The sequence below is a fragment of the Rousettus aegyptiacus genome, unplaced genomic scaffold (genome assembly GCF_014176215.1).
Source record: "Rousettus aegyptiacus isolate mRouAeg1 unplaced genomic scaffold, mRouAeg1.p scaffold_m13_p_3, whole genome shotgun sequence".
NCBI classification, from domain to species: Eukaryota; Metazoa; Chordata; class Mammalia; order Chiroptera; family Pteropodidae; genus Rousettus; species Rousettus aegyptiacus.
The window spans coordinates 81,653,948-81,726,036 of NW_023416306.1; the positions used below are offsets into that span (position 1 = coordinate 81,653,948).

The 72,089-nt window shown below is 40.7% G+C and overlaps 1 protein-coding gene and 2 pseudogenes across 5 annotated transcripts in view; 1 reads left to right on the forward strand and 2 right to left on the reverse strand.

The window, feature by feature from the left end:
• The first annotated feature begins 10,681 nt into the window (after positions 1-10,681).
• LOC118615087 lies at positions 10,682-29,064 on the forward strand (annotated as a pseudogene).
• A 31,956-nt stretch (positions 29,065-61,020) lies between these two features.
• PPCDC (phosphopantothenoylcysteine decarboxylase) overlaps positions 61,021-72,089 on the reverse strand; it is a 22,342-nt gene continuing 11,273 nt past the window's right edge. For 2 of the 5 annotated variants that reach the window (XM_016144128.2, XM_016144130.2), the window contains exons 3-5: positions 67,798-67,893; positions 66,780-66,908; positions 62,777-63,125 (exon numbers count right to left, since the gene is read on the reverse strand). In XM_016144128.2, the coding sequence (XP_015999614.2) occupies positions 62,880-63,125; positions 66,780-66,908; positions 67,798-67,893 (471 nt within the window). In that variant the 3' untranslated portion in view covers positions 62,777-62,879. Of the gene's footprint in view, positions 62,557-62,776; positions 63,126-66,779; positions 66,909-67,797; positions 67,894-72,089 lie in introns of those variants that run through there. The other 3 variants (XM_016144131.2, XM_016144133.2, XM_016144132.2) reach the window with 3 other exon arrangements.
• On the reverse strand, positions 66,167-66,285 carry LOC118601444 (annotated as a pseudogene).

Genomic DNA, 72,089 nt, shown 5'->3' on the forward strand with positions numbered 1-72,089 from the left:
ACAAAGAAATTTGCTTTTCTCTGCAACAAACAACATTTAAAGATAACTAGAATTACAGATGAAAACATTATATTGGGACATTGTAGGTTCTTAAAAATTTTATATAATTTCCAGAATATTTATTTTAACAGCAATAAAATATGCATACAAATACAGCATAATTATTATTATTTCTTATTTCACAATGCTTCCCATGTAATTTTAGCATATCAAATTGGCCTAATTAGTTTAATTTCCATCTTTTATTAAAAGAGATATTTCTTTTGCAGTGTTTAAAAAATGTTTCAGGGATCTTTCTGAAAAAATCTCAAAGTTATTTTCAGGTTAAGAAAAAGACTACTTAATTTTGAATTTTTGGGAAGTTTGTCAAACATATCGCAAGTTTTAAAACACTTGCTTAAATTGGATTATAGGTCACTGTGAAGTAATACTTAATTATCTGTTCAATCCTGGTGACAATTAAAGACTCCTCAGGTAAATACAGAATGTTAAATAGTTGTAAGCAAAATTTAGCTCTTTATACTACTAAGAAGACTCAGTTTACCCAAGCAATTAAAGACTGGATGATATAGAGCACAGGAAATAATTTTAATGAAACATGAAATCTCTGCTTTCCCTTTATAATCTATCATTAAGAGCATACCAATAGTACAGGAAAACTATGTTCTTTTAATGGAGAAAAAGAACCAAACTCTAATTTTGCATCAGCTTACTTTTGACATTGAAAATCATTTACTTAATTAATTTTATTTCACTTTTATTTAGATTGATGAAACAAAAATTTTTTCTTAAGTTTTCTTTTCAACTTTCCTTGTCCCTTTTAGTTTGTCTGTTTTTACTCATTCCAAAATAACCAACTTATTTTAGTACAAACCATTTCTAGTATAACCTCTCGAAACAGGTTCTTTCACTGGCAAATATATCTCATAATTTTCAGAAACATGTCTCCTATCAAAGCGCAAAACATATTCATTAACAGATTCAAATTTATCATTTAGTTTCTCTGTAATAAGAAGTCAAAAGTGGATAAAGCTAGAGTTATTTAACAATCAATGTTTAAGTATTTTGTCTTATTTGAAAATGATCTAGATATTCAATGAATTTAACTTGGCAAACTCTAAGGTTTCAAGTTACCAAAATTTTTTGGGAAACTATTTAAGTAAACATACCATAAAAGACAAATGTTATTGAAAATTTCACCCAAAAACTTTTTATTCCATCTATGTCTATTTATTTTATGTGTTCTCAATAACTATGTTTATGTTACTTATGAAAAGTTTATTATTATTTTTCTTGCTGCCAAATTTTGCAAGAGACAACATAAACTTATTTGACTAATAAAACCCAGATAGAATGAAAGTATTATACTTAATTCTAATAACTCTAATGATATGCCTATTTAATCAAACCAAACTCAAACCAGCTTCGATATCAAGTCTTTCCCAGATTGTGATCCTGAAAAGCATTTGGGTTAATTTCTATTTTTGAGAATTTTTTATAGAAGTGTTTAATTTCTTTAAGCCAATTAAACAGAGCTCTTTACAAACCAATTCTAATAATATCCACTGGAGGTAAACACACATACACATATATAGACAGACACAATCAGAAACCTGATAGATGCATTTTTAAAATTTCAGCCATGAGACAGGTAAAAATCAGGCAAAATCCCACTAATTTATAACAGTTGGAATGAATTAAGTTTATTCATTCAGATGGTTAAGACTTTTTCTTCAGATATGTGGAGAAGAAAATCAAGTTTTATGTTTGTCTTTGGCAAGGAGCCTTGGAGACAGAGCAGCAGTTTGTGCTTTAAAAAACCCTCATTTCCCTCATTTCCTACATTTTCCTTTTAGCCTGAGGCATTGAGAATGCTAAAGATAGGTGTGCTTTGAATTGCATCTAGAGTTGCATTTCTAGTTTTGCAAAGATTTGTAAGATAAGGAGAGTTGGTCTCAATTCCCCCAAAGAATTGGGTTGTAATTTAAGTGATATTATAGTTTGATCTACCCATCCAACTACTTTATTTATTTATTATTATTATTTATGCCTACAGCACCTGGTCTTCCTAGGTGGTCTCCCATCCAAGAACTAACCAGGCCCAGCCCTGTTTAGCTTCTGAGATTAGACATGGGGCTTGTTCAGTGGGGAATGGCCATAGACCATGGGCTGTGGCTCCACTGGGCCGCGGGCCCAGGACCATCTACATTTAAGGCAGACATGCTCACTGCTACACTATGGAACCACGTCCCAACTACAACATTTCTAATTTACTTCTTTCACTCTGAGTACATACGTCTTATTTTAGTTTAGGGGCGGAGGCTCTTTTAAAAAATTCTAATTTTGTGAAATTTCTGATTATAGAGTCATTAAATTATTTGAAATATCTTATTAGGTTTCAGGTGGGAGAAACAGTAAGTATTTCTGGGAGTATTAAACAATTCCATGGATTCTAAAGGATACAAAGGTTATTACTTCCCAGAGTCAATTCCTTCTGATAGTCGGAAAAAAAAAAATTGTCTGCCTTCATGTCCCAAGCAGGTAGAGTCAAGCCAAGCCCTTAGGGCTTAGGCAATAGCTATCTCTGGAAAAGAAAGTATAAATAATCAATTGGCCTTATAATATTTGTTTTAGGTATCTCTTATATTTTTAATTTTTATTAGCCTATTACAGGAGACTCTTGTTTTTAGTTAGCTGCTCAAATGACCAAAGTTTCTTTTAGAATCCTTTTACAGCTGTTTTTAAAGTCATTTTTCTTTTTAGTAGCTTCTGCATGTCAAGCAAAGTATGTATTTCACTGTTCCTGAGAGGTTTGGAATCTTCTCTTTATGAGAGGGCCTTTGAAGTGGACTTAAAACAATGTTTTTCCTTAATGGCTATTAGAGTTTTAAATTATTTTGGCAAAGTTGGTCCATTTTATTAAAAAGGCACAATAGGAGGGACCAAAATGTTTGTAAATATAAGTGGCTAAAGTTCCAGAGGAAAGATCTTTCGGAGAAATTTTTAGAAGGTCCTATATTAAAGATAAATTCTCCTGAAAATTGTCACAGCTGAGCAATAAGACAAAAGAGATATTAAGGTTATCTTTGAATCATTTAATTTCTTAGAGGCTTCTAAATTGAAAAATTCCTCCCATTCAGCTTGTTTAATATTTCTAAGATTCTCTAATTGTGCACGTAAATATACTAATTTTGGAATTTTAAAAGATCCCCAGAATGGCCACTGAACTCCAAATTGTCCTTCTATTGGGACAAATACTTAGCCTAGGATGGACCATAAATCCAGCTGGTGTTCCAAAATGGACTTAGAAAGATGTAGCCCATTATAAAAATTAGTAACAAGTACCCAAGAATAAAAGCTCTAAATCTCAGCTGGAGAAAGGTTTGGAACTAAGAAAACTCAACAGTGGAAGGAACCACAGAGCCATAGGGGAGACAAGAGAACACAAAGAATTCAAACAGGTACCTTGCTCAAATTCAACAGTAGCACTGGAATTGAAGTGGAGCATGTTTTTGATCCCACTTCTGACACCACTTACATCAAAAGAACTCAGAAAGGGTCTGAAGACTTTGGCTAGATATAAATGATAAAGAATCAGTCCTGAATTCTTGGTGTCTGGATTGGTCTGAGATGTTAATCCTCTAGATGGCCAGAGTTTTGGATAATGGATATCAGGTGGTTTTGATACATGAACATTTTTTCTTTAATATGATTCAGGGTAATCAGATGGTTATCTGGAGGTTTGATGTCTATTCAGGCATTGTCGTAAGACTGGAAAGTTCAAAAGTTTAAGTTGTTAGGCTAGTTACAACAGGAATAGTATAATTTCCTCATGCTTCAACCTACTCGAATTTAATAATTTAACAGCCCCATTTAGTGACTCCATTTTATTTCTTCATTCTATTCCTCACACTTATATGAGGTTTCTAGAGTGGTCACATTAACAGAAACAGAAAGTAGAATGGTAATTGCCAGAAATGAGGTGGGGAGTGGAAAACAGGGAGTTGTTGTTTACTGATTATAGAGTTTTGGTTTCGCAAGATAAAAAATTCTGGAGATTGATTGCATAACAATGTAAATATCTTAACACTAATGAACTGTACCTTTAGAAATGGTTAAGATGGTTAGTTTTGTGTTATAGGTTTTTACCATAATTAGAAGAAAACCAGAAAAGGGCTAGCAAAAACAAATTACTCTGACTGTACCAAGGTTTGGAGGAGCCAGACTAGAGGCAGAGAGGTCTCTTAGCAGAATGTTCCTACTGTCCATTGTGGGGCTTGAACCAATGCAGTGGCAGGGAGATGAAGGGGCTATGGTAGATTGAATTATTGGCCCAAATCTTTGTTCCCCTATAATAAAGTTCTCCATCCATGCTCTTGTCATAGTAGATAGGGAATTCTTTTCCAGCTTTTGACTTTGTGTTTGGCTATGTAACTTGCTTTGAATAATAGGAATTTTGTGAATCTGACAAGAGAAGCTTTGAAATTTGCTTGCTTAGTAGGATATGCTCTCTTGTGCTGCAGTAATCTGCCATGATAAAAACATGCTCCACATAGCTTTTGCTCCTTCAGTCAGGGTTCTGGAATGAGTCTCCAGGAGCAGGCCATAAGCTCTGGGTAGCCATTGGTTCAAAGAGAATGAGAGACATGTAGAGAACACCTGAACTCAATCCATAGCTTGGAGACTTAAAGCTAGATTGGTCAACATAGAGCTGACCCAGGAAAAGGACAATGCATGATTATTGTTTTAAGCTTATATGTGTTTTTTGTTTTGTTTTGCTTTTTATATAGTAGAAATAATCATTTTATAAGGGCATACGGAAGGCTTTTACAACCTCAACCATCATTTTGCTGATATCAAAGCTCAACCTCCAAATACAGAAGACATTCCAAAGGCAGTCAGGAGAGTGCTGAAATGGTTTATTCATGTACAGTCTGCTGGTGAAAGCACAGAGTAAGAATTCCAGGAGATCATTTTATAGGTGAGAGTATAGCAGCTTACAGAATATCTTGCTGTAGTTTATGTTAGCATGTTGGTATCATCCTGTAGGAAGACATGATCAACAGCGTTTAGCATAATCTTTCTGGAGTGACTTGAGTCTGGAGATTGAAATGAATATATTTCTTACTGGTCGGGATAATTTACTTTAGATACATTTTGGAGAAAACTCTACTCCGTGATAATAAACCACTGGCTCTTGCAGCATAGAAATTGCCCCCCAAATAGTTAACGTGCCCCCAGGTTAACTTGCCTCCAAGGGGGCAATTGGTCTTCTCAAGAAATCATGTTAAATGGGGGACTTGGTGTTCATCTCTGTTGCTGGCAGGTTTGATATTTATTAGCAACAGTAGCTAAGTCAGCCGTGATTAGTGGGAACCTATGATGCTGTTGGGTCCGTGCATGGCCTCCAACCCTCTGATTGCAGCTATTCCCTTGTATGTGCATTGTGCCAGTACCAGAGTGGCCCATGACTGAAGCTGGCTGATGTTAGATGGCTAAGTCATCTTGGTAGTTTAGTGGCTCTTTCATGGTGAATAAACTTCTGAGTTTGGGGGGGTCATATGTCAAACAGACATGTTGTCTCTATAAAAGGCATTAAAATGTATTATGGAAAATCTCAGACATATACAAAAGTAGAAGAAATAGCATAATGAACCTTTGAATATCCCTGTGTCATATGGCCAATCTGGTCACTTATACCCTTGCCCTCAACCCCTGGATTATTTTGAAGCAAGGTCAAGATATCATGTCATTTAATCTGTAACTTTTTCAGTATGTATCTCCAAAAGATAAGGAATTAAAACAAAATTATACAATACATTATCACATTATCATACAAAAATCGATAATAATTTATTATTAAAAGCAGCTATCCAGTCAGTGTTTATATTTTTTCAATTATCTTATTTTCTTTTCTTTCATTTTCTTCTTTTAATAGTTGTTTGATTTTGGATCCAAATAATATTTATGCATAGTGCTTTGTTGACAAATCTCAAATCTCTAAGTACCCCCACCATCTCTCCTTCTTATGATACTGCTTTGTTGAAAAAAATTGAGTCATTCATTTTTGTAGTTTGTCACAGCCTGTATTTGGCTGATTCCACTCCTGTGGTTTCATTTCATATGTTCTTTTGTCTTCTGTATTTTCTGTAAATTGAACAAATTCAGCTTCAACTTTTTTTTTTAGACTGCCTTCTGTGTGGTGATATGTATTTCCATTAGGAGATACCTAATCTCTAGTTAGCTCTTTTTTTCTGATGTTTGCAGTCATTGATAAACATTGCCTAGATTCATGAGTGTTTGCAAAATAGTGATGTTTTAATCATATCATTTCTTTTTACTCTTTTTTTTTTTATTAGCAGGCATCGTTCCACAAAGTGAAACTTCCCCTCATTGATTATTTAGTTACCCTGAAGGAGAGATCACATACAAAAGACAAGATCAATATTTGATGCTTTCTCTTTATTTACCAGTTGCTTAGCATCCTCTTAAATTGAAAAATGAGTTCTTTTAAAAAATGTATGTAGGTCTGTAGATTTAAACATGTTTGATGAGTGTCCATCAATCCATTAGAGTTATTATTCTTACTAATGCTCAAATAATCCTTCCTTTGACTAGTGGAAGCATTTTGGGGTTGGCTACTGTGTTCTTTTGACATGATCCTGGTAGTGTTTCATAGCATCTTGTGAAACGACAGTGGAGGAAGAAATTTTCCTCTACCTTTAGAGGTTCTTCTAGCTGGTCTAATAATGAAATCTTCATGAGACAGATGAACAATGCTGGTCTAATAATGATATCTTCATGAGACAGATGAACAATGTAAAATAACCAATTTTAATTATATACTTACATATGGAAACCCCACATACATGAGAGGTTCAGAGACAGAAAATTAAAATGGGGTATATATGACATTCTGAACTAAGGATGAGGTAATATGCTCTGAGGTTTCAGAGAAGAGGAAAGTCATTTGTAGGACAATAAGAAGAACAGATGTTCGGTAATTAGATGTTTGCCTGGCCCAATAGATAGGTCATAAAAAGTTATTACTGGTGATAACTCTTATTATAGGCAAAGCCTCAAATTTAAAATTTTAAGGGAGATGTAAAAGTTTTTCTTGAGCCTACAGGGTCTCAATTGCCTTCAGCTAAAAATAATTCACATGCCGAAGTGGCATATATTGGGGAAGCCTCTTCTGAACCCCTTCAACAGATGTCTAGGACTCATCCATTTTATTTCCTTTGCCAACCTTGAGTTGTCAACTTTTCAGAGGAACTTTTGCTTTGAGAGTGCTTGGTGATGGATTGAATGTCAGTAGTGGTGGGAGGTAGGTTTTTGACTTGCAGAGCTTTATGAATGAACATTGGTCACTTATCGTGAGGTTTGGAGTCCACACTGAAGCTGAGACACCTAGGTCAGAAGTATGCCTCATGGCTCTGCAGCTCCCTTTGCTACCCTTCCACTCCATCCTGCTTTAGTTACACTTTTGTCAAACCATCCTTGATAAAATACCAGGTCTGTAGAGGCCACAAAAGAAGTGATTCTTACCTCTTAGAGCTCAAGGTTCCAGTAGAGAGACAAGCTTCCTCCTCCTGAATAAAAAATGCCTGGGGTTGGAAGAACAGAGTGGTCAGAGAAGACTTAAAGAACACTGGGAGGTATGGGGGAAGGACAGACATCTCTGGTCAACCTTCAGGCCCTTGGGGACTTGAGCAGTGAATACCCAGCACACAAGGAGGGTGATGGCTATCACTGCATGGGGCCGTGGGTGGCTACAAACAATAGTACTCTAAGGCCCTAGCCAGCTGCAAGTTTCCACATGGTTCATGGCACAAATCAGCACAACCAGGCAGATCAGCCATGTGGGATCACTTTCCTCCCCTGGTGCCTATGAGTGAGGAAGTGCTTGTCTTCTCCAAACATGGTTTGGGCCCAAAAGAGGATGTGTGTCCTTTTGTTGCAATCTACTCAGCCTGGTTACATAACCCTCCAAGTCTCTGACATATACACATACTTGTGCATTCACTTATGGAACACAAAGTATGTGAACCCAAACTAATAAACATGTTTCCACATATGGCCACACACACTGCCACATATACATACAGAGGTAGTGCAGAAGGGGATACTTGGCCCTGCTCTGAGGCTGAAAAGGCCTGAATTCAAATCTGGGCTCCTTCATGAGGCCATTGGTCTCTGAACCTCAGTTTACTGATCTTTAAAACAAGATGTGGCCCTTAATGTCCCTGTCTCAAGGTCCTTGACCATGCTGACAATGGTTTTATAGTTATCAATATATACATACACATTTGAAGAAAATCTGGGGAATCCTCCACCCACATCAGCCAAAGCATTATCCCAGAGATACTCTAACTCCCCTAGAATCTTTGGGTGATCTGTCCCCACATGATACAGATACATTTTAACCTGAAAGAGCCCCATACTTTCTGAATCCCCAGCCCACAGGTTGAACCTTGATTTCACCCTGATTACATCAACCCAAAGAGGGTAACATGCTCGCCAGTTGGGCCTGGGCTGGTGGGAGGTAGGTGGCTCTACCTCTGAACCCTCTCCTCGGGCCTGAATTACCCACCTACTTCCATGGAGCAGGGACAGTCTGCAAGGCTTGGGAGATTCAAGATTTGCCTGTGGAATTGGGGTTTGCCAGCACAGCCTTCAAGGGCCTACTGGGGCCCTGGCAGGTTTTCTGGGTGGATAGGAAAATTCTGTGCATGCATATTGGCTCCCTAGCGGTCAGTTTGCCCACTTCCAGTCACCTGTCAAGAGATTCTGCAGCTTAAGTGTTCCTCTGGGTTGAGTGTATGATTTGGAAGAAGTACTATGGAAAGAAGGGAAGGTCTTTCCATAGAAGGGCACACTATGCAGTTAAAGTAGGACACTGGACTAAATCCTAGCGCAACAATTTAAACACTGTGTGGCTCTGGACAACTTTTCTAGGCCTCAGTTTCCTCAACTACAAAATGGGAGCCAAAGTGACTGTTCTAAGGGTTCACTGAGATAATGTCTATAAGGCACTCAACATAGTATCTGGAACAAGTAATGTTCAAAAACTAGGAACTGTTATTATTATTGACTGGCTTGTTTCTCAAAATGGACACAAAGCTGTGTTTTGGGAGCTCCAGAAAGTGGTGCTTGACTTCGACATTCAACACATTTTAAAGGAATATTAAAATACATGTATAAGCATTTTGAAAATAATGATATTTACTTCTGTATCTGGCAATATACAAACTAGTTGAGTAGTGAAATCCCTCAATAAAAATGCTGAATGTAAAAAACTTATGTTAAAGCACAGATAAACTGGTGCTAAGTAAGAGAATCAGTCAGAAGCTAAAACAACAAGAGAGCGTGATCGCAGCAAGATAACCCCGCACTAGTGCCTGTGCTCCCCTAAGGGACTGGGTTGTAAATGGTACCTCCACTACAGTCCTTTTGCTCCACTCCCACCCCCACTGCACAATGACTTGGGTCACTTCAGATGATCAGTTTCATGTGGACTTTGGCCAGCCTCACCTTGGGCACTTGTGTCTACCTCTCGTTTACTGTCTTGTTTACTATTATGACTCCAATCCTTGGAAATCTCAGATCCTCATACATGTACAATTCCTAAGATGAAGAGAGTTAATACCTATGGGGACACTCTTGATCAATGGGTGACAGAAGCAAAAAATAAATGCTTTTCCCTTAAGTCCCCATTTCACAAGGCTCCTCAGAAGATCCTGTGAGGATCAAGAACACATCAGAGGTCCCCTTGATAAGCAATCTTGTATTTGCTTTTCTTCTTTCTTCATTTTACTTTCCCCATCTCTCACTCCTGCTCCCTGAGATCATTTTCCAAATTAACTGCATGAAAGCCTTTATCTGAAGCTCTGCCTTTATGAAAACCAAATCAAAGCAGCCCCCCAAATTTGGGATTTCTCAAAAACCAAAGCTCTAGGGGCAAAATGGGGGGTAGGTGGGATTTACCCACAGATGACTTTCTTATATCCACTTAACTCTGAGTGGAGTACAAGCCAACATTCATGCAGAGAAAAGCCCAAAATCATATTCTGTATGACTAGAAAATCCCCAGACCAAAAATTTATCTAAAAATAGTTCTGAGTTGGAAGTACCCTTAGGTGATTGTCAGGAGCAAACAAAAATCCTCTCTGAAAGAACATATTTTAAACAAAGATCTCAGGGAATTCCAATGAACATAAGCTCATAATAAAAAATCAATAAATTCATAAGGAAACAAACTACAAAAATCATTAAATAAAAGAAACAACAAATCGCAGGGTGAAACTACATAAAATAGATGGCAAAGTTTTTAGTATGTTGAAAGAAATTTTAAAAAGATATTGAAAATATGACAATAAACTAATGAAATTAACTAGGCATATTTGAATATGAACCAGATAAAACTCAAAGGACAAGATCAAAAGCAGAATAAACAAAGATGAAGAGAAAATTAATAAAATGAAATATAAAACTTAAGAAATTACCAAGAATTCAGTAATGAATGCTGAAAATGTGAAATATGAAAGAGAAGTTAAAAGACATGGAAGAGAGAAGCTCAGGTGGCCAGAGGAGCAGCAGCTGCCAAGCAGCCCAGCTTCATGAAGGCTCTTGGTGCACTGTGGCCTGCAGGCATCTGGCACACGTCCGCTCTGCTATCACAATGCCTAAGTAGGTCAGCTCTGAAAGGGTGGAGAAGGAGGAGCCCAAGATGAGATCAGTAAGGTTGTCAGCTAAACCTGCTCCTGAAAAAGTGGAAACGAAGCCCAAAAAGGCAGCAGGAAAGGATAAATCTGTAGACAAAAAAGGAAGTGTGAACAAAAGGGAAAAGGGGGGCAAAGGGAAAAATGGGCAAAATGGCTAACCAGGAAACTAAAGATTTACTTGAAGAAAATGGAGAGACTAAAAATCAGGAGAGTGCAACCTCTGATGAAGCAAGAGAGAAAGAAGCCAAGTCCGATAAATGTCATGAATCATGTCTTATCAGTGGTCCCTGTCTCTCTTCTTGTGCAATCCAGAGGAATATTTTTATAAATATTTTGTAAATGCAAATTTTTTAGTAGCTCTAGAAACATTTTTAAGAAGGAGAGAATTCTACTGCATCCCATTTTTTAAGTGTAAACACTTTTTTACGAGGTGAAATCATTTGCTGGCTGTTTATCTTTTCGTACAATCAGAAAATAGTGGGCTATTGAATATGGAAGGCCTTGATTATCTTGGCTGTCAGCTTAACATCCCATAGGTGGGGGTAGTTTTTATATCCTATACACAAAGCCTACCAAATAGCAATTTGGGGTCGGTCATGCATTTAATGTGTCTTGAACATTTTAAATTGCTTCTATTCCCATGTTTTTGGTAGAATTGTTTTCTAAAGAAAACCATTCCTTAATCCTGGCTTTCCCTGTCAATTTCATGCACTCTGTAACATCTTTGTCTTAGTAGTCCAGTTTTTCTAGAAACTTTCTTTGTTAATGTGCTGTGAAAGACTAAAAATTCGATTATGTAATATATATGATATTAAATCGTGAATTAGTGGCATTTGATGTAACAGCATAATGACATTTGAAGATATATGTACTTAATATTCTATTGAGGAAAATTGGCCTCCAAAGTTTAAGATAGAAAAATCACTGGAATAACTGTTTAGAAAATAATCACAACTACATGATTTTTTAGGTTTTTGTTATGTAGGTTAAGAATTGTGTACAAATTGAAATATCCATGTACTGATTCTTAAAACAACCAATAAAACCTCAATTATGAAAGAAAAAAGACATGAAAGAAATTCAACACTTATTCAAGATAAAACTTCTCAGTAAACTAAGAATGAAAGGGAACCTCCTTGACTCGATGAAAGACACCCACTAAAAACCTACATCTACTGTCATAATTTTATGGTGAAATACTGAATGCTATCTCTAAGTTCAAGAACAAGCAAGGATGTACATTCTCACCACTTTTATCGAACATTTAATTTGAGGTCCTAACCAGTGCAATATGTCAAGAAAGAGAAATAAAGCCATTCAGATTGTAAAGGAATAAATAAAACTGTCTCTGTCAGCAATAAACAGAGACGTTTTCTATGTGAAAAATCACAAAGAGCTACAGAAAAGCTACAATAATAAGTGAATTTAGCAAATTTACAGAATATAAGGTCAACAGAAAAATCAATTGTATTTTCTATATTTGCAATAAAAAATTAAAAATGGAAATTTAAAAATAGTACCATTTATAATAGCTAAAAACATGAAATACTTGGTATAAATCTAACAAAACATGTGCAAGCTTTGTATAATGAAAACAATAAAACATTGATGAGAGAAATTAAATAAGACCCAAATAAATGTTTATGGTTTGGAAAAAAACAATAATGTTAAATGGCCAATCCTTTTCAACTTTATCTATAGATTTAACACAATCCTAATTAAAATTCCAGTAGGCTTTTTCATAGAAATCAACAAGGTGATCCTGAAATACAAAGAAACTAATATCCAAAACAATTTTGAAAAAATACACACTATTTTATATCAAGATATACTACAAAGCTACGAAATTCAAGACAGTGTAATATTTACAAAAGGATATACACATGTCAATGGATCTTTTAAAGTAATTATACAAGGAGTTTATTAGACCGAGGTGGCTCTAATGCCTGGGCACCCTATGTAAGTAAACCAAAACCTAATCCAGAGTAAACTCTTGTAAATATCTCAAGGTTAAGAAATTAAAACTTAAAAACAACCAATCACAGTTAACTAGGCTTTCCCAAAAAAGGCAACTGCTTAAGCAATAGGGAATCAAATAATTTCCTTGCTTTGCTTCCTCATCTACTGTATAAAAGCTTTACCCCATAGCTCATGCCAGTGGAGTGCTCCTAACCACTTTTGGTTTGGTGCTCTCTGATTTGAATCAATATTTGATCAAACAACTTCCAAAATTTAATGTAGTTTAATTCAACTTTTAACGAGTCGGAATTGAGAGTCCGGAGTTATACTCACACATGTATGTTAAATTGATTTTTGAGAAAAGTGCCAATTCAATTCAATGGACAAATAATATTTTCAACAAATTGTGCTGGGAGAACTGGACGTTAATTTTTTTAAATGCCTCAATCCATAAATCATACCATATTTAAAAAATTAACTTAGAACAAATCATTGACAGAAGTGTGAAACCTCAAATTATAAATTTTCCAAAAGAAAACTTAAAAAAAATCTTTATGACCTTAGAGTAGGCAAAGCTTTCTTAGATATTACCGAAAACATAATCCATAAAACAATAAATCAAACTGCATTTCATAAAATTTTTAAGATTTTGCTTTTTGAAACACACTTAAGTAGATGAAAAGGCAAGCCACATCCTGAGAGAAAATATTTGCAATACCATATCTGATAAAGGACTAGTATTCAGAATATATAAAGAGTTCTCAAAGTGAATAATAGGAATGGGGACTTCTGGCTGAGGTAGCATGAAGAGGCTGCAAATACTCTTCCCCCCAAACAAAGATAAAATTGAATGTATTTTTCAATAAAACAACCATTGCAGATTTCTGAAATTAACCAAAGGCAAACAAATTGAGAAGCATTTCTTCATTTAAAAATGCTAGGACTTTGAGTAAGAACAGTAGAATTTCACGGTCTTCTTGCTTAGGCTTCTTCCATTGTCTTTCAGTCATTGAGAATAATAATGTTACCAGGGTGGGGATAGCCATGAAAATCAGAAGTATATCCACAAGAGGGGATATACTTGTATTGAAGTAGGTGAGAACTTAAGCCAACGGCTTTGTCAGTAAAAGTAGGAAATAAATGGGGAAAACCTGCAGCTTTGTTAGCTTGGCTAGCGCAGCAAACCATCAAAAAATGTCATGGGGCTATCCTGGAAATTAGAGATCATTAGAATGGCTGGATCAGTTCGCTATACATGCCTGGCTGACTGAGAAAGTATACACATTCACAAAGATCTATGAAAGCCCTAGTGGCAAGCAAAACCCAAGGCTTTGAGAACTGAATGAACTTTTTCTTTAAAAAAAATTTTTATTATTATTTTTATTATTATTTTATTTGTTTCTTTTTTAAACATTTTATTTATTCCCCCTCCACACTGATATTTTCAATTCCACTTTAAGAGTACATTTTTTTAAAAATTAAGTTTATTGGGGTAACTTTTTCATAGTATTCTTGCCTGATTCTTTGTATTTCTGCAATGTCAGTAGTAATTTCCCCTCTTTCATCCCTGATTTTGTTTGTGTCCTTTCTCTTTTTTCTTGAGTGAGTCTAGATAGGGGTTTGTCAGTTTTATTAACCTTCTCAAAAAATCAGTTCCTTGTTGTGTTTATTTTTTCTATTTTTTTGTTTGTTTTCAATTTCATTTATTTCTGTTCTAATTTTGATTATTTCTTTCCTTCTGCTGACTTTAGGCCTCATTTGTTCTCCCTTTTCTAGATTTTTAAGATGAAGTGTTAGGTTGTTTATTTGGGTTCGTTCTCATTTTTGGATATAGGACTGTAATTACATGAACTTTCCTCTTATGACGGCTTTTACTGTGTCCCAAAGTTTTGATATGTTGTACTATCATTATCATTTGTTTCTATGTATCTCTTGATCTCTCTTTTTATTTTTTCCCTGACCCAGTTTGAATGAACTTTGAATAAACTCCACACCCACTCACAGATGAATTGGCAGAGAGTGGAAACCTTACAGATTTAAGATGTTTGAGCATACCCTTTTACTTAAATTATTGGCTGATCACTAAGCTACACAGGCTTAGGGAAATCGTTAGGAAGCTAAAATTAACATGAAAATAAGAAAGAAAGGAAAGAAAAACATCCTAAAGCGGAGATACCAGTGGATAGTGGATGTATACCACAAGCAGTTTAAGTCCAGGCAAATTTCAAACAAAAGCAAAACAAAGAAAAACCTTAAAGAAAAAATCCTAATGCAGAGTTTTTATAAAGTATTATTAATAAAAAACTATGAGATATACAAAGAAACAAAGAAGTATAAGCTATACTCAGGAAAAAAGGAATCAATAAGAACAGACTGATGGGGTGCAGATATTGCATCTAGTAGACAAAAAGTTTAAAGTTATTATTGTAGATATGTTCAAAGAATTAAAAGAAAATATGACAATAATTCATTGAGAAATGACCTAATACGAAGAACAGAAATAAAAAAGTTTAAAAAAATAAGTAAAAAGGAACAGAGTTTTAGAAACCTATGAGACAACATCAAGCCCATGAACCTATATGCAACTCCTAGGAGAGGAATAAGAGAAAGGGATAGAAAAAATATTTGAAGAAGTAATGGCTGAGACTTCCTCAAACTGATGAAACATTAATGTTCAGATAAAAGACTCAACAAACCCCAACTAGGATAAACAGACAGAGATCCACACTACAATACATCACAGCCTAATAGCTGAAAACAGAAAATACTAAAAATCAAGAAGAGAAAATTACTTGTCACATATAGAAAAACAATAATACAAGTAACAGCTGACCTCTCAGAATCAATGGAACTCAAAAAGCCTCAAGATATTCAAACTGGTGGAGGGAAAATCATTTGTTAACCAAGGATTCTATATCCAGCAAAATTATTCTTAAAAAATGTAGTCGAAATAAAAATGTTCCTTGATAAAAAACACAGAGAATTCATTGATAGCAGCCCCACCTTATTAATATTTTTTGAAAACAAAAGTAAATTTTAATTCACTTTTATATATCATATAATGTCATAGAGTCTCTGGTATACTTAAAACATTTTAGAATACTTGGAAGTTTGTGCAGCTCATTTCCCTCTGGTTTCCCCACAGAATTTCTCCTCATTTCCTTCTAGGATTTTCAGACTTTAAGGAAATTACAGCAAATGGTAACTCAAATTCACAGGAAAAAATGAACGGCACCAAGAATGGCAAACATTTGGGTAAAATATGAGAATGTAATTATATTTTTCTTCTCTCTTTTTTAAAGGTTTTAAAAATTGTAGTTAAATATACATAATATAAAATTTACTGTTTAAACCATTTTTAAGTGTATACTTCTGTGGCATTAAGTAAATTCATATTGTTTTCAACCATCACCACTACCCATCTCTGGAAGTTTTTCATCTTTCTCAATGAAATTTTGTGCCTATTGAACACTAACTCTCCATTATCTCCACCTCCCAGCACTGGCAATCATCATTCTACTTCTTGTCTCTGTGAATTTTACTATTTTTAGGAACCTCACATAAGTGGCATCATATAATTTTTGTCCTTTTGTGACTATTTCATTTAATTTCTTTTAAAAAGCATAAGATTGTATGAAATAATAATTATAACATTGTATTGTTAAGTTTGTAACATATATAAATAGCACCAAAGAGAGGAGAGGAAATGGAGCTCTACTGGAGGAAAGTTGTTATATTTTACCAGAATTCAGTCAGTATAAAAGCAGATAGTGATGTTAGGATTTTAATCCTTAAGCAACTGTGTACTAAGAGAATAACTTTCCGTATCTTGGGCTCGAGTCCCTGAGCACTTTCTCTTGTGGCTGCCCAGGCTGGGATGAGCCAGCTGGGCTTCTGTGGGACACATTTAGGAGAAGGAATTCCACTGGTTGTGTTCAGTTCTGTCTATGAAGGCCAGATGTTGAATGGAGGTGTGGCACGTCGGTTTGGTTCCTGGCTGTAATTGCTCTTCAGAAAATCAGTTTTATTACCTGTAATCTGGAGATTTGTGGATTTCTTAGGCCCAGGCAAAGGAGAGGCTGAGACTCTGTGTGAACCTCAGTGCTGAGTATCACTTCCTCCTCCAGGCCATCCAAGATGAGGTCGCTGTGTCAGCCAGCTGAATGAGGAGCTGGGAAGTACCCTTGTCCAGGTAAGCCCCACCAACTGCCCCTATAGGTCATATCCTGGGCCTCATCCATCTGTTCACTCATCTGTCTTACTGTCCACCCATCCATCCAATGTTTATGAGGGCTCCCATGTGTCCTACATGGCATCTGTAGACACGAACACACAGACTCACCCCAACACTGATAGCGTTTACAGGCATGGGGTATAAAGACGTTCAACAGACATGCACACAAATAGGGGTATAATCACGCACTGGAGATCAGATTGCACACTGATGTGTGCAATGAGTCAAAATGTTAAAATGCTATGGGACAAGCAGCATGGCAGAACAGTTCAGAGCATGGACATGGAGGCGATCTCTCTCTGGTGAAGAAGGCACTGGGTTTTCTTCTCTTGCATGTATGTCTGCCGCTAAGCGGCATATCCAGACAGACCCAGCAAATTGTGATAAGCAGACGCCCATCACCATGATGAAGCAAGGTTTTGAGCCTCCCTCCTTTGTGGGCTGGTTCCTGCGCTGGGATGCCAGCTACTGATCTGTGGACCCCTAGGACAGGGCCATAGCTGAGCTGGCTGCCTGAGGAAGGGCAGGCCCCACCCCTGTTACAAGTCAGTGCCTTCTAGAACTGTCTATCCCTCAAAGAGACCTTATAGCAGGGCCACTCAGATGCATGTGTGGTGTGCGTGCGTGCGTGTGTGTGTGTGTGCGTTTTATAGCAGCCAAAAACAGCCCTACAAAAATTTGGAGTCCTATCAAAATTTTCTTATATCTATGCTTTTGGAAACTGAATTCAATAAAAGCTTTTTGAAGTGTGTTAGCATGCTGTGGCTCTGTATGTCCTAGTAATTATTCAGAGAATGCCCAGGGAGGGGTCTCATATGTGCCTGTGAACCTATGGAGGAACTTCATTCACCCTGTATGTTAACCCTAGTCCTTCGAGAAGCAGGTGCCACGATGAGATGAAATGTGCATAAATTGTACTAGAACTGCCTATGAAAGGGGATTGGGAGGGAACCAGGGAAGTCTGGGGAGCCATCAGACCAAGAGGCAAGTTTGACCTCTAGTAAAGGTTTGGCAAAACTTCTGGGGAGTCCTTGAGCCAAAGTAAAAAAAAAAAAATTTAATGGTATGATCCAATTTTTTTTAATTGCGGTAAATGAAACATAATATTAGTCATTTTGATCTCTTGTAAGTGTTCAATTCAGTAGCATTAAATAGATTTACAATGTTGTATAGCCATCCCCACTATCTATACTCAAACCTTTTTTATAACATGAATGCTCTGCCCATTAAACAATAATTCCTTAATCCCCCAAGCCTGTTCCCCCAGCCCCTGGTAACCTTTATTCTACTTTCTGTCTCTATGAATTTACCTATTCTAGGTGGCTTGTATAGGTGGATTCATACAGTATCTGTCTTCTGTGTCTGGCTTATTTCAATTAGAATAATGTTTTGAAGGTTCATACATTTTGTAGCATATATAAAAATTTAATTTCTTTTTGTGGCTGAGTAATATTCTATTGAATGTATATGAGTATCTTCTGCTTTCCAAAAGTTCACATTAGGCCATTTTGCTTTTTTTATGCCATTTCTGCTTACGAAAGCTTCATAGGCATGCTCTATTTTCAGATAGCAGGGAAAAACTGTATACCACATTTTGTTTTTCCATTGATCTATTGATAAACAGTTTGGTCCTTTCCATCTGTTGGCTCTTGTGAATAGTGCTGCTGTGAACATTGGTGCACAAATATCTGTTGGATTCAAAGTTGTTGTTAAGCCAAAGTCAAATCAGTTAGCAAAGGAGTTGCATGTCTGCCAGGCACCGGTATGGTGTATCTCATCTCCCCATGACAGTCATTGAGAGGTGTGGCCTTGGAGCACTCATGGGGATGGAATTCGAAGCCAGCATCTGGGGCCTTTAGTCACTTATACTCCCCATGGTAGAAAGTCGGCAAGGTGCATTCTCAAGTTTGCCACACCCTGTATCTGCCTAGAACTTCCTCAGTTCCTCTGGTTCCCACAAGTTATTTTGCTGCCTCAGACCTGTTTGGAGAAATCTCTGCTGCTTCAGGTATCATCATAAAAGATGCCCCTGGATGCTTCCAAAGTTTGCAACCTTTTGCTGTAGGAGAGGGATTTTCTCTGGGCCTCACTTGGTCCCTTGGGCTTTGACTCTTGCTCATGTTCAGATTGTTATGAAATCTTCACCTCTAGAGATTCTGATTCATGGCAAAAGTGAGGATGGTAGTGGGATTTATTCCTGGAATGCAAGGATGGTACAACATTTGAAAATTGATCAATGTGATATACCACGTTAACAGAATGAAAGGAAAAGATCACATGATAATCTCAATTGATGCAGAAAAAGCATTTGACAAAATTTAACTCTTTCATGATAAGAAAAAAAAACTAGGAATAAAAGGAAAATATCTCTATAGAATAAAAACCTTATATGAAAAACTCACAGTGAACATCATATTCAATGGCGAAAGACTGAAAGCATTTTGCCTAAGATCAGGAACAAGAGAGGGATGTCCATCTTCACCATTTCTATTCAATTCTAGCCTGACTGATTAAATTAACTCAATCAATCAATCAATTAATTAATTAATAAAAGGCATCCAAACTGGAAAGGAAGAAGTACGATTATTTCTGTTTCCAGATAATATAATCTTATATTTTGAAAACCCTAAAGATTCCATTTAAAAAATGTTAAAACTAATAAACAAATTCAGCAAAATAGCACAATACAAAGTCAACACACAAAAAATCAGTTGCATTTCTATACATGAACAGTTAGCAATCTGAAAAGGAAATTACAAACACAATTCCATATACAATAGCATAAAAAAGAATAAAATACTTAGAAATTGACCCATGGAGGTGAAAGATTTGTACATTAAAAATGACAAAACATTGCTGAGAGAAATTAAAACCATAAATAAATGGAAATGTTTCATGTTCATGGATTGGAATATTGTTAAATTGTTAATACTACCTAAAGCGATCTACAGATTCAATGCAATCCTTTATCAAAATTCTACCAACTTTTTTTTTTTTTTTACAGAAAGAGAAAAACCCATATAAAATTTCATATGGAATCTCAAGGGACCTGGAATCACCAAAATAATCTTGAAACTGAAGATCAAGTCTTCAGGTCAGATGGCAGAGTTGGTAAATGCTGTGCTTGCCTCCTCTAACAACATCATTAAAATTACAACTAAACTACAGAACAGCCATAGTTGAGAGTCATCTGAAATCTAGCTGAACAGAAGTCCTGAGGACACATAGAAGAGGCCATGTCAAGATTGGTAGGAGGGGCAGAGATTCATAACAGGCTGGTCCCATACCTGAGTGTGGCAGCTGAGAGTTGTGAGGGATATCTTGGCTGTGAAGGGCCTCCTGGAGGAGCAAGGGGTCCCGGCCCCACACCAGGGTCCCTAGCCCAGGGTTCTAGTGCCAAGAAGAATACTTCCCAGAACTTTTTGCTGTGAAAACCAGTAAAGGTTGTGGCTGAGAGAGATGGAAGGCTGCTGGAGTTACATACATTCTTCTTAAGGGACCCATGCACTAACTTACTTGCTGACTGACTCACTTTCTCTGAGCTTCAGCACTGGGGTAACAGCTCGAAAGCTGCCAAAGACATAAGAAAAGGAACTGAATTATCTGGCTTCAAGACAAGGACTGGAGAGGCAGATTTCTCCCAGATAGAAGTACTGGTAGAGGGCATTGTTCCCTTGTTGAGCCCTCCCCTGCCTGATGTGCAGACCCATGTGGCTGCCATATCTGAGTCTCTATCAACCTGGCTAACACTGGTTGCCCCACCCTGGGATTCCCTGAGATCCCACCCCATCCAACTCGTGGTCCCACACAAGCCACTTCTAGTGGATTTTCCATACAAATGGTCTGTCTTGGCTCTTGCTGCAAACTTTCCTAAAATCTTTCAAAAGTTTACAAAACCAACATAAGCAGCATCTGGCCTCATTGTGCCCCACACCTCTTGCTCAGCAGCCCCAAACCTGGGACTAGCAGCAGCTGGCCTCAGTTTGTGGTTTGACCTCTTGAGGCACAACCAAGCAGAGCATGAGTGGTGGCCATTTGTGGATTGCTTGGTGGCTCGTGACAGGTGTCCCAGGCAGGGCTGATCTAGGCCTGTGGCAGGATCCCTCCCAGGGATCAGTCCAGTCTGAGCTGGACTACAACCCAAAGCCATATCCAAAGATGAACACACCCCAAAAGCAAACTGGATAGGCACCAGAGCCCTGCTAAAATGAATCCTGCTCCATAAGTTCAGCCCCTCTACAACAGTTCCTCCACTGTAGTCACCCACTAGGCCTCACAACCAATCAGCCTGAGGGTCAAGCCCTCCCACTGATGTGCCAACAACGACCAAGGCTCAACTACAACAGGAGGGCACACACAGCCCATAAAAACAACATACCTGAAACATCCAGCTCAGGTGACCATGGGGACTGGGCCCTGGACCCCACAGGACACCTACTATATAAGGCCACTCTACTAAGACTAAGAGATACAGCAGCCCTACCTAACACATAAAAACAGACACAGGGAGGCAGCCAAAATAGGGAGACAAAGAAAGATGTCCCACAAGAAAGGACAGAACAAAGTTCCAGAAAAAGAACTCAACAAAATGGAAGCAATCAATCTACCAGAGGCAGAGTTCAAAACACTGGTTATAAGGATGCTCAATGAACTTAGGGGAAGAGTAGATTAATTTAGTTTTGAACTTTAACAAAGAGGTAGAAAACATAAAAAAGAACCAGCCAGAAATGAAGAATACAATAACTAAAATGAATACCTTAGAAGGAATCAACAGTAGATTAGGTGAAGCAGAAGATCAAATCAGTGTACCAGAAAACACTACATCAGAACAACAGAAGAAAAAAGAATTTAAAAAATGAGGATAGTTTAAGGGGCCTCTGGGACAATATCAAGCATAACAACCTTCACATCATATGGATATCAGAAAGAAAAGAGAGAGAGCAAGGAACTGAAAACCTCTTTGAGAAAATAATGATGGAAAACTTCCCCAGCCTGGCAAAGGAAATAGACATCAAGCCCAGGAAGCACTGAGAGTCAAACTGGTAGGAGGAGCAGAGATGTGAAATGGCCTAGTCCCACAACCATGTGTGGTGATTGAGAATCAGGAGGATTATCTTGGCTGCAGAGCCCCTTCCCCCACCTGAAGAATGAGAAGTCCCAGCTGCACACTAGGCTTCTCAGCTTAGCGGTTCCAGTGCCGGGAAGAAAGTCCCCACAACCTCTGACTGTGAAAATCAGCAGAGATTGTGTCTGAGTGAGATGAAGGGCTGCAGGAGTTGCAGACATTCCTCTTAAAAGAGCCTGCCCATGGACTTAATGACAGACTTATTTGCTCTGAGCTACAACACTGGGGCAGCTGCTTAAGGAGTTCCAGGGACACATGGGGAGACACTGAGTTGTCAGGCTTCAGGGTGAGGGCTGGAGGGGTGGCTTTCTCCTGGACAGAAATGCTGGTAGTATCTATTGTTCTTTGGTTGAGCCCTTCCCAGCCCCAGCCTGTGGATGCATGTGCCAGCCATATCTGAGTTATCATCAACCTGGGTAACATATGTCTCTCCTCACAGATGACAAATGCCATACTATTGCACATGTATGTGGAATCTGAAGAACAAAACAAAACAAAACAAAACAAAAAAACAGTAACAAACTCATAGATACAGAGAACATTTTGAGGGTTACCAGATGGGCAGGGGTTTGGGAGTCAGTGAAAAAGTAAGAAGGGATTACTAAGTACAAACTGATAGTTATAAAATAGTTATGGAGATAGATAAAAGTATAGTATAAGGAATATAGCCAATTATACTGTAAAAATTATGAATGGTGTCAGAGGGGCACTAGATTTATTGGGGTGATTGCTTTGTGAGTTATATAAATGGCTAATCATTATGTTGTACACCTGAAACTAATATAGTATTGTATGTCAACTATAACTGAAAAATTAAAAAAAATATTAAAAAATATATATATTCTTTATTCTGAAAATAACAGGAAATTTATATAAAGGCCTTTTAGATAATAGATGTTCAAAAAAATAATAGCTCCCTTCCCTTATCTTCATAATTTATGACAAAGTGTGTTTATCTCTGAAAACTGATGATCTACTTACTAAATTCCCACATATATCTTGCAAGTAAATTTTGTGTTTTTTTGACAAAAAAAGAGAGTATCTTCTGATAATCACTGATTTTGAACAATTTAATTATGATATACCATGGTGTAATTTCCTTTATATTTCTTCTGTTTTGGCTTCATTGAGGCTTTTGGTAATTATTGGTGATTTTCACCAAATTTAGACATTTTATGCCATTATTCAAGTATTTTTCTGTTCCTCCCTTTCTCTTCTTCTGAAACTTTAGTCGCACATAGATTAGGCAGCTTGATGTTGTCAGACAGCTCACTGATGCTTGGCTTTATATTTTGTCTTTTTTCTCCCTGTATTTCATTTTGGAAAGTTTGTACCGCTATGTTTTCTTCCTTAATGTTTAGTCTACTGCCAATCCCATCCAGTGTATTTTTAATCTTACATACTACATTTTACTTATCTTGTAGTTAAATTTTGGTTTTTAGAAATAGATTTCATGTCTCTTTATATGCTTAGGCTTTTGCTTACTTTCTTATAATATGTATTTCTCATAATATATTTATGATTACTGTTTCATTGTCCTTGTCTAATAATTCTATCTATTATCTATGTTGTTTCTGGATCTGTCTCTACTGACATATTCCTTACCATCACGGGTCATATTTTCCTACTTCTTTGTACACCTGGTAATTTTTTCCTTGAGGATATGTCAAACTTATTAACTTGATAGTACGGAATCAGCAAGGTGACCAAACGAAGTATGCAGCTTCAGAGAGAATGTTAGAAGGAAGAGTGAGATAATATGGACACAGAAGCTTGCCTAAACTGAATGTTGCATCACAGGAAAGAGGGCAGTTCTTTTGGCAAGATCATAGCAACATTATGTTTCTATCATTTTATCAATTGTCACAGAAAAACCCTTTGTGGCAGGTGGCCTGAGGTGCCTGTCACCAGGAACAGAAACTCATGATCTGGACACATTTGTGTATGAATTAGAACTGCAAGGCTCATCTTTGTGGTATATTTCATGGGTGGACTAGTAAAAGGCAGGGACCAGTGTCACCCCAGACCATTGGCCAGCCTCTGAACCACAAGAGGCTACCCCTAGTTGTTTTCTTACCCTCAAGAGTTGCAGCATATGAGGGTTGCCCATCCTTTAGTTTGTGGACCAGCAGATCTTCCTATGCAACTTCATAGTGAGAATTCCTAGCTGGGCGTGAGCACAGATGCATTGAAGAGGCATCTGATGAACCACAGCAGCTTACACCTGTCAGTTTTACCTCCCTGTGGCTCTCTTGCTGGCAGCCCTCCTGGTCAGTTGTCACTTTCAGGATCTCTCTTGGCACATCCTTCCTGCTTTCCTAGCAGTGTGAAGTCCATTGACCCTGTATCTTTTGCCTTTCTGGTGTAGTCCCCTCTGCCTGCCCTTAGGCCCAGACTGGTTTTCAGCCTCTTCTTTAGTGTCTGTGTATTCCTGGACAGGCTCCCCAGGATTGACACTCCAGTGTCACGCTCTCTGTACGCCCCCATTTTGTGTCACCCTGTCACAAGTTAGCATACTGTCTTCTTCCCCCACTGGCCTGGGGACTGCTAGTGGGAAGGATCCGTGGCACTGTTCTAAGTGTTAAGTGAACAAGAGAAGAGGGAGAAATGCTTTTACTATATTATATGAACAACTCCTCTTTTGAACTCTTGTTAGGATAGTAGGATTTGATGAGCATATGCGAGATGTTTTTGTTACTGCTCCCAAGGACTCCTTTTCTTTTGGTGATGACACCATCTGACAAACCTTGATTCTTCTTTGCCTTTTTCATCCTCGGGACTACTATTTTATCTCTTGCAAAGTCAGTGTCTCCCCGCGCCCCGCTTCCTACCTTCCTCCCCTATCTTCCTTTCACCCCACCTTCTTTCCTTTCCCCCTTTCTCTGTTTGGTTCCTACTCCTTAGTTCAGGTTCTTTCTGCTCTAACAGGTTTTGCCCCATCCACTCCAGCTTGTATGCTGTGTTTCTGATGTTCATTACTAGCGATGTTTGCAGTGTGGCCTTACTTTGAGTATGCCAAGGAATTTCCAGCCTTACCTCTGTTGCTGTCATGCTGGTCTTCTTCCTGTCTCCCCAGGAGCCAGGCTTTTTTTCCTGCCCCTCACCATTACTGAGTTGTTCTTCCAGACCTACCCACATGAAGTCTTCTATGAACCCCATTATGCTTGTAGTCATATAGCTTAGTTCCCAGGGGTTCTCCAGTTTCTTCTTTTTTTCTTATTAGGGTAAAAGACATGTAACATTTACTATCTTCACTAGTTTTAAGTGTACAGTTCTTGTTATTATATATGCTTACATCGCGCAACTATCACCACCATCCATCCCCACAACTCTTTTCTTCTTATAAAACTGAGAGTCTGTACCCATTAAACAGTAACTCCTCATTCTCTCCTCCCCTCTTCCCCTGGCAACCAACATTCTACTTTCTGTTTCTGAATTTGACTACTCTAAGTACCTCATGTAAGTGGAATCACATGCATTTGTCTTTTTGAGATTGGCTTATTTCACTTAGCACAATGTCCTCAAGGTTATCCATGTTGTAGCATATTGAACAATTTCTTTCCTTTCCAAGGCTGAATAATATTCTATTGTATGTATATGCCACATTTTGTTTATCCCTTCATCTAGTGATGGACACTTAGTTTGATTACACGTTTTAGCTATTGTAAATAATGTTGCTATGAACATTGGAGTGTGAATATCTCTTTGAGACCCTACTTTGAATTCTTTGGGGTATATACCCAGAAGTGGAATTGCTAAATAGTATGGTAATTATAGTTTAATTTTTGTAGGAAACACCATAATTTTACTACAGTGGCGGTACCATTTTATATTTCTACTAACAGTACACAAGGGCTCCCATTTCTCCACATCTTCTCTAAAACTTATCATCTTCTGTGTCTTTTTTTTATAGCAACCATCCACATTGTAGTTCTGATTTGCATTTCCCTAATGATTAGTGATGTTGTACATTTTTCCGTTTGCTGGCAAACCATATATGCTTTTTGGAGAAATATCTATTCAAGTCCTCTGCCCATTTGACTCAGGTTATTTGTTTTCTTGTTGAGTTATCAATATCTTCTAGATATTAATTCCTTAACAGGTATATGATTTGCAAATATTTTCTCCCATTCTGTGAATTGCCTTTGTATTCTGTAGTCTTTTAATGCAAAAAAAAATTTGTAATTTTTATAAAGTTCAGTTTGTCAATTTTTTCTTTCGTTATCTGTGCCTTCGGTGTTACATCCAAGAAATCAGGGCAAAATCCAACATCGTAAAGCTTCTGTCCTTTCCTTTTAAGATTTTTTTTGTTGTTTCAGGTCTTACATTTAAATGCTTGACCTATGTTGAGTTAATTTTTGTATATGGTGTCCGATTTAATTTTTTGCATGAGGATATCTAGTTGTCTCAGAGCCATTTGTTGAAGAACATTGTCCTTTTTCCTATTGAATGGTCTTGCTGCCCTTGTCAAAATCATTTGATAATATATACAAAAGTTTATTTCTGGGCTCTCGATTCTGTTCCATTGGTCTATATGTTTGTCTTTACGCCAGTACCATACTGTTATAATGACTGTAGCTATATAGTGAATTTTTTTAAATATAGAAAAATGGTGGTTTATTATAGTATTTCCATTGCATTTTTTCTGCAAAACTATTTTTAGTAGAAAATGTTTATTTTAGTTCTTTAGCAAATTTTTAAAATTTTTTTGATTATAGTTTGCATACAATATTACCATAATCTCAGGTGTAAAACATAGTGCCCAGACATCCACATAACTTACAAAGTGATCATCACCCTGAGGTTGGCTGTCGCTAGTGCAGGGCACTGCTCAACAAGAGGTACATGGCATACCGAGGCCAGAAGCTGCTTCTTTGGGTTTCGTGAGCCTTTGAGAGATTTTGTGAAAGTTCTCAGCAGGGGCCAAGACAGTTCGTTTATATGGAATGAATCACTGGAAATGGCTTGAGTGGGCCCACAAGTTGGGAGAGTCAGAGTCTCAGGGAATCCCCTGGATGGAGAGACCTTTGTTATTCAGGTTGGTGGTGCCTGTGTCTGCAGGCTGGGAGGGGAGGGCTCAACAAAGGAGCAATGGTTTCTGCCTACACCCCTATCTCAAAGCAAGCTGACCCTCCAGCCCTTACCTTGAAGCCTGACAGCTCAGAGCCTCTTCTTATGTCCCCGGTGCCCCTTAAGCAGCTGCCCCAGTTCTGGAGCTCAGAGAGAGTGTGTCTGTCAGCAAGTAAGACCAGTCGTGGGCCCTTTAAGAAAGTCTCCACTTCCCTCAGCACTCAGTCTCACTTAGTGCAACCTCTACTAGTTTTCACCGCCAGAGGTTGTGAGGACTTCTATTCTCAGCATTGGAACCTTGGGCTGGGGAGCCCAGTGTGCAGCCCGGACCTCTCGCTCTTCAGGTAGGGGAGGTGGCTCTGCAGCCAAGATAGCCCTCCCACTCTCCATTGACACATTTGGTTGTGGAACCAGGCCATTTGGCATCTCCACCCCTCCTACCATTTTGAGGTGACCTGTTATTTAAGGTGACATAATCATAGGGCTTCTGTTCATCCAAACCTCTGGTGACTCTGCGTACTAATTGCTGTCATTTTGTTATAATTTTGATGTGGTCATTAGAGGAGGTGTGTACAGCCTCTGCCTTCTATGCCATCTTGAATCTCCTCCCAAAAGATACTCTACACAGCAGTCTCCAACCTTTTTGGGACCAGGGACCAGTGCTCCTATGAGACCCTAATGCCTGATGATCTGAGGTGGAGCTGAGGAGGTGATACTAGCACTGGGGAGTGGCTGCAAATACAGATAAAGCTTCGCTCTCTCTCCTGCTGCTCATTTCCTGCTGTGCAGCCCAGTTCCTAACAGGCCACTGACCAGTACTGGCCCATGGCCCAGGGTTTGGGGACCCCTGTTGTAAGGAGTAAATAAAGTGACATGCCAAGTGTTGAGCACGATACCTAGCACATACATAATGCTTAATACCAGATGATAGATTGTTATTTCTGAGGAGCATATTCTAAATACAGAGACCATATTTCTATTTTGTTGTGGTTTTTCTGTTTTTTCTATTTTTTAAATTTCTGTTTTTAAATTTCTGAAATTTTTTCTATTTTCTGTTTTTTAAATTTCTGGAATATATCCTATATACGAAAGACGATGCCTTTTATGACATATATGTACAGTTTAAGTAACGACAATAAAATTAACATCCAACTAAAGAATTAAACATTCCCAATTCCTTTGAAGTTTCCTATCTCTCCTCCCAAATCATATCTCCTTTCTTCACTTTGATGATTACTACTATCCTAAGTAATTTTGTGTAAGTAGAGGCTATGTGGGGAGCAGTAGAAGATATACCTACCTCTCGCACCTAGGGAGGTAGAATTGGAGGTCTAATGGAGCCAGTACTCCTATGCCCTCCCAGCAGTAACAAGTTGTAGCCCCATTTCAAGAGTCAAGGAGGCTCTTGACTGGCCAGATGGGTAAGAGATGTGGCTTAGGATGGTCAAATCATATGAGCCTGTCAAACCCTAAAGGATAGCAGAATGCGGAGGAAGGGGATCCTGAGATAGGGAACCAAGAAAGGTGTCTCATCCCCTTTCAGAGGGAAGGACCCCGACGTCAGGGCAGGAGCAGCTGGAGCTTTTGGGATGGAACAGTGTCTGAAGAAGGAAAGTACTTAAGATCTGAACTAGCACTGAGGCAGGGGCCAGACCTAGGGCCACAGAGAGATCCAGACACAATTTGTACACCCAGATCGAGGCTGAGTCCCTAATAGCTCAGAGCCTGCCTAGGATGAAGGTGAATGATTCATGTATACCTGGGTGTCCTTTGGATAGATACCAGACAAAGGTATCTTTTGGGGAGGGTAGGAGTGAACAAGAAAGAGTGACCAGGGTGGCAAGAGGCTCACACCTTCTCTTTCAGAGCTGCTGAAAAAGCTGCTCTCCCAGGCCCAGTACATCCTGGGGACAGGCAAGGGCAGTCAGTTCACAGCTGGTAGTGACCTGTAACCTAATTTGACTATATGAGTTGGGCCAAATAGATACTCTCTCAAGAATTTAATCATTATGAAATATTCCTCTTTTTCTCTCATAATAGTTCTTAACTTAAAGACTACATTTCTAATAACCGTATCAATTCTTTTTTTAAAAATCTAGTCTGATATTTCTTTTTTACTTATTATTTTTAAATTTTAATTAGTTTCAAGTATACAGTACATTGGTTAGACATCTATATAGTTCAGAAGACGATCCCCCCAGTTGCTCCCTCCCTCCCCTGACCCACACTGAGACACATAATTAAAATTCCAAAGGTTAAATACAAAGAGAGACTCTTAAAAGAAGCAAGAGAAAAGCAGATAGTTACCTACAAGGAAACGCCAATAAGACTGGCAGCTGATTTCTCAAAAGAAACTATGCAGGACAGAAGGGCTCGGCACAAAATATTTGATGTGATAAAGACCCAGGATCTACAACCAAGGATACTTTATCCAGCAAAGTTATCATTTAGAGTTGAAGGACAGATAGCGAGCTTCCCAGACAAAAATAAGCTAAAGGAGTTTATCACCACCAAGCCAGTATTACAGGAAATGTTGGAGGGACTTCTTTAAGAAGAAAAATCATGTGTCAAAAACAGGAATTAAGAATGGTAATAACTACACTTCTATCAATGAGTACCTCAGATTGAAAAGAATTAAGTGCTCCAACTAAAAGATAGAGTGGCTGAAAGGATAAGAAAACAAGACCCCTACAATGTGCCTATAAGAGACTCCCTTCAGATTAAAAGACACACATAGACTAAAAGGAAAGGTATGGAAAATGATATTGCTTTGATGAACCTTGAAGGTATTTAAGTCAAACAGAGGAAGATAAATACTATCTGATTTCACTTATATGTGGAATCTAAGGACTAAAAAGAACAAACTAATCAAAAACAGACTCACAAATATAGTGGACAATTTGCTGACGGACAGAGGGAAGAGGAGTTTGGGGGACTGGAAGAGTTGGGTGAAGGGTTAAAGAAATACAAATTAGTAGCAGATGGATGGTCACAGGGATGGGGAGCATGGCATAGGGAATATGGTTAGCATTAATATGTTGGCTAGGTGGAAGGTCAGGAAGGGAGGGAGCAACTAGGGGTATCGTTTTATGAACTATATAGATGTCTAACCAATGTACTGTATACTTGAAACTAATTAAAATAAATTAAATATATATACAAACATATACATACATGAAGGGGAGGGGGGAGAGAGAGAGTTGCTTTTAAGATTTTCTGCTTTGTCCTTGATTTTCAGCAATTAAACTATGATGGGCCTAAGTGTAGCTTTCTTTATAATTACCCTGCTTGGAGCTCATTGCTGTTCTTAAATTTGTGGCTTGATGGCTTTCATCAATTTGGAAAATTCTCATTCTTTGTTTCTTCAAATACTGCTTCTGTCCTATTCTCTCTCTTCCCTTCTTGTGAGATTCCAAACATATGTTAGACCTTTTGAGCATGTCTCATACATCTTTAAGCTCAGTAATCCTGTCTGTTGCTGTATATAGCCCCTTGTTAAACTCGATCAGTAAGTTCTTAATTTCAAATATTGTATTTTGTAGCCTAGAATGCCAATATTTTTTTATTTTTATATATTCAAAATTTATAGATTTTGAATATAGCATATAGATTCTACAAGCTCAGTCTTTTCTTCCATTTTGTCCATCTTTTGCTCTATTCTCTTTAATATATTACCCTTACTAATTTTTTTTTTGCCAAAAGTCTAGATCTTTAATAACCTTGAATCCCAATTATTCTCTAGATTCATTTACAATGAGAAAGAAGAAATCTATAACTGCATTTCTTCTGTCCCTGATATATTTCTATTTTCATTCATACTTAATTGTGTTGTTCTAAAAGTGTGCTAAGTGCTATGCATAACACAGAAATGTGTTCCCTTACATGTATTATCAGTAGGCTTCTTGAAGCACACATCCAGAATTGAAGGATTTAAATAGTCTAATTAGAATCCTTTAAATTACTACATGGGAGCCCAAAACCCAGCATTTCTTTTCACCATTAATTGAAACATCAGGTCTTTGCACTGAATACATATTTTTAGGAAATGTTTGATTTTAAATAGAAGAGGGATGCCTGGCCTTCCATTGTTTCACTAGTCTCGATCAAACAATAGTTGTCCAGTTTGGGAGTAGAATCCATCCTCAGCCTTCACAAACTCTTCACAATTCTTCAGCTCTATTTGAAAGGGACCTGTGAGCACTGGGACACAAGAGTTAGAGTGCTTAGAGTTGAGTCAATGTGCATGGGCCTTGCCTGCAAGCTCTCACCACCTCTGCCACCTTTCTCAGAATTTTATTTTAAAGCCCTTGTTTGCTAAATTCAGTATCTGGATCATCTCTCCATCTGTTTCTATTATCTCTTATCTTTTGATTTTGTGTCACTTGTTCTTGATTTTTCACACTATCTAGTAATTCTTGATTGCAGTTGCTACATTTAGAATTTGTAAATCTATTGTTTTCCTCTAAAGCGCGTTCCCTTTTGTTCTGATAAGCATTTAAATTACCAGAGAGTCACTTCATCTGTAGAAGTTTGGTTTTAAGCTTTGTTAGAGTGGGTCATTTCAGCTTTGGCCTTTTTCCTAGAGTATAGTCTTTAGTCATAGGGTGTAGCCTTTCTGGAATCCTAACAGAAGCTCTTGGTAGCCACCAAGATCTCTCCCCTCTGCTGGGGACTGAATGTCAGTCTTCCCAGGACTGTTTGGCCTCTGAAGTTTGCCTGATTTCTAGCTTCTCAATGGCTCTTCTCTGCTGGATCTTTCCGAGTCTCACCCTGAACATGTGCAGGTTAGGAATTGGCCAAAGAACAAAGAGGAATTTTTAGTTTTTTGTATCCTGCACTCCAAACCCCATTGCAGATAACTATTTTCTGGGTCCAGTGAGACTGCCACTTCCTGCTTGGTACAACTCCCTGCAGCTCAGTTTACAAAACTGGGAGGAAAAAAAAACTGGAACCTCAGGGAGAAAACCGGGTAACTGTGGACCTCACTTTCTGTGCCCTCCATCTGTCAAAGATCATAGCCCCACACTGCCTGCTGTCCAGTACCTGCAAACTCTTGTTGTATATATTTTGCTCAGAATTTACAGTTGTTTACCATGGAGGGTTTAATCTAAAACCAATGGCTCTGTCATGGCTAGAAGTTCTTTCCTTAGGGATTTGAGAAGGTGAGACTGAGTAGGTTGAAAGGGTGAGTGTCAGAGAGGCTATGAAGCTATGTCTGGACTCGGAGGTCCTGGCCAGCAAACTAAAAGATGAAGAAGTGAAAACAATGAGTTTGCAGAAGCAGCGAGGAAGAGAAAAGGTGAAAACATGGTGTGAAGGGGAAGTGGGGAAAAGTTGGCCAGGAAGTACCATAGGACCATCCACCATGACCTCTTGTCCTGATACCAAAATGCCCCACACTCAATGCCACACTCCACCCCCAGGGTCCATGCAGTAGGGAGAGCAGAGGTGGGGACTTGGATAGCGAAGACTTAGGGCTCCAGTGGGCCATAGAAGCTCCCTTGGGTGGCTGGAAGAGGAAGGAAGCAAGAACAGCCTTTGAGTCTGGGTCTCACACCAGAAGAGTCATAGAGGGAGACCCTGGGAGGACGATGGGGCAGCTTGGAACTACCCTTCACTCAGAGAGAACCAGTAACCTATGTCTGCCAGGAGCATCACAGCCCTCACTGCTATCCTCATTTATGTTTATTTGAATCTTTTTGCATGTCATTTGTCATTTACATGGAGTTTCATTTTCTATTAAGTTCACAGTCTACTTATTTCTCCCAATTTGGGTGCAAGGGATAGGTGGACCTTCAGCTAAGCACTCCTTGAAAATGGCATTTTAAATCTCAGTATACCATCACGGTCCATTAGATCCAATTTCAATCTTTAAGTTTCTTTTTTTTTGAGCAGTTCTAACTACTTGTAAGGATTAATATTTTATGACTTTTATTCTTTCAGAGAGGCCTTCTATAAACCAAAGTAAAATTTCACTTAAAAGGAAATAGAACAAAGTTTATTCTATCCTACAATTACCATATGGATATATTGGACCTTTTATAAAATAAAATATGTTATAGGACTGTGGTGATCTTTCCAGATCATATAACATTTTGCTATTTATCCTCCTAGGAACTATTTTATCATTACTCATCAATTATTCCCAACCATGCTTTAACAAAAGAGACTAAAATAATAAGAAAACAGAAGAACGATGGAATTGCCTAGAAAGATGACTTGGCAGTGACATGAATCATTACTATTCCACCATCCTTTAGCTTTCTTATTGCTTTGTCTAAGGCATTAGACCATCTTTTAAGAAAGTATTAAAAAATGTCTGGAGACATCATCCTTTTTTTTTTTTTTTGGCTTTCATTGCATACATGTGAGAACTCAGAAATTTTCATTTTCCTACAAACAGAAAACAGAAGAGAACTGACAGAAGAAGACATTTCAGTTATTAGAGGAATCAGTAGATGAATGTAGTGCAACAGATAGCAGCACTCTATAACGATCATGGTAAAGTTATTGTATGTATTAGCAAAGTCACAGATGGCGAGTCTTCAGATGAGGATATCCTAGATAAATTTTTTTAAATTCAAGAATTGTTTCCATTTCCCTGGGGAGCAGAGAGAAGGAGCCCAGAGAGGAATGATTTTTTTTCCCCACAGTAACCCAGCTCTTGCTCTTAATGTTGCCCAGAGATCTGTGACTGTGCCGGACTCATGGCATACAGTAGGTGCTGCACTGCAATATGGGACAGGGCTGGCCCTTTAGGTGGGAAGGCTGTCCAAATGCCTGGTCCTGAGTGCTGGCAGTCACCTAGTTCAGCCTGCCACCTTCCCTTGGGCCTTGGGGATCTCGAAGCTGTGGTTTTCCTCGGGGTGGTGACTCAGTGCCTGTGGCCTGCCCTGCATGTGATCCTCTCCTCCCCTGGGTCTCACCGACCACCCTGAGCAAGAGGCAGCTGTGGTTTCCCCTGAAGCAGCAACCACGAACTGCCAAGCCCACCCTACCTACCCTCCATTCCCACCCCAGCCCTCAATGCCCTATCCCCAGCCTCAAGGCACCAACTGAAAAGAACTGGGGAAGTTTCATACATCCATGGGACGTGGTGTTTATGATGAACTTTGCCTTTCACAGCATGAGTGCAGAAGATATTATTCCCATTTAATAGCTAGAGAGCATGAGGACAAATTATTTTAGGGGTTTCTTTAAAGGCAATCTGTTCATTCATTTATTTATCCACTCATTCATTTAATAAGCATTCCTCAAAAGCCCACTAAAACCTAGGACACTAGACACAGATGTGATATCCATATCTTGCTTCAGGGAAGGACTTGTTGCCCAGTGGAGGAAGTCCTTGGGCTGTCAGCCCCTCTGGGGATTGCCTCGGCTGTGGTCATGCCCTTCTCTGGGTGTTCTATGTCCAAAGGCTAATCCAACTGGGATATAAAGGCCCAGTTATATCAACCCAGTGCAGAACCGTGCCAGGACATTCCCACTCCAGCGCTCCCAGTGAGGCAACCAAGGCTGCAGCATGGCCTGCATGGTAGCTCAGCTTTCCCTTCTGCCCAGTCCTGCCTATTCCCCTCCCTTCCAGAGCCATTACTCTCAAGAGCTTTCTCTAAGAAACACACTGCACACTAAACTGCAAGCATAGTCCACTTCCCAAAGAATCCTCCCTGCAACACTCAGCTTTCCAAGAGCTGCCAGCTAGTTTCAGAGACACATGTAAACTACCAAAGTGGGCAGAAATGCATCTAGGGTGACTCGGCCCTCACAGACCCAAAAAGTGTGCAAGCAGGGAGGATCTGAGGAGGCACTGGAGAGTGGCACTGAGGCAAGAGCCCAAGCTCCTCTTTCCACCCCAAAGCTGCAGCCCAGCCCCCTTGGGGCTGGGTTCCTACCTGTCTACCATGATTTTCTCATACCCAGTCTGCTCCAGAAAGCAGACCTAACTAGAGTGGCCATCTCTCTACTTTCCTCTTCAAATACATGTGTACTGTGTGTCCAGATGCCTCTTATATCCCAACTACTTTGTGGCCAGCCAGAGGCAGCTACCGAGCCCCAGGGCTGCTCATGGGAGATGTTCTGGGTCTGGAGGGCTCAGAAAGGAGAGTAGACCTTTAGGTCAAGCAAAGGAAACCCGGGATTGTGGGAGACAAAGTTGGGTTCCAAACCCACAAAGAGAAGCATGGCTAAAAGAGCAAGCAAGCTCACCCCACTGAAGGGCTGGGCACATCTCCACGCTACGGTTTAGTCTGTGCTTGCTGTGCCTCCAGTGAGGAGGATCTATGACCCTATGCTCCCTCCAACCAGAGGCTGGACAACTCAGATAATTAGGAAGGTCTTCCTTCCCTACGGTCCCTCCGTCTGTCTCCCTGGGCCCTTCCCTTCCAGCCGTGAGGGCCATAGGGTCTGTTCCCTCTGCCCAAGGCTGATCTTTAACACCAAGAATCCATTCTTTGGGCCCTCCCTCTGCCCTCAAGTCATTTACGAATGTTCTTCTGTCAGGGACCTCACTTCTACATCTGTCTGGTACAGGGGCAGGAGAGGGGGTCTTTCAGGTTCCTAACTGCCTGACATTTTATGACTCAATGGTATATTGAGACCATGATCCTGCATCTGCCCCGACTTCCCTCTTTTCTTCTCCCCTCAGGTTTCCCAGACCCAGCATATGTCACTGCCCCTCCCTTTACCTTCCACCTCTTTTAAAGCTGATAAGAGATGAGAGTGGTTAGAAGTCAGCCTTACCTCCCAACTGACACTGGAGGAGGTGCTGGTCACTAAAAAGCAGGGCAGCAGCTGCCAGTGTTCTGGCAACTCCTGTAAATTGTGTTGAAGAACTACTAACCTGGTGAGTGATGGGATTGAAGAGTCCAGGGTGGGAAACAGTCAGTTCAAGGTTGTACTCGAATGTTGGATTAGTGAGGTTGTCCTCTGGCAGCAGAAAAGCCAGAGCAAGTGTTGTCCATGCCAGACTCCTTACTTCTGAGCAAGGATGACTCATCACAGATCATCTCTGCTCCAAGTGTACCATGGGCCCCACAATACCCCACCATATGAGGAGCAGTGGAAGGTGAGAGAAATGGTCTGGGCATAGGCTGTGGCTTTGAGTCTTGCCCAGGATGGAGAGAAACCACTTCAGAGAGTTTAGCTAGGCTCCAGCTACACCAACTCTGCCCCTGAGAAAGCACTGGAGAGGAATTGCACCCAGCCATTCATGTACTCTGGGTCAGGCCCAACTTGTGTTCAGTTATATACATTATTAAGGAAGTTAGGGGTGGGGCTCAGACTGTGACCAGGATCAAGGCTCTCTATGACCAGGGTCAGGGCTCAGTGTGCAACCGAGATGAGAGCTCGGCCTGTGATGACATCAAGGTCACTCACATTAAGGATTACCCTCCGCGTGGGACCTAGAGCCAGGGAGGCTGTAGAAAGTGTCTGAAGGCAAAGTGGGTGAGCTAAGCGAAAACAACAGGGAGTTCAGCTCTGCCACTACCTAGCTATGTGATTTGGGAAGGTACTTCTGTCCTAACTGATAATAACTATTTATCTAAACAACTTGCAATATTGTATTTTACAAAGCACCATATCTTTTGACCCTCACAAGAACCCTATCAATACCTTCCTCCCAGAGTGAGAATGCATTTAATGAGACAACTGAAAAAATAGAGAGCATCGATTGCTCAGTTTTTAAAAGGGGAATCACTTCAAAGTGGGGAAATTTCAAAAGAGAAGACCCTTTTTTCATGGTTTCTCCTCATATGTCTTTCCATTAATTTTATTTTTCTAAAGTAACATGTGCAAAGCATTTATAGAGTCAAACTGTGTTTAAGGGTTATAACATAAACAACACTCTCCTACCCTACTCCATCCTGCTCTCCAAGAGCAACCAATTCTACTCATTTAGTTATTTCTTCCGGTTTAAATTTCCTAAATAAAGCATTTGTTGCTATTATTTCTATTTCTATAGATCCAATGTAGATAATATCTCTTGGCCTTCCTATCACAAAAGATAAAGTTCACCTATACCTGTCTCCTCTCCTTGCAATGGCACAAAACTACATTTCTTGATTACATTCACAATCAGTAAATAGTGTTCACTGCTGAACCAACTAATACAGTATGACTACCTTTTCCTTTGTAAAATTCTTTTTACTCTATGAGTTCATCATTCACTCATTCTAAAAATTTGCTTATTTTCTTTGATCCATAGTTAAATCTTCCCACATCCTGCAAATGCTTGTAAAATTATTCTCAATACACATTTTCATTATCAGTTCCTGTTCCTTTAAAATTAAAAAAGAAAATTTCAAGGGCTTCCTCCTGGAGCCCTTGGTTCTCCTGCCCCCATCTGATCTGGTAGCGCTCTAGATCAGCTACACAACTGTCGTCTTGAAACTTCTCTTGGCCTATGTCCTGAAACTTCTTCTCTTCCCTTTTTTTTATAGATCTCTGGTTTTCCTGTATTCCATTTCTTTCTTGGTTTATGCCCTTCCATAGGTGGATCACATCTTCCAGTATCTTCCAAAAGAAGTTTACATGAGAGATAATTTTTTTTATCTTGCATAGCTAAAAATTTCTACATTCTACTTTCATACTGGATTGATACTTTGGCTAGGTATAGAATTCTTGGTTGAAAATAAGTTTTCCTCAGCATCTTTAAGGCATTGCTTCATGGACTTCTAGCTTTTAATGTTGCTATTAAGAGGTCTGTTGCTGATCTGATTCCTGACCCTTTGTATGAAATCTGATGCCACTCTCTGGAATCTTCTAGGATCTTCTCTCCATTTTAAAGAACAGCTTTATTGAGATATAATTCACATACCATACAATTCACCATTTAAATTGTATACTTCAATGGTTTTTAACATATTCATAGAATTGTACAACTATCACCACAATCGATTTTTAGAATATTTTCATCACTCCTAAACAAAACCCTGCATCCATTATCGGGTACTCTCCACCTCTCTCTAACTCACCCAGCCATAGGCAACCTACTTTCTTTATGTATAGATTTGCCTATTTTGGACATTCATATAAATGAAATCATGTAATATGTAATCTTTTGTGATTGGCTATTCTCACTTAGCACAATGTTTTCAAGGTTCATTTATGTTTCATATGTATCAGTATTTCATTCCATTTTATGGCTTAATAATATTGCTTTATATGGATATATCACTTTTTCTCCCCATTTGCCAGTTGATGGACATTTAGGTTGTCCTACTTTTTGGCTATTATAAATAATTCTAAGAATATTCCCGTATAAGTTTTTGTGTGGACATATGTTTTCATTTGTCTTGGGTATATACCTAGTAGTGGAATTACTGGCTTATATGGTAACTCTATGTTTAACCTTCTGAGGAGGAGCCAGTATACTATTTTATATTCCCACTAACAATGTATGAGGGTTCCAGTTTCTCCACATTCTTGCCAACACTTGTTATTATCTGTATTTTTATGATAGTAGATATCAACTGGTATCTCATTGGGGTTTTGATATGCATTTTCCTAAAAATGGTTGATGTTATTGAGCATGTTTTCATGTAGTTATTGGACATTTGTATATCTTCTTTGGAAAATGTCTATTCATGTTCTTTGCCTGTTTTTAAATTGGGTTAAATTTTGTCTTTTTATTATTGGGTTGTAAGAATTCTTTGTATATTCTAGATATAAGTCCTTTATCAGATACATAATTTTAAAGTACATATTCCCATTCTCTGGGAAGTCTTTTCACTTTCTTGATAGTGTCTGTTATGTGTTGAATTGTGTTCCTCAAAAGATAAGCTGACAAAAATGGTAAAGGAGGTAAATGCTGTGTTCAACTCCTTCCACGACCACATCAAAATTACAACTAAATTAGAGAACAACCATCCTTGAGCACTAACTCAAGACTAGCTGAATAGAATTCCTATAACTAGGGATATAAAGAAGAGGCCACATTGAGATTGGAGGGGTGGAGATGCAAAGTGGGCTGGCCCCACACCTACATGTGGTGGTTAAGAATCAGGAATGTTATCTTGGCTGCAGAGATCCCCTCTTAGGAGTGAGGGGTCCCAGCTCCATAACAGACTGAACTTCCAGTCTCAGGAATTGGAGTCCCCAGAAAATTTGGATGTGAAAAGCAGCAGGGACTCAGTCCATGGGAGACAGAAGGCTGCTGTACTCCCAGATATCCTCTTAAAGGGCCTGAACATAGACTCACTCATAAACACTCATCCTAAGCTCCAGATAAGGGACAGTAGCTCAAAAAGTGCCAGGGCCATACAGGAAGGAGCTGAATTGTCTGGCTTCAGGTCAAGGGCTAGGGGGCAGTGGCTAGTACAAAGATTAAAAGGTAAAAGTAAAAATAAATAAATAAGTAAAAAATAAAAGGTAAATTAATGGATAAACACACACAAGAAGTAAAAACTGTTGATAAAAATATAAATGTGGAGGGTGTGAGTAAAACTGATAATGATTTTAGAATGTGTTCATACTTAAGGAAATGCTTGCATGACCTCTTATAACTTAAACAGACTGCTATGAATATAGTATATACCAAGCACATGGTAACCACAAACCAAAAATCTAAAAGAGAGATCCTTGAAATAAAGAGTAAGGAATCCAAACACAACACTACCGAAAGCCATCAACATACAAGAGAAGAGGGCAAGAGAATAAAAAAGGAACAGAGAAGCACTGCAAAAACAATAAGAAAACAATTATTAAAATAGCAATAACTATAGACCTATAAATAATTACTTTAAATGTAAATGAATTAAATACTCCAATAAAAAGACAGGTGGATAAAGAAGATGTGATATATATATACACACACACATACATACATACACACACACACACAATGGAATATTACTCAGCCATAAAAAATAATGAAACCTTGCTATTTGCAACAACATAGATGAATTTAGAGGGTATTATGCTGAGTGAAATAAGTCAGATGGAGAAAGGCAAATACATATAATTTCACTTATATGCTGATAGTTGCCAGCTGTTAAGGCTACTGGGTGAAAAAGATGAAGGGATTAAGTATAAATTGGCAGTTATAAAATAGTCATGTGGATATAAAGTACAGCTTAGGGAATATAGTCAATGATATTGTAATAACTATATATGGTGTCAGATGGGTGCAAGACTTATCAGGAAGATCACTTTATAAGTGTATACATGTCTAACCACTATGCTGTATCTCTGAAACTAGTATAATCTTGGATGCCAATTGTAATTTAAATACAAAAAAAAATTTTACATCAATCAATCCTTTTTTAAAAAAGAAAAGTGAATTTATTTGGAAATAGAATCATTGCAGATGTAATTAGTTAAGCTCAGGTCAAACTGGAGTAGAGTCAGCCTTAACCCAATATAACTGGATTATAAATAACTTATAAGAGGATGTGAAGACACACATCGAGAACACCATGTGGTGGCAGAGGCAGAGATTAAAATTACTGCACTGCAAGCCCAAGAACTCCAAGGGTTGACAGCTACCACCAGAAGCTAGGAATTGACAAGGAACAACCCTCCATTATACATTCCAGAAGGAGTGTGGTTCTATCAACATCTTGATTTAGGACTTCAAGCCTCCAGAACTGTGAGACAATGAATTTCTGTTGTTTTAAGCCACCAGTGGTACTTTGTTGTGGCAGCCCTAGGGAATTAGTATAATATGCCTTAAAGCAAAATTCTCTAATTTTTTTTTCCATCATTATTTTTTTCAGGCTTTATTGAAATATAATAGACAATTAGTTGCTTATATTTACATTGTACAATTCAATGAGTTTTTTTCAGTTATAGTTGGCATACAATATATTAAGTTTAGTTGTACAGCATACTGATTAGAGAACTATATAACTCACAAAGTGAACACCCCACTAAATCTGGTACATTTCTTTTCCTTTACATATTATAACACTGGTAACTATTTTCCTTATGCTACACTTTACATCTCTGTGTCTATTTTGTAACTATCCATTGGTACTTCTTAATCCCTTTGCCTTTTTTTGCCATCCCATCTAGTAGTCCTCAAAATATTCTCTGTATCTGAGTTTATTTCCATTTTTATTTTTGTTATTTTGTTCTTTAGATTTCACATGTATTTGAAATCATATGATATTTGTCTTTCTCTATCTGACTTATTTCATTCAGCACAGTACCCTCTAAGTCCATCAAGGCAATATCTTTTTCCATCCTCTTCCTTTTAGTCTGCATGTCTTTTAATTGGAAATGAGTCTCTTGTAGGCAACATATGTAGGGGTCTTGTTTTCTTATCCTTTCAGCCACTCTATCTTTTGATTGGAGAACTTAATTCTTTTCCATTTGAGGTATTTGTTGATAGGAGTGTAGTTATCACTATTCTTTAATCCTGTTTTTGATACATGTTTTTTCTTCTTAAAGAAGTGCCTCCAACATTTCCTGTAATACTGTCTTGGTGGTGATAAATTCCTTTAGCTTATTTTTTGTCTGGGAAGCTCTTTTTCTGTTCTTCGACTCTAAATGATAGCTTTAATGGATAAAGTATTCTTGGTTGTAGATTCTGGGTTTTCATCATTGAATATTTGTACCAAGCCCTTCTGGTCTGCAAAGTTCTGTTGAGAAATTGGTTGACAGTCTTATGGATGATCCCTTGCAGGTAACTATCTGCTTTTCTCTTGCTGCTTTTAAGAATCTCTCTTTGTATTTTTATTATACATTTTAATTATGATGTGTCTTGGTGTGGGCCTCTTTGGGTTCATCTTGTTTGGGACTCTCTGAGCTTCCCGGGGTTGTACGTCTATTTATTTCACCAGGTTTGGGAAGTTTTCCTTCATTATTTCTTCAAATAGCTCTTCAACTTCTTGTTTTCTTTCAAGTATCCCTATGACACAGATATTTTTACACGTAATTGTGTCCCATAGGTTCCTTAAATTATTTTTATAGTCTTGGCTTCTTTTTTCTTGCCATTCTGATTGAGTGCCTTGGCTTTCCCATCTTCTGTATTGGTGGTTAGATCCTCTTCTTTATCCACTCTATTGAGATACCCTCCAATATACTCTTCAACTCAGATAATGTGTTCTTCATTTCTGACTGATTCACTTTTATAATTTCCATTTCCATTTTTATGTTTTTTATCTCATTGAAGTTCTCACTGAGTTCATCTACACTTCCCCTAAGTTCATTGAGCATCTTTATAACCAGTGTTTTGAACTCTTCATCTGTTAGTTTCCTTGACTCCATTATTTCTGGATTTCTGTTCTGTTCTCTCATATGGTTTCTGCTTCTTTGTCTTCCCATTTTGACTGCCTCTCTGTGTCTGTTTTTATGTACTAAGCAAAGCTCTTAAGTCTCCAGTCTTATTTGCATGGCTTTGTTTAGTAGGTGTCTAGGGGCACAGTCCTGAGAGGGGTTCAACTGTAGGCCAAGTTTAGTGCAATGCTGTGCCCCTCCAGAGCCCTTTGTTAAGATTCAGCAAGCAATCCACAAATGCTGTGCTTATAATTGCCTCAATTTTTTTTCTTCTTATAGAATCCCTCACACAATTCCTGTAATAGTGGCTTGGTGTTGATGAATTCCTTAAGCTTATTTTTGTCTAGGAAGCTCTTTATCTGTCCTTTGACTCTAAATGATAACTTTGTTGGATAAAGTATTCTTGGTTGTAGATCCTGGGTTTTCATCATGTTCAATATTTTGTGTTAAGCACTTCTGTCCTACATAGTTTCTTGTAGAGACCACCTGTTAAGATTTGGCAAGCAATCCACAGATATTGTGCTTATAGTTGCCTCAAGAAGCCACACGAGAGACCATGATGTGGTCTTGGAGTTGGCTTCGCAAGGAGCTGTGGACTCGCTGAAGAGACACCTAGATGTGGCTTAGGTGGGGCCGGGAGTTAGGGGAGGCAGAGTTTCAGGGAATCCTCTGGGTGGAGCATCCTCTATCTTCCAATCAGATGAAGTCTCAGCTATGGCGGCACTGAGTCCTCACACTGGGAGGAGGGAAGGCTCAACAGAGGACCAATGGATACCGCCAGCACTTCTGCTGGATAGAGAGCCTCACCTTGGGCCCTTGCTCCAACATCTCAGTGTCTTCCGGTAAGTCCCTGGTGCCCTAAGCAGCTGACCCAGTATTGGTGCTCAGAGTGAGCAGATCCTCACTGCAGAAGTCAGCTCACAGACATGGCCCCTTTAAGAGGCATCTGCAGCTGCCAGTCACAGCAGCCACAGCCTCTGTCCCACTCAGCTGCTGGAGTCAGGGCAGCCTTGTGTCTTTGCCCTCTCCTACTTTCTACCATTGCAGGGTGATTTCTTATTTCTCTCCCTAGTTGTAGTGCTCCTGTCTATCTAGATCCCAGGTGACTTTGCTTGCTGTTTATTCTGTGTTTCTGTCACAACTTTGATTTGGTCACAAGAGGGATGAACAAAACCTCTATTCTATGCCATATTTTTCCCGAATCCTCCAAAGTTTTCTAATTTTGATGAAGTCTAATGTATCTATCTTTTCTTTTGTTGCCCATTCTTTTGATATCATATCTAAGAATCCTTTACCAAATTCCAGTCACGAAGGTTTATCTTATATTTTCTTCTAAGAATTTTTTTTAGTTTTATTTCTTACTTTTAGGCTTCTAATTCCTTTTGAGTTAATTTTGGTATATGGCATAGGATAAGGATTCAACTTAGTTTTTCAATGATTGACCCAGAACATTTGTTGAAAAGATTATTCTTTCCCCATTGTATGGACTTGGCACTCTTGCTGAAAATCAGTTGTCCCTAGATCTATGGGTTTATTTCCAGACTGTCAATTCTATTCCATTTATCCATACATCTGTTCTCCTGTGAGTACCACATTGTCTTGATTATCATTGATTTGTGATAAGTTTTGAAATCGGAAAATGTGAGTCCTTCTTTTTCAAGATTGTTTTTCTACTCTGGATTCCTTGAATTTCCATATGAATTTTATAATCAGTTTGTCAGTTTCTTCAAAGAAGCTGGTTGAAATTTTGATAAAGACTTTTTTGAATCTATAGATCAATTTGGGGAATATTGTTATCTTAATGTCATCTTTCGATTTATAAACATGGGATGTCTTTCCACTTACTTAGTTAACCTTTAATTTCTTTCAACCATGTTTGAGTTTTCAGAGTATAACATTCACAATTCTTTTAAAATTTTTATTCCTAAATGTTTTTTGATTCTATTGCAAATAGAACTGTTTTCTTAATTTCATTCTTATATTGTTTATTCCTAATGTATAAAAAGAGTTGATTTTTGTATATTGACATTGTATTCTGCAAATGTGTTGAAATGCTTTATTAGTTCTAGTAGTTTTTTATTGGATTCATTAGGATTTTCTGTAGGCAAATGGAGATTCTTTTCCAATTTCAATGTCTTTTATTTCTTTTTCTTGGCTAGTTGCCCTGGCTAAAACCTTCAGTCTCATGTTGAATAAAACTAGTGAAAGTGGACATCCTTGTCTTGTTCCTGACCATAGGGGGAATTTTCCAGTCTTTTGCCATTAATTATGATGTTAGTAGTCGATTTTTTAAAGATGCCCTTTATCAGGTTAAGGAAGTTTGCTTCTTATTTCACGGAGTGTTTTTTAATCATGAAATGGTGTTTGATTTTGTCAAGTGTTTTTCTGCATCTATTAAAATGATTGTGTGGTTTTTGTCCTTTATTCTATTAATACGGTATATTACATTGATTGATTTTTTTGTATGCTGAGCCAACCTTGCATTCCTGGGGAAAATTCTACTTGGTTATGGCGTAAAGTCTTTTTCATATTTCAGGACTTAGTTTCCTAGTATATCGGTGATGATTTTTTGCACCTATATTCATAAGAGACTTTGGTTTAAAATTTTTATTTTCTTGTGATGTCTTTGGTTTGGATTTCAGGTAATACGACCCACATAAAATGAGTTGGGAAGTTTTTCCTCTATTTTTTGGAAGAGTTTGTGAAGAATTGGTGTTAATCCTTTTAATTTTTGGTAACCCAGTGAAATCTGGGACTGAATTCTTATTGTGGGAAATTTTAAAATTACTAATTCAATCTCTTTATTGTTATAGGTCTATTCATATTTTCTATTTCTTCTTGAATCGGTTTTTGTAGTTTTTTTCTTCCCAGGAATTTATCTTTTTCATCTACGTTATCTAATTTATTGTCACACAGATGTTTATACTATTAATTTATAATTCTTCTTATGTCTCTAATGTCAGTAGTGATGTTTTCTCTTTCATTCTTGATTTTAGTATTTTGAGTCTTTTGTTTTTTCTCGGTCAGTCTCGGTGAAAGTTTGTTCCATTTTGTTGGTCTTTTCAAAGAATTGACTTTTTGTTTCATTGTTATTAATTTCTAATTACATATCATTGTGGTGACAGAAAATACTGAAATTTCAATCCTATCACATTTATTGAGACTTGTTTTATGGCCTAGTGTATAGTTTTATCAGGGAATGTTCTATGTGCATTTGAGAAGAATATATATTCTGCTGTTCATGTGGGGTTTCCTTAAATGTCTGTTAGGCTTATTTGGTTTATAGCAGTGGTCCCTAAACTCTTTGGCACCAGGGACTAGTGCTCCTATGAGAATCTACTGCCTGATGGTCTGAGGTGGAGCTGAGGTGGTGATGTTAGAGCTGGAGAGTAGCTGCAAAAACAGATGAAGCTTCACTCACTGGTCCACCATTCACCTCCTGCTGTGCAGCCCAGTTCCAGTACTGGTCCACAGCCCGAGGGATTGGGGACCCCTGGTTTATAATGTTGTTCAACTCTTCTATTTCCTTGTTGATCTTCTACCTAATTGTTCTATCTATTATTTAGAATGGGAATTTAAAGTCTCTATTATTGCCGAATTATCTATTTATCCCTTCAATTATTAGTTTTTGCTACTGTATGTTGGTGTTCTGCGTTCAGGTGCATTTTTTGTTTATAATTGTTATGTCTTCCTGATGGACTGGACCTTTTATCACTATAAAATGTTTTTTTTTCTTTAGTTACATGTTTTGTTTTAAGGTCTATCTGGTCTTATATTAGTATAATCACTGATGCTTTGTTTTTTTTTAACATAAGAAATCTTTATTCGTATTTTAATTTTCAATTTACTAGTATCTTCAAATATTAAGACTCTCTTGTAGTCAGCAAATTTGGATCTTGTTTTTTTAGGCCAGTATGACCATCTCTGCTTTTTGATAAGATTGCATAATCTTCTCACATTGAGTGTTATATTAATATAGTTGGATTTATGTCAGCAATTTTACTTTTTGTTTTCTATATTTTTTACATCTTTTTTGTTCTTCTCTTCCTCATTCACTGCTTTGTTTTGCACTAAGTGAATACTTTATAGTATAAGATTTAAATTTTCAAAATAATTTCTTCACTATTTTCTGAGTTATTATCGTAGTAGTTGCTCTAGGATCTACCATATGCATCTTAAATTATCAGAATATTGTCAGATGTATTCTAACCTAATTCCAGATATAAAAGTTACTCCTATATAGCTTTATTCTTTCTTGTGCTATTATTAATATATAATATATAATTATTATGTTTACATATTCATGTTTATATAACATATAACATTTATATATCTATATGTTACAAATCCAACAACACATTGTTATAATTGTTATTTATGTATTTGTATATCTTTTAAAGAAGCAGAGAGAAAAAAGGAGAACAAGTATATATTTATAGAATTTATTATTTATCAATTCTGGCTCTTCATTTGTTCCCTCGTTTATTTTTCACTTGGATTCAAGTTAACATCCTTATTCCAATATAGCTTTGTTCCCACCCATCTCCTTTGTGCTGTCATTGTCAAATATATTACATTCTATATGTTATAGACCCAATAATACAAGTATAGACATATTGTTTTATATAATTGCTTTTTAAACCATTTAAGAGAAGAAAGAAGAAATATACACTAACACTATCTTTTGTAATTAGATCATTACCTTAACCAGCACTTTGTTTTTTTCATGTAATTTGAATTACTGTCTGGGGTCACTTGCTTTTAGTCTGAAAAGCTTCCTTTAGTATATCTTGTAAGGTAGGTCTAGTAGCAACAAATTCAATTTTTGTTTATTTAGGAATGTATTTATTTCACTTTCATTTTTGAAAGCTAGTTCTGCTGAATATGAGATTCTTGGTTGATAGTTGTTTTTTTTTTTTTTTTTCCAGCATTGAATATGTTATCCCTGCCTCTGGTCTCCATTGTTTCTGATGAGAAGGCAGTTGTTATTTTTATTAGGGTTTCCTTGGACACAACAAGTCATTTTTCTCTTGCTGTTTTCAAGGCTTTCCCTTTGTCTCTTTGTCTTTGACTTTCAAAAGTTTACTACAATGTGTCTGGGTGTGGGATTATTCATATTTATTCTCCGTAGAGTCCTTAAGCTTTTCAGATGTGTAAATTGATGTTTTTCATCAAATTTGGGGCATTTTCATCTATTACATATTCAAATATTTTTTATGCTTTTTTTCTCTTTCTGGGACTCCTATTATGCATATATTGGTGCACTTAATAGTATACCACTTTTCTCTAAAGCTCTATTCATTCTTCTTCATTCTGTTTTCTCTCTTCTTCAGATGGTATATTCTCTATCAACCTATCTTCAAGTTTGCTGATTCTTTCTTCTGCTAGCTCTAATCTACTAGTATATCCCTCTAGTGTATTTTTTATTTCAGTTCTTATACTTTTCAACTTCAAAATTTCCATTTGGTTCTTTCTTATAACGTCTATATCTTTATTATCTATTTGATGAGATATTATTCTCATACCCTCCTTAATTCTTTATGAATGGTTTTAGTTCTTTGAACATATTTCTAATGGCTGCTGTGAAATCTTTGCCTGCTAAGTCTGAAATCTCAATCCTCTCAAAGGTATCTCTGTTGCCTGCTTTTTTTTCTTACATATTGGTCATATTTTCCTGTTTCTTAGCATGTCTCATAATTGTTTTCTTGAAATCTGTATTATATATTTATGTATTTATTATATAATACAAATTTATATTTGTAATATAAAAATATATTAACACCTTAGATAATATATTGCAGCAATTCTGGATACCAGCCACAAATCCCTTCCCCCCCCCCCCCAAAAAAAATACACACACACATATACACAGCTTCTTCTTGCTGTTTGTTTGTTTATTTATTTAGTGATGTGCCTAGACTTTTCTAGTGAAGTTTATTTCCCCTGCAGTGTACAGGCTTTGATGTCACTCCTAGGAAGAAACATCCTTGGGCATGTGCACTGTCACTCTTGGATAGTTGTCTATATCTAATGGTACCATACTCAGCTGTTAGTCTCCACTAATTGCTGAATGATTGCTCTGTTGTTTTCAACAGTTCCCTGGGGCATAAATTGCTCCAGTGTTTGATACAATAAAATAAAAGCCCCTTTGCAGAGTAGTCTTCGAGGCCAGTCTTTCAAGGTTTGTTCTGACTTAGGAGGGCTCTTCTCTCCTCTCTTTCCTAGCTTCTCTCTGGTAAATTTCTAGCTGGTCTAAGGTTTAGCTTGTTTTTCTCATGGACCTACTAGCCTTCCCTTTATTGCTTAACACCACTATGTCCATTGCTTTTGAGAGCACCCATACACTTGAATTTTCCCACACTCTATTCCAAATAAACTCAGTTCCCTTGGAGAGAGCATCAGAGCTCTGTTCATATGGCCTTCCTCTCTCCCTGTACAAAACTTCTGTGCCTCTTCTCTGGAGTTGATGTCTTAGCATGACAGTCCTGCTTTGCAAGGGTGACATTCGGGGAGCAGTAGCCTCTGGTCTTCTACACTTACCTCCCCACAGTGGAAGCTCCATTCTATAAGCAAACCAGGGTGAGGGACATAGGGGCCCTAATATTTTCAGCTTGCCATACCTGGGGTGGAGGTTCCATATTATGAGTTGGGGATGGGTTGAGGAAAAGAGTGCCAGGCTTCTCAGATACTCTAATAGAGTTTCTGCAACACAGAGCTGGGAGAGATGAGAAATATTGGTAGTCTGCCACTCCCAGGGAAGCACGGTGACCCTCAAATGGAACTGGGAGTAGAGAGAACCATTTGTTCTTGACTGAACCTGCCTGGAGTGGAGTTTCTGTTGTCACAATGAGCCAAAATGGGAGAGAGAAGAAACAGTTAAGAGCTCAAATGCCAAAGCCTCTCACTTTTTACCAAGATTTAGTAGGTTTTCTTGAATAAATTTCTTTATTTGGACAATTTCCAGAGAATTTAAAGGTTTTTTTTTTTAATTAAATTTCATCAATTATGGTTGTTTTACTGGGGAGAGAAACTACAGAACTACTCATGTCACCATTCTGGAAATCATCTCCCTAAGATCGTCTCTTTAATCTTGTTCTAAGATTTCACAATAATGAGAGGTTTTGCTTTGTTTTCATTCACTGTGTTGGATTCTCAGTGGATTCTTAATTAGACATCTGTCTTTTCTGAAAATGTTTATAGTGGGTTATAAATGTTAACCTAAAAATAAAAGGCCAAAGTTAGAGGCAACAAGCACTTATTTGAGATCCAAAAGAATAGCTATTCTGAAAGCACTAATACAGGCAGAAAGCCAAATAGTGTTCTAATTAGGAGGTAAAGGCAAAAGATATTTATGAGAAAGGGAAGAGAACAATTACATCAATAGAAGGAAAGAATTTCTATAATTGCAGATAAGCTAACATAGTGACAGTAATTTTAAAGAATATTTTAAATTTCAGTCCAGATGTCATCAGACCTGTAGTCATAATAACTGTTTTCTTGTTATCTTTGCATAGAGTTCTTTGGGACAAATCATGCCCTAGACTCAGTCCAAAGGTTATTTTTCCCCTTTTAAACATTCCAAAGCTTTGAGGCATAAGACATGCAAGGCAGTTCCTTTGGGATGACAGCTGACTCCATTTTAAAGTGGTTCCATTTATATTATTATTATTATTATTATTATTATTATTATTATTATTATTTACATTTATATCCTTTCCCATTGTTGTCTCTGTCCTCTCTTTCAGGAAATTGAATCAATCAGCAGTTGAATCTCAGATTAATCTAATTTTGTTGACTTTTATTCCATTATTCATCTCTGTGTCTTTCTGGTGGACTCTCTGAAAGGTCTCTTTGACTTTATCTTTCTACTACTTTGTTATCACATTTTAAGTTTCTTACTCTCTCATTGTTCCCCTTTTTGTGGCATCTTGCTCATTTTTCAGGATGCCATATCTCTTCCATTCTCTCTGAGATTATCAATGGCAGTTTCTCTGAAGTTTTTTTCTGCTCTTTGAAGCACCTTTGTTTCTGAGATCTTTGTTTCTGAGTTCCTTTTTTCTGCTATTTTGACCTCTCTTACATGTTGGAGGCTTCCCCTAAATGTCTAGGGGTTGATTTCTCATGTTGGAGCTGGACATCCCATCCTGTAGCCATTCTCATGGCACCTGGAGAACACTTTCCATGGAGGAGAAAGCAAGCCAGCCTTGGAGTTGGACACCTGACTCAAAACTCAGACTCTGTACCTTCTTGAGTTTTGACTCTGATAGAGTAAATCTCCTGAGCATCAGTTTCCTTCTTAGTAAAATAAAGATAACAATACATCCTTGCAGATGACATATAGGTAAATGCTTGGCACAGAATAGACACTCAGGAAATGTTAACATCCCAGCCTTCCCTATTCAGAAATTGATCTAAGGCACCTCAGTCAGTCCTTATCATCTGCACTGATGGGCACTTCTCTTCCTCCTCTCTTTCCTTTCTTATTTGACCTCATGTGCTCATGATCACACCTCAACCAATCATGGAGGGAAGCACATCCTGACAATAAGACTTTGCCACCATACTACCTTAAACAGAGTGGTTAACAAGACATATTTTGATGTCAAGTTGTCCTGGGATCCAAGCCCTGTACTGAGTCCTAAAATAAAAGATATGATGTAAAAGCAAATATTCACTCAGTGGCCCCAAGCCTTGTGTGAGACCCCTACTAACTACAGTCAAACAAATGAAAGGAGACAGGAACAATATAGCCTGTGAGACTCAGAGCCCACCAAACATGAAGACCCTCAAAGACAACTGGCATCTGGATCCCCAAAAGACACCCCTGTCTGCTCCTTAAAGGACTTGAGGGTTGTGTCTTAGGACAAAAAATATATCTTTAAGTCTTCTAATATCCTGGAGTTTCAGTTCTCCAAGATAGCTGCTGGACTTCATATACCACACACTCTCACTGCCCTGCCTCCCCACCTTCCTCCAACTCCTTCCTGCTGCCTCCATCTTGCTGCTCAAGGCCAAGCTAAGACTCACTTCCTTTAGGGGCACAATCTCTCAGGCAAGGCCATGAACCAAGGGGAGGAAAGGGACAGGGTCTCCCAGGCAGAGGCAGCCAGTAGGTGACCTCTTGACCTTCGATTGAGAATCTACATTCTGGCTTCCTTCAGGGCATTCTGTACCTGGCTTCTGACTTCGAAGCCTCCCCTAAGCTGGGTCTGGCTCTGTTCCTTTAGCTCTCTGAACCTGCCATGGTGGATGCTCAAGCCAGGGGTCTCCAAGCCCAGTATGAAAACTTGGCCAGCACCATGCTATAGACATTGCCCTCTGGGCAAGGTGTTACATACAAAGAATTATACATACCTGAGCCCTCTGCTGAGAATGTGTGCCTCTAGGTTCCATCCTTCATCTGTCACCTATCCCACATTACTGAAGGGTACTAGGTACATAATTCAGCAAACTCTACATCCCTCCATCTAATGGGCCTAAGGGGCCTCTTATGAGCATTGCATGGTGCTAGGATGAGATGTGTCCCTGTCCCCCACCTACTTGGAATGAAAGGCAATGCCTACTAAGGATCCAATAATAAAGCTGTGGGAACCTAAAGGATGGACTCATCTTAAAAGGATAGAACCAGAAATGTCTTCTAGCTTGATCTGGGTGATCACACAGGTGTATGCACATGCAATATCATCAAGCTGTCCACTTAAGATGTGTGCACTTTAATATATGTGTTATACTTGATTTTTTTAAAAAAGTGTATACTTTAATATATATTTGTATGTACATATGTAGCATATATATATGTATGTATGTATGTATGTATGTATGTATGTATGTATACATTTTACTTCAATTAAAAAAGTTGTACCTGGCACCAGCCCTCTAGAACTCAGCAGAGCAGACAGACCAAGAGGGGAGCAGAATGCAGGTACAAGACAATGGGGGAGGCCAGGTCTGGGTAGCAGTGGAAAGAAGTAGAGGGTATGGGTTGAAGCCCTTGTGAACAAAGAAATTAAAGGCCTGGAGACTAAAAGAATGTCAGAGACAGAAGGAATCAAGAGTGAGAGTTCTGGGGTACAAGGAGCCAGAACAGCCTTCTCTTCAGGGAAACCAGGAAATTCTGAGAAGCCTTGGTATACATGCATAGCAAGGAAGTAGAAGAGGAATTTGGTGGTTTCTCTTAGGTTCTGATTGGGTGGCGACTGCATGACAAACAGCTGAAAGGTCCAGGATGCCAGAAAACACTCAGGATTCTGAAAGGGGTGCCCTAGGAAATAGCTTCAGGTGGATACCAGCAGCAGCCAGCCCATGGGGCTGGGACTGCCACCATCCCCAATGCCTGGTTTCCCCACAGCAGTCTGAGCAGAACAAACCCAGAGCCTGCCCCAGGCTAGCCAGAGTCAACCCCGCTGCGTGTGTGGTACAAGACCCTGTGTTTTGGGGGCATCTGTGGTGAGTCTCCAACTCAGAAATGGAGGGGAAGAGGCAGACAGTATGTACTCATTCAATGCTGAGGACCAAATCTAGACCAGCCATTAAGTTAAGCAAGGGCCCACCCCACACCTCAGGTCCTCCAGCATCTGCTCAGACATCCCCAAAGCAGGGGGTTTACTACCTCACAGTAGTTCACTCCATTTTTCATAAGCCCTAAGTGCCAGGATGTTTTTCCCTCTTGAACTTTGTCTCTGTGACATTCCTCAGAGGTCTAGGACACAATCTTTTCCCCCGAGGCTGTTCTGGTTCAGTCTGAGCCAGAAAGAAGAAAAATCACTTCGACCTGCATGCTAAGCTACTGTTAATGCAGCCTAAAATTTTGGGGAAGCTGCAATGCACTGTTGTATGTTCTCATGTAGCTCATGGGAAAGAGAAGTAGCTTTCCTTTCACAGGCACCTTCCTTGGTTTTCCACAGCCACTTGCTATGGCCTCCCAGGCCCTGCCCCATTCATTGGGCCTCTGCCTACCCCGTCTCCACATACTATTCTCTGCCTTATTCATAAGCCTTCTTTCAGTTCCTCAAGCTAGCCCTCTCCTTTCCACCTTTGCACGTACAGTAGAGTAGCCTTGGCCTGGAATGTTCTGGCTCATCTTCCCCTGGTAACTCATCTTTCTTCTGCTCACTACCTCCAGGAAGTCTTCCCTGACAGTCCCCTTTCCCCCTCATAGCACCCTGTAATTCTCCTTTGTGGTACTTATCGGAGTGTGTTCTCTTCCTTATCTGATAAGGCTCTGTCTCTCCCACTAGAGAGTGGGCTCCTGAGGGCAGGGAGTACATCTGCTTCTGCTCCTCACTATATCCTTAACACTGGGCACAGTGCCTGGTACGGGACATAGGTACAATAAAGATAGATCAAGTGAATGAACAAATGAATGCAGCATCATGTTATTTTATCTGATTAGGCAAAGCCCCTCAATTGCCACACCATTCCATCCTGCCAACGTGGAGCAAAAAAATATAGTGCAAAGAGTGTGGGCTTTGCAAACAGGCAGACCGGGGCCTGTATTCCAGCACTGCCACTTACTAGCTTGTGACTCTGATGAGTCACTTCACCTCTCCAAACCTCAGTTTACTCATCAGTAAAATGGGGATGGTAAAAGTACCTACCTCACAGGATGATGATGAAACGCAGTCATGTATGCAAAGGGCCTGGCACACAATGCTCAGAACATGTGAGTCTCCTTTCCAGGAAGCTGGGAAGAGGGCTGTGTTCACATTCGAGGGCCTCTCATCATCTGGGCAGGACTATTCTGCAGCAGGCCTAGAGCAGTGGGGTCGGGGTAAGAGTTGTGTCTCTCACGGGTGGGTTGCTCTGGAATTCTTGAATCTAGTGTGGGACCATCTTTACTCTCAATGGCCTCAGAAACACAGGGAAAGGGCACGCTTTACTGTCTGTTTTCTGACTGAGCAAGCAGAGGCTCTGAGTCCTGGCTGCATGGGATGCCCTTGCCTACTCCAGGCCTGGTTCAAAAGTGCTCTTCTAACATCGCACCCACTCCTGCCCTCCCCACCCTCTTCGCTAACACCCATACCGCCTTTAGAATTTAGCCCAGTTAGAATCTCCCTGGTGACCCCTCCTATTCCTCCAACTTCCTCTGCAGTCTAGTGGGTTGTCCTCCTGGGCTCCCTTGGCACCCTCAGTTTATTTACCCCTCCTTGGTCTGGTCTGTCTGCTCTTCAATTTAACTGAATTGAAGTGCCCTGAGGACAGGGCTGAGCCTTGGTCCAGGACAGTGTTTGTAACACAAAGGTTGAAAAATAAATGAATATAGGGAGATTGGCCATGTGGCAATGGGAGTATGTGGGAACTCTTTACTTTCCACTCAGTTTTGCTGTGAACCTAAAACTGCTCTAAAAAAAAAAAAAGAATGAACAAAGGAATAAAGAAACATGATCAGCCCTTGATGATGCAACATTGGTTTGCAGAGGCCTCAGGCTATGCTACAATAGTACTTGTGTGAGATACCCAGACAGAATGGCATCCCTGAAGGTAGGAACTTCCCTTTTCTTGATAGCCCTGCCAGCCTGCAACATGCCCAGGCCTGAGTGCACTCAGGTGGTGTGGTCTGCCTGGCTGCATGACCGGCGGCCAATTCCTTGCCCATTTACCTATGATGCAATAAGTCAAAAAGCCTGCAAAGGTCATCTGAGCTTTGGACTGGGCCCTCCACTATCTGTGCTATGGCTGCTGACCCACTCCGGAAGGTCAGACTGGCTGGTAAATGTAGCAGGAACCCTGAAGCTCACAAACACTCCACACGTGTATGATCTTGCAGACTTTCCACCCCTAACCTAAAGTATTCCTGCATCCCAGACTACCAGTCTCTCCAGAAGCCCCAGAGCAAATGAGTTCGAATCTCAGCAGAATCGGTAGACCAGAGGGGACAGTACTGGCTCCAAGATACCTGCCATTCAATTTCTCAGTGTTCCTATTCATCTGTCATAGAAATGGGGCAACTCAATGAATGATTTGTTTTTCCTAGAAATCCCTTGCCTTCGCCACTGTTCTTCTGGAGATCCAGGAAGATCAGAGATGACTGAAGAAGCCTTTGGGGACCCTACCTGCTCCTGTCCTCCACCACACACTCACTCACCTTCCCCACCCACTGTTCATACACCAGTCCTGGGAGAGGCCACACAGAGACTGCAGGGGGAGTCTGGTTAATGGCCTGTCACACTTTAAAACCGAAACCTTCTAGCTCTGTTTTTCCAGTTGGTCTTTTCCTCTAGGCTTCCTCCAAAGCCTCTGAGCCTGGGAGGCAGCATGACCCATGGAAAGAACAAGGGCTTGAAGACAGTAGAGCTTCCTCACTTAAAAGCTGTGGGAACTTCGGAAAGTTAATTAAGTAACTCTTTTGAGCTTCAGTTTGTTTATCTGTCAAATAGAAATAATAGTACCCACCTCAGAGATGTCTATGGGGATTATGTTAAAAGTGGTGGCTGTTACTTCACAGGACATACTTTTTGAGCAGTACTTCCCTCTGGTGTTCTGTATGTAGGGCGACCATACATCTTGGTTTGCCCAGGACAGACCTAGTTGATGGCTATTGTCCTGGTGTGTTTATTGCCCCTTTTTACTCTCAGAAATGCCCACTTTGGACAACAAAATACATGGTCAGCCTACCTATACCTTTTTCTATTCCCAACTCAGATACAGCTTGTGTGAGCAGCACTACCCATTTCTACTCTCCCCTTTAATAGGCCATGTCTTGGTTTGTAGTTAGAATTTTTATACCCTTCTCTCTGAGCCTCATGTTCTTTTTATTTTTTATTTTTAATGAGGATAGCAATGCCTATCTTGAAGGATTGCTAGGGGAATTAAATAAGGTATGCAAAGCACACGTATGGAATGGGCTATGTACCAGATAAACATGAGTTCCTTTACGTGACCTTCTCTCCCAGGTTCCCATTATGTCAATTTCTCCCTCAAGAGTGGGGCTCCAGAGCTTAACTTCCACTCTACCAAGAGTACAATTTTTAGAAGTTCCAGGTGACATATGAGCTCACAAGCCATGATCTCTCCCAAAAACAAGAACTTATGTTCACCCCTACTCCCAAGCTCCATTACAGGCTCTGAGGGATGTCCCAGCCCCTTCTTCCTGCATGCATCCATGTGTTCCTGCCCATGCTGACTGTTTCCAAGCCCATTGCTCTAGCTGTGAACCTTTCAGTCTTCACCTACTTTGCCCACACCTACAAAAGTTACCTTTGAATTCTCCCCACCTTTTCCAGAAATCCAAAGTCTTGAAAGAGAGTCTGCTGGGCCTACAATCCCCAGGGACCTTCTATCTGGGCCAAGAGGCAAGGGGTAATCATGTAATCTTGGCAGATAAAGCCATCATGAGACCAGGTTATGGCAGCAAGGGGATGAAATGTTCCTAGATCATACCTGGATTATCAGCAGGTCCTCCAAAGACCCAGAAGCTCAAATCTCCCATCTGCCTTTTGCCCTAACACCTACCTACTCCTAACATTCCTTTGCTATTAGGCAACTGGCAATTCTTCTGGCAGATCTTTCCCGCTGCCTTGCCCCAGGTGGTACTAAACTTGCCTTGAATATTGTACAATACTTAGTTCTACCAGGAAGCTCTCAGTGTAAACAACCTATCAGTCACTGGGATCTGACTCCAGGGCTCTTCGTTTAGAGGTAGTTGCATGACATTTCATATTTTCATGCTTCCCTAGAAACCACAATATATGTCTGAAAGAAGCTATGGGAAGAAAAATGTAATAAAACAGCTACTAAATTGGGACTAAAAAAACAGATCTCTGGTGGTGTGTGGTACGTGGTGCTGTTGCTGCTATTGCTGCTGGTTTATGGTGGTGGTGATGTGTAATGTGTTATGGTGGTGGTGTGTGGTGGAGGAGTGTTTCAACAGATCCCAGGTGACTACATGCTAATGAAGTGGGAGCATTGGTTCTGGGGCAGCAGCAGACTGTTTGGTACCTGTAAGGTAGAAAGAGAAATCAGCCGGGTGACTCTGACTCTCCCAGCTATAAAATGAAATTTAATATCCTAGTTGACTCTATCACGATGCTGTTGTGTTAAGAGGGTAAAAGGAGAGCAAGGAAAGTCTTCAAAGTACAGGGAACACACAATATGTACATAACCCAAATATAATCTGGGGCTCCATACAGCTCAGTCCTGCCCAGATCACACTCAGCACAAACTAGCAAAGGAATTTAAAAGGAACCCCAATCTTTACATTAAAGTGTGTCCAACTCAGAATCCTCAGCAATGTTCCTCAAAAATCCCTTTATTTCCGGCCCCCATCTTCTTGCTCTCCTTCGCAGCTCTGAGACTCTATTAGCCCTCACCAAAATTATACATGGCTCTGTTGCTACCCTCTCCACACAAGTCCCGCTCAGCTCTGAGTTAATCAAGTGTCTGCTCCTAGTTTTAATTTCCCTCCTCCTTTACCATTATCTGCATTTGCTACAACTAAGGAGACTCTGGAACCAACCCCAAAAGTAAGACTCCTTTCCTTTTTCCTCCCATCTTCTCAGTTTTATACCTCAAACTCCTTTTTCTAATTCCACACCACAAAACTCCCAGGAACAATGAGGGCAGACTGAACAATCCAGAGAGAAAAAAAAACTGCGGTAAGCAAAGTACAGTTCTTTTATGACTGTTAAGAATCTTGCACCAACACACACAACTGTCATTAAGTTCCTCCTCCCCTACTAGCCACAAGGACTGGTTTTTATACTTTCTAATCATGCTGATTTTCCTTCACATTGTCACTCACTTTTGCACCCCCTACCAGTCTCAACAAAGCCTGGCTTCCCAACTTAGCATCTGGCTTCCTCACTGACTCCAGTTTCTCAGTTTTCCAACCCGTCCCGCGCATTTTGCAGCTGATCTTTACCACGCTCTGCAGTCACCGTGCTCCCTGCTGAAATTCCCACTCCCCTAGAGTCTAAGTTTGCACCCAGGTAACCCCATTGAACACTGGGCTGCATTTCTGCACCCTATCTGTTTTAACTGCATTGGTCCTCCAGTAAGCACCCACTTGAGTTCTGATCCCTCCAAAAGGCCACCCTGACTATCTCTTGATTCTGAACCACAACGCTTAGAGTCCATACCACATGGTCTCACTCTTGATTTTCACTGTCATTTGTTTTAAAGCCTTGAGTCTTCTTCCCATAAGACTTATGAGCTCTTTGAGATCAAGAATCTTAAGGCTTTTAAAAAGTACCCAGAGGTCCTCAAAAGCCATCTTCCTCTATTAGCTCATGCAAGAAAAACAGACTAGTGCCTACTCCAAAGGCCAAGAAAATTCTTGAGATGTCCCTGCCAAGTCTTTTGCATTAACTCTTCACCAAGTCATTTTTAAGAATTTATGGATAAAGGGCAGAAGGGACACTCTTTAAAATGTATGTATTTATTGCTTTTATAGTAGATAATTTATTTATCTGGCTCAAAACTTAAGACAAAGTCAGCCTCCCACCACCATTCCTCAACCACACAGCTTCCTCGCTGAGGCAAACAATGGCTGGTTTCTCATTTATTTTTCAATACGTATTTGATGCATGTGTAAGCCAATATGAACATATCCTCCTTTTCTCTCACTTTTTTATAAACAAGCTAGCATGCAATACACAATGTTCTACGTTTTGCATTTTTTTGGTTAACAATATATCTCAGACATCGTCTCATATCAGCACTTCCCCATACTTTGTCTTGTGGCCGTGTAGAGTACTAAAGTAGAAATGACTGGAATTTATTTAAGCAGTTTCCAGTTAGACAGTGAGGGTGCTTCCAGTCTTCTGCTACTTCCAGTCTTCTGCTACTATCGACAATGAGGCAGTGAATAGCCTGCTTGGAGCATAATGTCATATATGTATTTTTGTGGAACAAATCCCTAGCAGAATTGCTGGGTCAGAGAGTAAGGTACATATGTGATTTTGAAAGGTATTTCTAGATTGCTCCACAGAGCTTGTATCAATTTACACTCTTCCCAACAATGTGTAAGGGTGCCCATTCCCCATACCCTCACCCATCTACTAGGTAAAAATTTTTATTTCAGTGTAATTGGATATGTACTTCTTTCCTCATAAATGTGGCTCAGTAGCTTTTTATGTTTAAGGGCATGTGTGTATATGTGTGTGTGAACTCTGTTTTTATCCTCTGCTCACTTTTCTTTGGTGTTCCTGGTCTTTTTCTAATCAATGTACAGAAGCTTTTTTATATATTAGGGGAAGTTGCCCTTTGCTATATGGCTGCAGATAATTTTGTGTTTGTTTGTCTTTTGACCTTGCCTTTGGGCTATTGCTAGGTGGAATTATTTTTCTGTAGTTAAATTTATCAGCCTTTGCTTTTATGACTCCTAGATTATGTGTGTCTTGCTGAGAAAGGAGCAAGACCGAGCACCCCCCTACACACACCTTTTTAAAATTTTGTCACTACAAGAAGCTTAGAATGACTTATCAGGTTGTGTGGGGACAACTCTGGCCCTCCAGGAGATCCCAGTTTTAGGGGGACGCAAAGTAAGCTCACTTCTGTGTTGCAGTTCTGTGCTATAATAAACAAGAAGGGCACATTGAGAAATGTGCCTGAGTTGGCCAGGGAAGGCTTTCCAAAGGAGGTGGCACCCGGGCACAGCAGAGGCATGAGTAGGAGTCAGCCAGGTGAAGAATGGCCTTCCAGTAAAAGTGGCAGTATGTGCAAAGGCAAGAAGCAACAGGGCTGGGTCAATGTCTGGCAAGAGGACAGGAGCCCTACAGGACTGGCGAGTGGTAAGGGGTGGAGCTAGAAAGGAAGGCAGGGGCCAGATCACACAGGACCAAGTATGTACTGCACAGAAGTCTAGGCCTTCCCCTGAGGCAGTGGGAAAGGGAAGAAGGACACTTCACCCATGTGGAGGAAGAACTGAAGACAGCCCAGTGTGGAGGCTGAGCCCCGGGCCAGGGGCTTCTGCCTCTTGCCCAGCAGCAGCCACAGCAGCCTACAAAGGCTCCAGCGTGCCAAACAAAGTGCAGATTTCAGACCCAGATGTTCTATTCTGTCGAACTTCCAGAATTCTATAAAAATCACCAAGGAAGCTAGCATCTTCTCTGAGAAACATACCCAAGATGATGACAACTTAAAAAATTTAACTCTTAATGGGGAAGGCCGTGGTTATCACTCTCACTTCAGCATCCTCTGGCAGATGGGGCCAGGTTAATGCAGTTCGGGCACTAGTCATACAGTTCAGGGAACAACTTGGCTCTTCAGCCCTAGCCAATTCATCCAGATACCCATTCAAAATGGGCAAAAAGGGTACACGACTGACATGTGAATGGTGGACCCCCAGGGATGGGGTCTCCAGCAGGCCCACACCCAAGAAACATCTTTCTTCTAGCCAACAAGGTTCAGTCTTGCTGAGTAGCCACAGCTGTTTTCAGAGGTATCAGGCAAAGGCCTACGGACTTCTCTGCTCCCGTGACCTTTCAAAACAGGCATTCTGTAGATGTTCTGGGCAACTGTCTTTCCAAAAGTGTCCAGCACAGAGCCTGACCCACAGTAAGTACTCAGTAAATAGTAGCAGTTCCTGTTTAAAAAAAGCCTCACCATTCATTAGCAGCTGAGGAAAGGAAGGGCAATGTAGATAGGAGGGAACTTGAAAACCATTTAAGTAGAACTTTGGGACTGTCTCTAGATTTCAGTTATCCAGGCCTTCCCTATGCCCTGATCCCCAAACCAGTCAAAGAGGCTAGTTTTTGATGCTGCTACTTTATATTTTCTTTAGTGCTCAAAGGCAATTTTACCTCAAAGGTTCACTTGATTAAGTCAAATCCTGTAGCGATAAAGGTTCTTGGAGGCTGCTGGAGGACTTGGTTCTAGTAGCAGGCTTCCTGGTGCCCCTTGAAGTCATCAATACCCTCAGTGGTCCAAGGGTATGCATGGGATCCTGCTCACCCCATGCATGGAAGGCAGGAGGGCAGGAAGCCAACCCAACCTCACCTCCCAGTAGGCAAAAAAGCCCTGCCTACTACAGCCACCCTAGGACTAAGCATGTGTCCCTGGAGTCGCAGCCCCCCTCCTTGTCTGCGTATGCTGTTGGACAGGGTGGGGAGGAGGTAGAGATGCCCAGGCCCCATCTCGGGCACAGCAAAGATGATGAAGACACCAGGAAGTAAGGGGCCTAGGTTCCAGGACAGGTTCTAATCCTGCTGGCTGTGTACTTGTCATTTGCATAAAGGGCCATATCCACTTAGGGTCAGGATTTTATTTTCCCAAAATAGAGAAAATCTTTTTCAGCAAATTTTAGGAATGCTTACTGGTTGTATACATGTCTAACTTTAACTTCCATTTATTTGACACGTGCTACGTAGGAGGCACTCAGTGGGGTAGTTATTCTGAACAAATTATCTCATTTGATTCTCTCAACAACTCTGTGAGGGTAGGATAATATAGATGAGGAAAGTGAGGGTCAAAAGGTCAAGGCCCTGAGCCAAGGTCCCACTGCTAGCACGTGGAAGAACTGAGGTTTGAACTAGGGGCTATCTGGCTTCAGGGCCCTTTGCCCTTAACCAACATATGACATGGGGCCCAAGGAGCACCAGTCTATTGTCAGCTCAGACCCTACCCCACCCATACCTAGCAATACCCTTGATCTGAGATCACAGATGGGCTGTAAAGGAAGGACAGAGTCACTTTATTTCTCAGTACCCTCCATCTCACAGCATAGTCTGTGGGAAATCTCAGGGACTTGCCAACTTGCAGGCTTTCCTGACTACATGGCACCAGGACAACCCACCAAGGAGCTAAAACATCAAAGGCCTGGCCAGGGGCCCGCCACACAGGGGCTCTCCAGCTGAGGCAATTTCTAAAAGTGGTTCCTGGGCATGATGTAGAATCGAGGTTGGTCAGTCACTCCTCAGTCCCCTCTCAGGGGCACAGGGACAATACAGCAGGCTTGCTCCTCTGGCTTGCTGGGCCCATCCTAGGAAAAGGTGAGGAGGGGCTCCAGAAAGCAGGTGTCTTCTGGTTGAACAAAGTTGAGACCTGGGCCTTTGGTCTAGTTTAATGTGAGGCAGGTCAGGCCTTTGGAGGCTGTGCAACAGGCCCAGGTCAGACCCCTACTCGGCAAAGGCAAGTCTCCACCTGATGTCTACCTTTACCAACTCGGCCTAAAAACACACTGGGTACAAGACACAAGTAGCAGAGGTCCTCGGTTCAACTCTGCTGGAAGGAGAGGACTTCTTTCACTTTGTCCACAATGGTGCTCACTTCAGCCATGGCTCCCAGACCTAAAGAACAAAGTTCTGCTGTGGCCCTACAGACTGAGGCAAGGCACCATCCCCCACTCCCACCCCACCGAGTACCCCCACCAAGGGCTCCACCCAGACCCCAGGGCCTTCTGCCTGAAACAGACTCATCACATCCTTCCGAGACCCCCAGGACAGGTCTCAGGAACATGTCCGTCATGAACTGTGCATGGACAGCATGCCAGGGATGATGCCAGGCACCTTACATAAACTATTTCATTTAATCTGAACAACTCTGAGGGAAAGGAATTATGATTTCCATCTTCCAAATGAGAAAGCTGAGCTCGGAGTAGTTTTGCCCGAGGTCACAACAGGCTGGGATCTGAACCCAGATCTGACCCTAGGCTGTGAGGACAGACTGTGAGCCTGGCCGGCTTCCCACCTTGGTCGCCACACACTAGCTTCTTGGCCACACAGGGGATCTCGATGTAGCCAAAGGTCTTGAGCTGGTCCACCTGCTGTGAGGTGATGGGATGCTCCCACATGGCGGTGTTCATCGCTGGGCAGAAGAGCAGGGGCTTTCTGCGGTCCCAGGCCCTGATGACACAGGTCTGTGAAGAAGGGCCAGGGTTGAGAAAAGGGTGCCTGCTGATCTGCCTGCCACTCCTCCCCAGCTCTTCCAAATCCTACACACCATCCTCTGGGCCACGACTAACCATAGTGTTGGGATGACTGGGAGCTGCTATCTGCAGGGAACTATCTCATGTCACTCAGGGTGTGGGGCCATATTTCCTCACCCCTCTCCACCTTCCCATAGGGTCTGGCACAGGGCCCTACACACAGGAGGGGTCTCCCTGTGTGCCCAAGCCCAAGGCTTCTCTATAGCTAGCCATACCTCACAGAGAGAAGCAACCCTGGGTGGGAACAGAAGACTGGCTCTGCAGTTACCCACAAAGCTAAGGACCATACTGCTCAGCAGATGGGACCCGCCCACCCCGGCACTGGCTATACTTCAAGGCCAACAAGAGCTGAGGCCAACAACATCCTGTACATGACAAAGACCCTCTCACATGTATTATCTCATGAACACTCATTGCAAACTTGTAAAGAAGGGGTTGTCAATTTCACTAAGGGGGAAGCTGCACTCCCCAGAAGTGAGTAGTTGCCCCGGGTCACACACCCAAGGAATGATCCAGGGTATGAGGCTTTGTACAACCTCTACTGCACCTCTACTACCTCCTTATTTCTCCAGGCCATCTCATTGAGTCAGGGATGAAAGCAGCTATGAAAGAAACCAATCAGCTCACAGAGTCCTTAGCGCTGTGGATTTTAAAATCATGTAGACCTGACTTCACATTTTGACTGTGCTGTCTACTATTACAAGCCATGAGAACTTAGACAAGTTATTTAGTACTCAGAGTCTCAGTTTCCTCTCTGCAAAGAGCCCCTCTCATTGGGTAACTGTGAGGCTTGAGAGTGAAAATGCTTAAAGCTCTTCACACAGAGCCTGACACAAAGTACAAGCTATTGAAACAGCAGCTCCTGTTATTATTACAGGCACAGGCTCCCTGGGCCAAGGGCTGCTTTGGGGAGAGATAACCACTGTGGCCCACAGGAGTATGCTCCCCTGTGTTCTGACTGTTCCAAGAACCTCCTATGGGCCCCTTGGGGAGACAAGCTGGCACACCCCTTTCCTGAAGTAAAGCCCATCAGGGAAAAAAAGAAGCAGTCCAGAGAACAATGAAATGAACAGTCCAGGGCCAATGACGCCCCTCTCAGTGCCCCTGCCCTCTCCTGGAAACAGGAAGGAAGTAGGACAACACACAGCCTCAGGATTTGGCTATTTGCGTACTCCCAGATACCAGCATTTATTTCCCACCAAGATCTCTCAACTTGGCAACCGGACTATGAGTGGACAGTTTCAGTCATACTTCCTCTTGGCCCTGTGCCACCTGCTGCTTCTGCGTAAGTCATGAGCATGCCTAGAAGAGCCCTCTAACTGCATGTAGGTGGGTGGGGGTGAGCTGGGGTTTCGATGTGTCCTCAAAACAAAGCACATTGACCAGAGCAAAAACCCAACCCCTCCATGTTTCACACCTCTCTAGCTCTGCCCACTTCATCTCAAAGCTCAGTGCTTCCTGGACCTTCCAGCAGCAGGAGGCATGGGAGGAGGCCAATGCTGTTTTCAGCACTTCAGACTCTGGCCCTAGGAATTCACTTGGGCAGAGAAAAGGCCTGGATCCTGGTCAGGAGACCAGTTCCCAGCTAGACTCGTCACCCAGGGAAGTAATCTCCTCTTTCTGAATGTGCTTGGCTGTTTAGCACGAAGAAGGGGCTAAACCCTGAGTGGGCCAGAGGGCGGGAAAGGTGCCAAAGGCCCAGAGATCGGTGCATAGGTTCACACCCAGCACTGGGCACTGGAAAGGGAGGAAATCTGAAGTAGGGAGGCAGCAGGGCAAGCTTCTTTTTCAAGGATATAAGGAGAAAACATCTTTTGAGAGAGGAGAGAGCCATAGACCAAGGATGGTGACAGTTTAAACTTTACAAGATTTTCAATTCCTTGTAAGATCTGCCTTTAAGTGAAACCTTTTGAGGAAAATAGCCAACTCAGGAGGAGAGAACCCTAAAGATTTCAGGAAACGGTTGGCAGCTTTAAAGGAAAAAAAGAAGTAGAGCTTTTGGGAGAAAGGAGGGGGCCCTCAAGAGACTGGCCCAGGCCTGGGCTTAACTCCTAGAGGTTGGATGCTATGCCACATGGGCTAGCTGCTGCCCAGCAGTGGAAGCCTAGAGATTTGGTGACAGTGTTGGTCACACACAACTCCAACCCACTTTGATGAAAGTGGCAGGAGCTTTCCAGGCTCTAGCTACCCTGTCAGCCCGGGCATCAGCACCACTGGGAAGCTTTCCTGATCATATTGTCCCTAGGCTCACCCATCTATGCACTCTCCTACTCAGCTCCTGGCTACATAATCTGTGCTGCTCTTCTTCTGGACACCCTGTGTCCTTATTCAAATGATGCTTAAATCACTAGCAGATTCTTTTAGAAATGCCTTAAGCACCATCATTAAGCACAGGAAGAGACTAACCTTCTATCTAACCACAAAAAATCTTGACCCAGTTTCATTATTCACTTCTTCACCATACTAAATTCTGAAAAATTCCTAGCTGTTTGCCAAAGTAAAATTACTAATTACCCCATACATACAATAAGTATTTATGGAATACCTACTATATGCCCAGTACTGTGCTAGGTGGTGATTTCATTGTCAAAGGACTGACTAGGGTCATTTAAGACTCGACCACACCCCAGAGCATACATATTCCCTTCTCCCCTGCATGGGTAACCAAAAATTCTCTCCTTCCACACTGTGAGCTCTCCCGTGTCCTGTGTGTCTCTCAGCACGGGGCCCAATTCATGGTAGATAAAAGCTCAATGAATGAGGAAATGAGGTAATAAGGCAGAGGGAGGAAGTAGAAGAGATCATGCCTAACTCTTCCCAGGATGATCAAATAAACAAAGGCTCTTTAAGGACAATAGCTCCCTGGAGGTCCCTTAGGCCCTAGACAATCCTAACTTTGTACAGCTGGACTTCTGTGCCTCTCCTCCACCATCCATCAGCTCATGCTTGCAACCTGGTTGTTGTTTTTTTTACACCTGCAGAACCTGGTCTTCCTAGGTGGTCTCCCATCCAAGTACTAAGCAGGCCTGACCCTGCTTAGCTTCTGAGATCAGACGAGATCAGGCACGTTTAGGGTGGCATGGCTGTAGTTCAATCTGTCTTTCTCCTCTCTTTCCTTCTAAATTTTCCATAATATACAGGAAAACCGCATATTATGCTACAGGAGAGATAAGTGTGTAAGAGAGATTCATGAGGAAGTAAACACTCTTATCAGTTGCCCATGTAGATAAATAGATCCTGGTGAGAAGGCAGAGCTAAGGGAGGCAGGCAGTGGGGCTGGGCTGGGAAACGGACAGAAAGGCAGCCGTGAATGAAGGACAAAGGGAGAAGAGCTGAAGGTCGAGGGGCGGATGAGAGGTGGACACCCTCAGAGAGCACCCACAAGTCAAGTCCATCCATCAAGACCAGGTCTTCTGCCCCATTGCCGGAGCACAGGTGAGGCAGGAGGAGGCAGCAGGAGTGTGCTCTGAGCAAACTGGCCCAACATGAAAGTATTTCAAGGTGAGAGCCTTGTATAAAGGCAGTCTGCAGCTCAGCAAACTGGAAGTAAGGCCCAGGGAGGAAATTGTACAGGGAGTCACTCACAAGCAAATTGTCACAGATGCCACTGGCCACCTTCCCCAGAGTGTTAGCATCAAGAGGAGCCACCAGCATGAGGTCTGCCCACTTCCGCAGGTCAATGTGGAGAACTGGGTCAGACCGGTGCGTCCACATCTGGCAAAGAGAAAGAAATAGGGTCACTGGGCTGGCCACTCTCTCAGTGTGGAGGGAGGAAGTGTGTGTGTGTGTGGGGGGGAACCCCAGCCAAGGGCACTAAGTCAGGAATCCAAGGGAGACCACCTGAGTTACCCCTGCCCAAATCCACTGCCATCCCCTCTCATAGCTAAGCTGGGAGCATCGGCTGTGGAGCCAACAGCCTGAGAGAAACCAGGCCTTAGGAAACAAATGCCCCTTGTCTCTCAGAGCTATTCCCTTTATGGTTTGGTTTTCAAGAGAACTGACATCTGGCAGGGAACTCCTGGCTAGCCTGTCTGCTTGAGGCGGATGCTTGGATTGTCCAAGCCAGTAGAAGAGCCCTGGGGCGGTGAGAAATGGAGGGGGTGGGGTGGGGAATACGGACTAGCCAAAAATGTTCTAGGCTGAGAATGTTTAAAAATGCCTGGCAGGGCACCCCTGTGAGGCCCACATGCAATGTCTAGTGAATCAGCCAGTGCTCACCCTTCTGTGGGAGAGCAGATACAGACAGAGCCCAGTGGCCGTGGGAAGTGAAGCGCTCTCGACAGCCTTGACACGGGGCCACATGGACAAGGGTGGTGGGAACAGAGCTCCTCTGTGGTTTCATCAGCCCAGATAAGTACAAGGACACTCAACCTCAGGCACAGGGCCAAAACTGAGCTCTGCCTGGGGTGGGAGGAGACTGCAGGCCTCCTGCAGGCCAAAAGCTAGACAGATGTTTTCCTCATCGCCTCTGCCCCAAGGGCCTTGACAGCTGACTTGAGCTTGGCCTGTTTGCTCCAGCCACCAGGACCATGGCTGCAGGAGGACCCTCCTGTCCTGTTGGTAGAAACACATGGAACTCACCCCTCGGGCCTCCAGCACTGACCTCCCATTCATCAGCATCACTGTAGAGGGTGACAGGAATGTCCTGGGGACTGTAGAAATGTTTGGCTCTTTCAGTTGTGACCACTGCTACTTCTAGCTGTCACCAAGAAAAGTGGGGGAAGGGAAAGAGCAACCGTTACCAGAGCCACCCTTGGAGGTGACACGGGGCCAGGCCAGGCAAGTGCTTTCTTCACAGTCTGGCTAGAGAGAGGAACTTCTCCCTCCCTGGCAGTTTGCATAGCTACTTCCGCTGTCATCCAAAGGTCAGACCCCACCAGATGTGGCTGTTTCACTTCCTCATCTAAGGAGTGCTGAGGAATGAGTCACCAACTGTCCAGTGTATATAAAGCTGCAGGCTCCTGACACTCAGGCAGATTGAGGCGAGAGGCAGAACGAGGCGAGAGGCAGAGCTGGCAGGAAGGGAACTCAGGGCAAGAGGGCCATCCCAAAATGGCTCACAGGTCCTGAACTCTGGGCTATGTCAAAGCCCTGCCCTCTGTAGGCCAAGGCAGTGGTGGGGCTGCGGCTCAGGCCTTGGTGTCTGCATCCATGCCCCACCAAGACAGCAGGCAGAGTCCCCTCTCGCACTTCTAGGAACAAGGACTCATGGGCTCCACCTGCATACAGGCTCCAGGAAAACCAAACTTGTGTACCCTATACTCATGGGGCAAACACAAAGTTTACCTTCACAGTACTCATTTACTAGATAAGTAAATAATGAAAACAAGGAGATTGTTAAGGTGCTTAACAGAATGAATGGCTGTGAGAAACAGCACACGGTAGTGTAAATTGCACTAGACCAGTTAAACTGGCAGAGTAAAGGGGCCCCGAAGAGGTGGCTGAGAAGTGAAGGATGTAGAAATTCCATCTTTGGGTACATTTATCCAGAAGGGAGAATAGTAAAGGGTGACAAGGACAGAATCATGGACTAACCCAAGCAGAGATCATGAGTGGCAGTGTCTGGGCCAGATCCAGCTGGCAGACACGATATTTGGCCTGCACGGGGTAGAAACATTTTTAAACCAATATATACAAATCAAAAAATTTCACATAGAAAATTCAATTTCCTGGCTTCTCTTGAAAAACTGAAAGTTCTGGCACTGCTGGCCCACATTCCCACTGATAATGATTTGATCGTATTGAGTAATGGCTGCCTCTCTGGATGGGGTGCACCTGTGCCAATTCAACCTTGTCCTCAGCCTTCCCTGTCATCTCACTGAGGCCCCCTCTCTTCATTTGTTTCCTGCCTATTATGGGACAGTTCTGCACAGCACCTAAAAGCAAAGCTGGGAGCAGAGTGTAGAAGCCTCAGGGAGGGCAACCTGCAGAAGAACTTCAGGTCTGGCATTCCCAGATCTACTAGGGAGTTCTTGGGCTTATCCATTCTCCTTCTCACTTCCCCTGAGATTCTACCATACTCAAACTTGCACAAAACCTCAGGGACCTTTTTAAAGGTCGTTTAAACCAAACTCCCACTGATCACTGGAGTCTCTTCTAGGCCAGCCCTAAACAAGCCTTGCCGAGTTCTGAACAAGATGGCGTATGAACGGAGCTGCCATCCCATTACTGAATCAGCCCTGGAGATGCCTCAGGACCAGTCCAGGTCAGGAGGGCAGGACGGTGCTGAGATTTTTAAGACACAGAGTGGCAAAGTAAAGTTAGAAGTAACCATAAGAATACTAACATATAACTTTCAAACAAACAGAAGAAAATCACTCTACACATATATAGGAAAGGGAAAAAAAAAAGAAGCGGAGAAAATACATGATAAGAAGAAAGCATTAAATAAGATGGCAGAAGTCCTAATATAATTTAATTATAGTACATATACAATGGATTAGACTCTAATCAAAAATTAAGACTCTCACATTAGATGTTTTCAAATCCAATTCTAAAAAGACACATTTAAAACAAAAGGATATGTAAAGGTTAAATGAAAGAATAAACTTTCAGTTAAATAAGGTAGATTAAACTCTGCTCCCTCTCAAAAGCCCACTGAAATAAAAGTAAAGGCATTTTTATAAAAGGCATGAACCACTACCAACAACAAAAAAAGAGGACCAAAAGAACAAACGAAACAAAAAACCCAGCAGTTAAAATATATAAACACATTTTTGGAAGTTGGAAGTAGAAGGAGAAGGTATTTTAGGGGATCAAATCAGATCAGATTAGAAGAGATCAGATGCTATTTTGTAAAATGAACATTCAGGGAACAAAAAGGAACTCTTGGAAATTAAAATTATAAATAGTGAAATAAAAAACTCAATATAAGGTTAGTAGAAATCATACAGATAGTAGAATAGAAAGATAAAGGGTTAGATAATAGCAGGGGGGAAAAGATAAGCAAATCAGAAGATCACCTTCAGAGGTTCAAAATCTGACTAATAAAAAGTTTCAGAAAGAGAGAAGAGAAAAAGAGGGGAGAAAACTACAAAAGAAATGAAATGAAATTTCCTGGGACTGAAGCACTCAGAGGTGGGAGTTATCTCTTCTGCCTGTAGGAGTCTGAGGTGTCCCACTGTTAGGCTCAGGGAACCTGGAGTATTGCGTTCCTCGAACTGAGTGTCAGTGCCTGCACTAGCATCAGCTCTTCTGGAAGCCACACCCTTCTGCTGATGTATATGGAACTTGCAATCAGCAAAAACTCAAGAGTTCTCACCCATGTACTTGCACAGCTACTTTTCTGGTCCCCAAATGCAGTCTCTCACATTCCTCTGGTAAAGTCTACCTTTCCAGAGTATGCTTGGTCTATGGAGAGCTCCTGAGATTTTAGTCTTGTTCCTCCTGGCCTGTTTCAGCCAGCACCACCATCAGTAGCTCTGAGGCATGAATCCAAATCACGAACAGAACGAAGTCAAGAGCAAGAGCCCTTCCATAAGGTCCACAGGCTGGAGGTGGAGGGTGGGAAAGAATCCATCCCAAATAGAATCTTTCACTGGTTATAAAAATGCTGAAAACATCAACAGGTGGTCAAGGGATGTCCTAGGATTACATCAAAGGCCTCACCTAAATCCAAAAATACTTTGTCTATTAGAAAAAATAAACTAAAATTGATATGCCTCATTTCCAGTAAGCCAAATCAAGCCCCAGTGACAACCATTTCCTAAGTGCTCTTCTAAGTGCTTGCAAGCCTCATCTATATGTGAAGCCCACCTTCTTCGTCATTTTGATAAGTCATTAGTCATCTCCAGCCCCCAGCCTCTCTGCTATCTCCCACATATCCCGTAGGTCACCAACTACAATCCCAACATCCCAGAACAGAATCTGCCCAGGTCAGGAGGTGGATCACCCAACCTGGGTTCATGTCCTTTCTATCACTATTCATCCTACCTTTTCAAGCTCAAAAGAAAAGATGGAAACAAAATAGGACCCATGAGTCCCTCCCCATTCCCTTCTGTCCTTCCTAATATGATGCCATTGGCCTTCAGCATCAGGCATTGTTTTGTTGTTCTCTTTCCAAATACATGTAACAGCCCTCTTGGTTATCCTGAGCTTCACCACAAGCTTCCGCTCACTCTGGACCATATTCTATCTTCATCTTTGGTGACATATCTTCCTTTCCTCTAACTGCTTTCCAATCTCCTTCAACAGAAGACTCCCCAGGTAGCCACATTAGTTTCTGGTCACTGCCTTCTTTTCCTCATGGGCACTTTATCATTTTTTAGAGCTTCCCAATCATCCTGAACAATCTGCCACTTAAGAATGTCCCAGTTCATTCTCTATTCTGAAATTTGGAAAGCTGCTTCCTGAAGATCTAGTTTCTCTATGCTCCCCACTCCCAAACCGCCTGCCAGGTCTCAAAGACTGTGCCTGGGGCCAGCCTTCAGAAACATTCCCAGTTTGGTAATGGCCCTCTCAGGGGCTCCCTCCTCCCTCTCAGCTCTACCCTTTCTTAACCTCTACATCCTGGGACCTTAGGGTCTCAGAGCCTTCATATAGCCTTTTGGGGAACCCAACCAAGGGTCCAGGTAGGCTGCCCACTCTGGGCGCTAGCCCCTGCTTGAGATCTTCTCTCTAAGCTCCTCCCCCAGTCTCTCTGGCTACCCTCCCAGGCCACAAAGTCATTGTTAGGGAGCTTCCTGGTGTCACTGTCTGTACCTAAAGAGTACTGTGAAGAGTATGTATGAGCCTGTCCTTCCTGATGACCCTCCCCTGACCCCACTGAAGCAGCCATCTCTCCTTGGCAGTGACCATGACCCCAGTGCTATCTGGCAGGCCCAGACCAGTTTTTCTGGTTTTAGAGGGATGTCACTTGATCTGATTCATCAGCCCTATGGGCTTTGTTCTTTCATT